The sequence below is a fragment of the Denticeps clupeoides genome, chromosome 15 (assembly GCF_900700375.1).
Source record: "Denticeps clupeoides chromosome 15, fDenClu1.1, whole genome shotgun sequence".
NCBI lineage: Eukaryota > Metazoa > Chordata > Actinopteri > Clupeiformes > Denticipitidae > Denticeps > Denticeps clupeoides.
The window spans coordinates 1,986,469-2,047,640 of record NC_041721.1 but is presented as its reverse complement, the minus strand read 5'-3'; the positions used below and the strand labels follow the sequence as shown (position 1 = coordinate 2,047,640).

Genomic DNA, 61,172 nt, shown 5'->3' with positions numbered 1-61,172 from the left:
AAAAGAGGCAAAAAGCTGATTCAATTACTTTAACAAACTGAAATGTACAAATGATTCAAATGCACAAATTAAAACCCAACAGTAATGATCGGTGGTCTTCCTGATATCCCTTCTCCTTGCAGGACAAAAACAGCCAGGAGATCAAAGCCCCCGGCCGTCACCGCCCAAGAATTTCCCAGTGTCCTCCACAGGAAAACCAACAAACCAGGAATTTTAAGTGAACCCCTCCATCATCCTCGGCTCAATGGCTCTTGATGAGGTTTCTTCCTGACAAGGAAGCTGCTCGCCCCGGACCCTTTACTGCTTTATAATAGAAATTCACTCGCAGGAGAAAATATACACGCAACCTTGAGACGAATTTTACTCCAGTATAAGAAAGAGTACAAAAGTATGTGCCACCACATGTACAAAAGTAACACGATGTATTATGGTTCTAATCTTCTATTAATGGTTTTGTAAAAGAGCTCTTGCTTTATCGGCCCAGCAATCTTTTAACAGAGTATCTGTCATTTGTCTGATCATTAAAATTATCTTAGAACAATTTCCATGAGGTGCAACACAGTGACTATGAGAACAGGCGAAGTTTAATTACAAACCAGGCCAAGTCAGATTTCCTATAATAGGAACTGATGTTCGGATAAATTCAACAGAAAGACGCGTCAGTGACGTCAGGGGGCGGGGTTTGCAGTGTTTGTAGGTGTGGCATTTACCTTCTAAACGTGACACTATCTGCTGCAAACTCGAGAAGACGTTGTGTCGCCTTGAAACCCCCTTTTGTTGCTCTGCTCATTTTTCTGTCCATCAGAAAGGCAAAATCATTCCTCAGCTAGATATAATTAAATTAGACGCCATTACAAACAATCACTTTACTTATGCTGCACTGTGGACCAGGCTTATGTTATACGCACATCCAGCAAACAAAACGTCATAGATTCAAACTCCACTTACTACCATTGTGTCCCTAAGCAAGTCTGATAAATGACAAAAAAGTAAAATGCTGAGCTGTGTTCCTCTGGCCCCATCTAGTGTTTGTCGGCAACTCGGAGTTGCCAGGTCCGCTTTAATTTCAGCTTTTCTCTCGAGTCACGTACATATTTCCTTCGTTTGAAAACTAACGCACGCCGTTCAGATGATCGGTAGTCAACCCGCGTAGCGGTTTGCGCGGCCGATTTTTTTTTTTACGCGTTTCTCGGCGCCGGAGCGTCTGCGCGTTTCGGCCGCGACCTGGCAACCTGCCGCGGTCCGACTCCGAAGGTTCCGCGATGGCGGAGCAGGACGACGCGCCGCTCCGCTCGCTCCACTCGGACGCGGCGACCCACGTGGTCTTCGTCAACCGGTCCGGCGCGCTGGCCCGGGCCTGGTGGCTTGACTTCTCCGGCAGCCCGGTGTCCTACGGGGACATCCACTCCCGGGAGGGACTTTCCATGAACACGTACCTGAGTGAGAACAGTCGCGCATCACGCACTCACAACAAAACCAGAGCTATAGTCCATATTTCAGTATATTAGAATACATTTTTTATCAATTTTATTGTGCTTCTTGGCATACATTACATTTCCTTATTAGTCTGTTCAAGGCAAAAAGAATAGAAAAGCAACAAACAAAATAAATAAATAAACTGATAATGGATAAATAATAAAAGGCAGATGATTTTAACACATAGAAAGGTTTTCCAAAGAGTCAGTTTGTAAAAATGTTCCGTATACATACTGAAATAGTAACATACCATGAAGTGCCTCTAGATGGCAGTTGGGTGGGTTTCCTTGTGGTACGGTAGTTTGTAGACGCGCCCTTACTTTGTTCAAGGACGGTGGGTCTTTTCCACTCAAAACAGTCCAACAGGTGTCACTTTCCAGCCATGGGCAGCTGCTTGCTTCTCCTACCTGGTTATGACTGTCCTGTTCGCCCTTGGACTGACTGTTTTAGCACATCCCTGGATCTTCCGGGCCACAGAAAGCGGGGCGAGGCTGCTCGCCAATCACCAGGACGTTTATTTCCCAGCTCCTACTACAGAGTGGGATGAATCTGGCCAACCGGTCTTCCTCCGAGTTCTCATAACGGCACCCAGTGAGTTTCCGGTTCTGATCCTCTGGCTGGTCTTATTCTCGGACTCCATTATTATAGCTCTTCATCAGGACAGCGTGACCTTTGACCTTTATTGCCTGGGAGTAAATTACGCTGCTCTGCTTCCAGTGTACTCGCTGCGGGAACGCTGCTGCGTGGCGATCAGGAGGCTGGTGAGGAGGGATGCCATTGGCAGGCTGGACCTTCCCGAGATGCTGAAGCAGGAGCTCAGGCAGAGCCCGAATTTGCTGGCGGAAATCAGGACCATGGACTCCAGGAGAGGCTCCGCGCCTAATCCGGACCATAAACCATAGACATTTATTCTAATTTGTTTCAACGCTGTTGTCCCGAAGGAGCAGGAACAACCCAGGCTGGTTTCGGCTGTGCCACACCCACTGTTTCCCTAAACAAGATACTTTTTTTCTGAAAGGTTTATAGAGATTAGCCAACTGTGGGTTTTAAAAATGCAGCTCTTAGCTCCTGGTGTTCTGAAATGGTTTCCGGGTTTTAATTTTACCCACTTGGAATGTAAAACTCACTGAAATACCTTCCAATATTCCTCATGAATTTTCTTATCAGTGCAACAATACAAATGATAATAATGCATTATTAAGATTATCTATGTATAAGGCTATATGTCATGACTAGTGGCTGAGGTATCTTTAGTAAACGCTGAAAAACCACCTCATACATGTTGTCTGCAGCTGTGATGTATGTGTGCATTATTAATGGTTTTATTAGTAATGATTATATAGATAAGTAAAAAAAATCTTTATTTTCATGACCATTTACGTTGGTAGATTCTCACTGAAGGCATCAAAACACATGTGGAGTTATGTACTTAACAAAAAGTGGAGACCTGGCCTCCACAGTCACCGGACCTGAACCCAATCCAGATGGTTTGAAGTGAGCTGGACCAACAAGTGCTAAAAACCTCTGGGAACTCCTTCAAGACTGTTGGAGAACCATTTCAGGTGACGACCTCTTGAAGCTCATCGAGAGAATGCCAAGAGTGTGCAAAGCAGTAACCAGAGCAAAGAAACTAGAATATAAAACATGTTTTCACTTATTTTCACCTTTTTTTGTTAAGTCCATAACTCCACATGTGTTCATTCATAGTTTTGATGCCTTCAGTGAGAATCTACCAACGTAAATGGTCATGAAAATAAAGAAAACACAGAAGAAGGTGCGTCCAAACTTTTGGCCTGTTAAAACTACTGTTTATTTTGTTAAAGGCTCTCGCCAGGGGGCAGCAACGCCGCGTCACTTCCGCCTCCGCATCGCCTCGCACGTGCTCTGCGCTCGGTGACGCGCCTCTGGCCCACAATGCACCGGGCGAGGGAAGATGGCGGAGGGAGGAGCGGCGGACCTGGACACTCAGCGAGCGGAGGTCGCGGCGCTGCTGAAGACGCCGCTGCGGAAGGCCGAGACGTGGTGAGGGTCGAGCCGCCGGGCGGGAGCCCCGGGGCCGCCGGCTGGCCGGGGTCGGTGTCCCCGCCGCTCTCCGCCCGCCGAGAGGCACCACAGGCCGGGAGAGCAGCAGCTGTCAGATCGGTGCAGTTGCTTAAACCATTAAAATAAACAGCAACACTGGCGAGCCGCAACTCTTCCAACTCTCCACTGCTGCCGGACCGGCGTGACGCTGGAGACACTGACCAATCAGAACACGGTTCTGACGGGAAGCGACCAATCAGAACATGGCACTGAAGGGAAGCTGACCAATCAGAACACGGTTCTGAAGGGAAGCTGACCAATCATAACACGGTTCTGAAGGGAAGCTGACCAATCAGAACATGGTACTGAATGGAAGCTGACCAGTCAGAACACGGTGCTGAAGGCAAACTGACCAGTCAGAACACGGTTGTGAAAGGAAACTGTCCGGTCCAAACTCAGTGTCTCCAGTGTCACTGTAGGAAAGTTGTTGTTGTTTTTTTGTCACTCTCAGGTGACCTTTTGTCGTCCTGCAGGTACCTGGTGGACAGTTACTGGTTTAAGCAGTGGAAGAAGTATGTGGGCTTTGACAGCTGGGACAAATACCAGATGGGCGACCAGAACGTCTACCCGGGGCCAGTGGACAACGCGGGTCTCCTCAGAGGTACCTTCTCGGCCCGTCCGTACGCGTGAATACGAGTGAAAAGGTCCCGGGTTCTACTGTCCCCACACAGGCCGGCGTCTGTGTGCTCTTTTGGCAGACGGCGACGTCATGGCCATCAAGGAGCACCTCATCGACGAGCTGGACTACGTCCTGGTGCCCACGGAGGGATGGAACAAGCTGGTGAGCTGGTACGGCCTGACGGACGGCCAGGAGCCGATCGCTCGGAAGGTACGAGGGCCGCCCGGCGTCCGGCGCCGGCTCCTTCCTGCCTCATTTTCCCCGAGTCCCTCAGCCACGGCCTCACCGCCTCGGCCACCGGCCCGCCCCCCTCGGCCATATATGCCGCGGGGGGTATCGGGTGGCGGCGGGCGTTTCTATTTTCAGCGGGGGCCGTGGACGAGCGGAGCGGTTACATGGAGCGATCCGCGCGGCACAACATGCAGGAGGTTCTCTGGCTTTTACGCTCATTTTCGCTTCGGGCTCTCGGTTTGGGGCGGGCCGGGCCGGCGCCGCGGGCCGGGGCGGGGCCACGCGGCGCGTCACGCCGCCCGTTCTCGCTTGCCGGACCGTCGGCTGAGGTCACAGCGCGGTCGAGTGTGACTGTAGGCGGGTTGCGAGAGTCGCGTGGACTTGGCGGGGCCGCGGCGGCCGGGACGTCCGTCCACCGAGTAGGAAGCTGGCGGCGGGCGGCCGGGCGGGCAGCTGCCGCGGGGCTCTGGGAAATAAAGATGGCCGCAGCCCAGCTGTCTCGGTTCGCGGTGCTATATTAAGGGTGCAGGCGCGCGCCTCGGCCCGGACGCTGCTGATTGGCCGGGGGGGGGACGTGTCTTTATTTCTCTGTCCCCGGCGTGTCCGCAGGTGGTGGAACAGGGCATGTTCGTCAAGCACTGCAAGGTGGAGGTCTACCTCACGGAGCTGAAGCTGTGCGAGGACAGCAACATGGACAACTTCGTCACCAGGCGCTTCAGCAAGGCCGACACGATAGGTGGGGGTCAGGCGGAGGACGCGGGGGCGGGCGGGGTCGCGCCGGGGTCGGCCGAGGCACCCACGGGCTCTGGCTTCTCCCGCAGACACCATCGAGAAGGAGATGCGGAAGCTCTTCAGCATTCCGGACGAGCGGGAGATCAGGCTGTGGAACAAGTACATGACCAACACGTTCGAGCCCCTCAACAAGCCGGACAGCACCATACAGGACGCCGGACTCTACCAGGGCCAGGTGACCACACCCCACACCCCACACCGCGTGTTTAACTGCGTCCAAACAGGAAGTTCTTTCCTTGAGGGGTGAAGGTTTGTCCTGGTACATTTCTGAATATTAGAGACAACGAAGGAAAACTTATATAATCAGATTTGTGCCAAAAGTTTGAAAGAAAAACGTTCCCGATACCGAACAAAAAAACAAAAAGACGTTGAAATGTAAATTAAGAGGTTTCACTGCTGGCTTTTCCCTCGCTCCGCCCCCTTTTACGTTTACGCCGCCCGAAGATTTGGACGGACTTCCTGGACAATTCTCTCTCGTGGTCGGGGCTTCGTCTCATTGGCCAGCTGTAGCCTCATATTTTAGCCTTACTTGTCAAATATGAATGCGTTGTGTGTTGATAAATCATATTTGCCGAGCAAGGCGCTCTTAAATAAAAAAAAAAAACAAACATTTGTGACCATATTTGGATGTGGATCATATATGGATCGTGTAAACGATCAACTGGGTGATTTATCCAATTTTAAGCATTGAATAAATACGCTGATTGATAGATAGCTGTTGCTGCTCTGTGTGCTCTTGAAGCCCACGTATCTCGCAGCGATAGTGACGAAGATGTAAGCACAATTTTAGGTTGTCAAAATTCCCACGGCTTATTTTTGTACGATGTAACTTTTATTTCATTTTATTGGATGATGGACAATTTTTTGGTTAGATTCTTTGCAAAGAAAGTCTTTCCAAGTGACCACGCCAGAGTGGAGGTCATCTCACCTCTTCACGATGACCGAACTGAATCTGTCTGTTGTCCCCAGGTTCTTGTAATAGAACAGAAGAACGAGGACGGCTCGTGGCCCCGGGGTTCCTCCACACCAAAGTAAGTTTGCGGCGCCCATGGCAGGAACCGTCGTCTTAACTCTCATAAACGGTGGTGGTAGCGTAGCGGCTAACAAACTAGCCTGACAACCGGAAGAGCACAAAATCCCGTGTTCGAACCCCACTTACTACCATCGTGTCCCTGAGCAGGACACTTAACCCTGAGTGTCTCCAGGGGGGGATTGTCCCTGTTAATACTGATGTAAGCGCTCTGGTTAAGGGAGTCTGGTAAATGCCAGAGACGTTTTACCGTGTGGTTAGGGGGCGGAGCCTGAACAATGCTACTTCCTGGGGCATTATGGGCACTTTCTCTTTCTTTTGCTTCGCTTCAGTTGCTGCCATAACCCATTTTCAGCAGATTAATGTTCATATTCACTTTGTTTTGGGGATTTTATTTCCATTTTTTATTAAATTTTTTTTGCTCTCTCTAACTCATGCTCTTGTTTATCTTTTGAAGGTCATCTGGCGCTTCCAATCTCACCGCTTTACCAAAGATCTCGCCCTCCCTCTCAAACAGTCATAGCAGCAGCTTCAGCAGCAGGAAGTAAGCGGCAGTGGGCGTGGTTCTGCGGGTGGGCCTTTGGGTGGGGATAAGTGACACCCGAGGTCGGGATGCTGAATTGTCGTGCTGCGTATTAAGAACTGTTGCATTGGGTGGCTTTTTTCGTAGTACGAGGTTCTTTCCTCCATCTCCTCCAATTCATTTTCAGTTCGGGTCTGAAGTATCCAGAACATGACGTGCTCGGTACGCTTTTTTTCATTGTAACATTTCAAACAAAAAACATTAAATATTCTAAAAATACCCCAAAGAAAAGCACTAGTTCAATATGTAATAAATGGCAAAAATATATAATTTTCACTTGTTAAATTATAATTTTTTTATGAATAAACCTTGAATTAGTCTGCGGTAGGTTTTATGACAACAGTGAGACACATAATCACAAAACAAGGAACCAAGACGCAAACACAATAAAATCCGCCCGTGACTGTTAACTCTGGCTGGTCTGGGATTAAATAGTGATTACTTGTAATCTTTGGGTAATCTATACCGTAATCTTTGGTGGGAGTACGGTGAACTCATGCAAAGCAGGGATTATGGCTCTTAAAACAAACCACGATAAACCAGGTAATTCCGTAATCTTCTTACTGTTTTAAATGAACTGAGAATTGCCGTTAATTCAGGCAAATACAAAATATATAGAAACAGAAAAATATAAAATAGTGAAAATGTAAAAAAAAAAAAATATATATATATATATGTGTGTGTATATAGTGGATGTAAATATTGCACAGATGTAATCAGTTTTATTGATTTATTTATTGAAACCACCAAAAAATATTTTTTGTGCAGTGACCTTCAGCGTGCCCTGCCTTTCATCATCGCCACCCTCATTCACCAATCAGAGCCCCCATTCTGTCGTATTTATTCATCATCATTTTTTTTTAGTTTGAAGTCCTCTCTCCCCCCGTCCCCCGTCCTGTAGAAACGCTGAGTCATGCATTACAGTTTCTACCTCACTGCGGAGCTGCTGTCTTCCCCCGTCCACACCTCCGGCTGATGTAGCTGCTTCAGTTCTATAAATAACCCGCTGCTGCGCCGGAGCCGGCGAGCGGACTCGGCCCGCCGCGTAGCCCGGGGCATGGAGGGATGCTCCAGTGCTGCCGGTGGTGTCTGCGGCTGGAGGGGGTGGAGTTGGAGCGGCGGGTGGAGCGCGTGCTGAGCGTGGAGGCTCCCCAGCCGGGCCAGTGGGATCGGGCGGCCCACTGCACTCCGAGGTCGGAACCGCCGCGGCTCGGGAATGTGGGGCATATCTGTTCCTCTCCTCCTCTAAAGGGGGGAGTATCGTCTTTTAGCTGCCGTATCGGGAATTTTTGGGCGGCGTGCGTTTTTCTTTCTGCGCACTACAGCAACCGCTACTAACCTGCGTTTCCCGTTATTCTGTCCTAGCGTGAAGAACTCTAGCTACAGCCTTCCATCCTACCCCCCATACAGCAGTTACGAGTTCCTGGACCATGCCCAGCACAGTGAAAGGGCGGGGCTGTGTGGCCTGTCCAACCTCGGCAACACCTGCTTCATGAACTCGGGGACGCAGGTAAGAAGATGCCAGGATCCATCAAACACAGACACAGATTTATTGGGAGTATTAAGAAAATGTAACTTCATTCTCAATGGACCATGCAGTGTTCCCTGATGAACACCTTGTTATACAGTATATTACCCAAAATCCTAATTAGAGCTGTAATTCTTGGTTTGGTCTGGTTCGGGCTCAAATTTGATCTTTTTTTGTCGGTTCGGGTTGAAGTCGGTTAAATGATCGGTCAGTAAACACAAACTTCTGTTCTATAGTACCTATACTTTCTATATAATTTGGTGATTGGAAAAGTGTTGTAAATTGCATGTTGTAAATATGTTTTATTAAACATAAATGTTAAATTTGATTTGCAATTCTTTGCCCCTGGTTGTCAGGTAATTCGCTTTAATCTAATCTGTTCTATTTTATTCTATTACGCCATTTTGCACTGGAGGGTGGTGGGCAGGACCTGAAATTTCGTTGTGCAAAGTTTTTAAACTAATTATTGCGAGTTGAAACGGAGGCTGGCCTCTGGTGATTGTTTTCAACCCGTTGGGTCAGACTCTAACTTTTCAAGCCCGATTAAGGCTTTAAGCCTAATAATTTAAATGAAAAGTCCTAATTGTGACAGATGCATTTGTATCATTAAAGTATATTATGTTTCTTACAATGCAGAGGGCAAAGTGTACCTCCATTAGCCAATCAGCACGACTCTTCTGACCACATGGTACTGGCTCACCTTGGTTTAGAGGAAAAGCTGTGGTACCTCCCTGGTACCTCTTTTTATACCCGTGAAGGTCCGTAATTGGTTTAGTCCCATGTCGATTCTTCTGTTCCTCCAGTGCTTGAGCAACATACCTCCGCTCACTGAATATTTCCTGAAAGACAAGTACAAGGAGGAGCTGAACGAGGACAATCCACTGGGGATGAAGGGGGAGATCGCCAAAGCCTACGCCGAGCTGATCAAGCAACTCTGGTCCGGGAAGTTCAGCTACGTCACGCCGAGGCCCTTCAAGGTGAGGCCGTTCATCCTTCCACTTCCAACAATGCAGTAGAAAAAATCTTGCATTTAATTCCACGTTTTACAATGGATTCTGCGATTCCGTCCGCGTTTTCCGCATCAGATGTTGGTGCTGGGTGAACAGCGCCATGTCTTGTTCCTCGGCAGACCCAGGTCGGGCGCTTCGCACCGCAGTTCTCTGGCTACCAGCAGCAGGACTCTCACGAGTTCTTGGCGTTCTTGCTAGACGGCCTGCATGAGGATTTAAACCGCATCAGGAAGAAACCCTACATCCAGCTGAAAGATGCAGATGGAAGGCCGGACAAGGTGGGACATCTTCATCCTCGTTCCCAAATCTAATCAGAAGCTTCTTGGACCGCGTCTCACAGTGCCCTTATCACAGAGATCTTCTCCCATCTTCTCCCAGGTCGTCGCTGAGGAGGCCTGGGAAAACCACATCAAGAGGAACGACTCCATCATCGTCGACATCTTCCACGGCCTCTTCAAATCCACTCTGGTCTGTCCCGTGTGTGCCAAGGTGTCCGTGACCTTTGACCCCTTCTGCTACCTGACACTCCCATTGCCCATGAAGAAGGAGCGCACGCTGGAGGTGTTTTTGGTGCAACTAGATCCTCTTGTGAAACCCACCCAGGTACAAACAGGCTGCCCCGATCCACCAGTCTACGTGTGTTTAGTTGTTTTTGGCGGCCTGTCTTAATTTTTTTTTTTTATTGCGTCAAGTGGTCATTTTAGTCTTTATTAGTCTTAGTCACTTATTTTATTCTAGTCAGGTCTTATGGAATATTTCATTTACGGCATTTATCAGACGCGAAGTACAATCAGTAGTTACAGGGACGATCCCCCCCTGGAGACACTCAGGGTTAAGTGTCTTGCTCAGGGACACGATGGTAGTAAGTGGGATTTGAACCTGGGTCTTCTGGTTCATAGGCGAGTGTGTTTCCCAGTAGGCTACTACCACCCTATAGTCTTATAGTATTTAGTCTTATTTTACTCAGAATTATCCATGAATATTTTAGTCTAGTTTAGTCAATTTTATTTATTTATTAATTTTTTTCTAGTAATGCAATTCTATTTAACCCAGTCGATATACTACAAGTACCGAGTACAACAGACTGAACAGACATTTCATAATTAAAACAAGGTTATCTTATTTGGGCCTGTCAGCATGACAGACCACTTACTATTGTGCTGGGAGCAGCAAAAAAGGACACGTCTTACGTTCAAGGCTGCCACGCAAAAACCGTTAAACGTACAGAAACAACGGAGTGGTCAGGCCGAAGGCCTGACCACTCCGCACAATATGACGTATTGTTTATTTTGGTAGGTCGTACGGCCCGCCCACAAATCGGGTTCAAAGTGTAAAAAGTACCGTTTACTATCGTGCTATGAACAAGTTTTTGGCTCCCTGTGACCAGCCGTAAAAGCTAGAGACAAGGGAGTCGAGGCGAGGCCGAAGGCCTCGCCGAGACACACAATCTGACATATGGGACAAGTCGGTGCCACCAACGGGGGTTTGGAAAACCCGGATAAATCCGGAACACTGGGAAAAAGGCAATAAAAGGACATGTCTCACGTTCAAGGCTGCCACGCAAAAACCGTGAAACGTACAGAAACAACGGAGTGGTCAGGCCGAAGGCCTGACCACTCCGCACAATATGACGTATTGTTTATTTTGGTAAGTCGTACGGCCCGCCCACAAATCGTGTTCAAAGTGTAAAAAGTGTGGTTTACTAATGCACAGAGGAAGAGGTTTTCAGCTCCCTGTGACCAGCCGTAAAAGCTAGAGACACGGGAGTTGAGGCGAGGCCGAAGGCCTCGCCGAGACACACAATCTGACATATTGGATGTGTTGCTACCAGCAACAGTGGTCAGGAAAACATGGGACATAGGGAAGAAGGGCAAAAATGCCATGTCTCGCATTTGTGGCTGCCACGCTAAGGCCGTCAGACGCACAAAAAAAACGGAGAGGTCAGGCCGAAGGCCTGACCTCTCCGCACAAAATGACATATTGATTGCTTGTTTGGGGACTACAGGAGGGCCACAAATTGTGATCAAAACATTAAAAGTGTGAAAAAATTTGGTTTCTTAAGATTTGCGAACAAACGCTTCACAGCACACACACAAGTCTCATATCACGTCGTGCGGCTTTTCCTTCCGCACGGTTTGACGTATGGCTCGGCTCGGCCGGATTTACGGTCGGCGCGCAATTCGCCAAAAAGCGTTTTCGGAACGCGTTTATTATCCTAGTCCAAAATTGGACTTTTTTGGACTTTGTGTCCAGATGGTTTGACATAGAAAAAAGATTTTGATGTTCTATCGTAGATCTCTCCAAGACCGACGCTTTGACGTATGGTTTCTCTCTGTCTGATTTACGGATCATTGACAAATTTGAAAAAACAAAAAAGTGTCAATGGGCGAAAAAAAGTTTATTTATTTATTTATTTGGGCCTGTCAGCATGACAGACCACTTACTATTGTGCTGGACCAGCAAAAAAGGACACGTCTTACGTTCAAGGCTGCCACGCAAAAACCGTGAAACGTACAGAAACAACGGAGTGGTCAGGCCGAAGGCCTGACCACTCCGCACAATATGACGTATTGTTTATTTTGGTAGGTCGTACGGCCCGCCCACAAATCGGGTTCAAAGTGTAAAAAGTACCGTTTACTATCGTGCTGGGAACACGTTTTTGGCTCCCAGTGACCAGCCGTAAAGCTAGAGACACGGGAGTCGAGGCGAGGCCGAAGGCCTCGCCGAGACACACAATCTGACATATTGGATGTGTTGCTACCAGCAACAGTGGTCAGGAAAACATGGGACATAGGGAAGAAGGGCAAAAATGCCATGTCTCGCATTTGTGGCTGCCACGCTAAGGCCGTCAGACGCACAAAAAAAACGGAGAGGTCAGGCCGAAGGCCTGACCTCTCCGCACAAAATGACGTATTGATTGCTTGTTTGGGGACTACAGGAGGGCCACAAATTGTGATCAAAACATTAAAAGTGTGAAAAAATTTGGTTTCTTAAGATTTGCGAACAAACGCTTCACAGCACACACACAAGTCTCATATCAGGTCGTGCGGCTTTTCCTTCCGCACGGTTTGACGTATGGCTCGGCTCGGCCGGATTTACGGTCCGCGCGCAATTCGCCAAAAAGCGTTTTCGGAACGCGTATCTTATCCTAGTCCAAAATTGGACTTTTTTGGACTTTGTGTCCAGATGGTTTGACATAGAAAAAAGTTTTTAATGGTGTCTCGTAGATCTCATCAAGATCTAATTTTTGACGTATGGTTTGTCTCTGTCTGATTTACGGATTATGCACAAATTTGAAAAAACAAAAAAGTGTCAATGGGAAAAAAAAAAATTTATTTATTATTATTTGGGCCTGTCAGCATGACAGACCACTTACTATTGTGCTGGACCAGCAAAAAAGGACACGTCTTACGTTCAAGGCTGCCACGCAAAAACCGTGAAACGTACAGAAACAACGGAGTGGTCAGGCCGAAGGCCTGACCACTCCGCACAATATGACGTATTGTTTATTTTGGTAGGTCGTACGGCCCGCCCACAAATCGGGTTCAAAGTGTAAAAAGTACCGTTTACTATCGTGCTGGGAACACGTTTTTGGCTCCCTGTGACCAGCCGTAAAAGCTAGAGACACGGGAGTCGAGGCGAGGCCGAAGGCCTCGCCGAGACACACAATCTGACATATTGGATGTGTTGCTACCAGCAACAGTGGTCAGGAAAACATGGGAAATAGGGAAGAAGGGCAAAAATGCCATGTCTCGCATTTGTGGCTGCCACGCTAAGGCCGTGAGACGCACAAAAAAAACGGAGAGGTCAGGCCGAAGGCCTGACCTCTCCGCACAAAATGACATATTGATTGCTTGTTTGGGGACTACAGGAGGGCCACAAATTGTGATCAAAACATTAAAAGTGTGAAAAAATTTGGTTTCTTAAGATTTGCGAACAAACGCTTCACAGCACACACACAAGTCTCATATCAAATCGTGCGGCTTGTCGTTACGCACGGTTTGACGTATGGCTCGGCTCGGCCGGATTTACGGTCCGCGCGCAATTCGCCAAAAAGCGTTTTCGGAACGCGTTTATTATCCTAGTCCAAAATTGGACTTTTTTGGACTTTGTGTCCAGATGGTTTGACATAGAAAAAAGTTTTTAATGGTGTCTCGTAGATCTCATCAAGACTGATGTTTTGACGTATGGTTTATCTATGTCTGATTTACGGATCATTGACAAATTTGAAAAAACAAAAAAGTGTCAATGGAAAAAAAAAAAACTTTATTTTTTTTATTTGGGCCTGTCAGCATGACAGACCACTTACTATTGTGCTGGACCAGCAAAAAAGGACACGTCTTACGTTCAAGGCTGCCACGCAAAAACCGTGAAACGTACAGAAACAACGGAGTGGTCAGGCCGAAGGCCTGACCACTCCGCACAATATGACGTATTGTTTATTTTGGTAGGTCGTACGGCCCGCCCACAAATCGGGTTCAAAGTGTAAAAAGTACCGTTTACTATCGTTCTGGGAACAGGTTTTGGCTCCCTGCGACCAGCCGTAAAAGCTAGAGACACGGGAGTCGAGGCGAGGCCGAAGGCCTCGCCGAGACACACAATCTGACATATTGGATGTGTTGCTACCAGCAACAGTGGTCAGGAAAACATGGGACATAGGGAAGAAGGGCAAAAATGCCATGTCTCGCATTTGTGGCTGCCACGCTAAGGCCGTCAGACGCACAAAAAAAACGGAGAGGTCAGGCCGAAGGCCTGACCTCTCCGCACAAAATGACGTATTGATTGCTTGTTTGGGGACTACAGGAGGGCCACAAATTGTGATCAAAACATTAAAAGTGTGAAAAAATTTGGTTTCTTAAGATTTGCGAACAAACGCTTCACAGCACACACACAAGTCTCATATCAGGTCGTGCGGCTTTTCCTTCCGCACGGTTTGACGTATGGCTCGGCTCGGCCGGATTTACGGTCCGCGCGCAATTCGCCAAAAAGCGTTTTCGGAACGCGTATCTTATCCTAGTCCAAAATTGGACTTTTTTGGACTTTGTGTCCAGATGGTTTGACATAGAAAAAAGTTTTTAATGGTGTCTCGTAGATCTCATCAAGATCTAATTTTTGACGTATGGTTTGTCTCTGTCTGATTTACGGATTATGCACAAATTTGAAAAAACAAAAAAGTGTCAATGGGAAAAACAAAAATTTATTTATTTGGGCCTGTCAGCATGACAGACCACTTACTATTGTGCTGGACCAGCAAAAAAGGACACGTCTTACGTTCAAGGCTGCCACGCAAAAACCGTGAAACGTACAGAAACAACGGAGTGGTCAGGCCGAAGGCCTGACCACTCCGCACAATATGACGTATTGTTTATTTTGGTAGGTCGTACGGCCCCGCCCACAAATCGGGTTCAAAGTGTAAAAAGTACCGTTTACTATCGTGCTGGGAACACGTTTTTGGCTCCCTGTGACCAGCCGTAAAAGCTAGAGACACGGGAGTCGAGGCGAGGCCGAAGGCCTCGCCGAGACACACAATCTGACATATTGGATGTGTTGCTACCAGCAACAGTGGTCAGGAAAACATGGGAAATAGGGAAGAAGGGCAAAAATGCCATGTCTCGCATTTGTGGCTGCCACGCTAAGGCCGTGAGACGCACAAAAAAAACGGAGAGGTCAGGCCGAAGGCCTGACCTCTCCGCACAAAATGACATATTGATTGCTTGTTTGGGGACTACAGGAGGGCCACAAATTGTGATCAAAACATTAAAAGTGTGAAAAAATTTGGTTTCTTAAGATTTGCGAACAAACGCTTCACAGCACACACACAAGTCTCATATCAAATCGTGCGGCTTGTCGTTACGCACGGTTTGACGTATGGCTCGGCTCGGCCGGATTTACGGTCCGCGCGCAATTCGCCAAAAAGCGTTTTCGGAACGCGTTTATTATCCTAGTCCAAAATTGGACTTTTTTGGACTTTGTGTCCAGATGGTTTGACATAGAAAAAAGTTTTTAATGGTGTCTCGTAGATCTCATCAAGACTGATGTTTTGACGTATGGTTTATCTATGTCTGATTTACGGATCATTGACAAATTTGAAAAAACAAAAAAGTGTCAATGGAAAAAAAAAAACTTTATTTTTTTTATTATTATTATTATTATTTCAGACTTTTTCGGCACTTAATGCGGGTCGTACCGAAGCACGCACACCGGCGTGCTATATATCAAAAATTAGTACTATATTGTGTGAGGTGTGCTATTACTTTTATAAGCGATCGGACTGGGCGTGGCCGAGCTATTAACGTTCAAACAGGGTCATTTTCGCATTAGAATGCATTGAATGCTAATTTTAGCATTGGTAGCATTGGTAAAATGGGGCCCCTTTTAAGTGGTACTGCTACTGTGTCATTGCCAGCAAAGGGGGTCCTACAAGGGGTACTGATACAGCAGCAGCGCCAGCACTGTGATTCAATGGCAGATTAAACCAGCAGCTTCATTAGGATGACAATCATCCACATTATTAAGACCCCCTGGTCCTTTGGCTGCTTTATTAGGGACATTGTCCAAACATCACCAAATCTAACATGACTCATCTCGGCCACACCCTGTTAGCGGTTTTGATGTTAGCATTAGCATGCTAACATGCTAATTTTTAAACATGCTCCAAACGTCACCAAATTTACAGTGACGCATCTCGGCCACGCCCTGTTACCGTTTTTGATGTTAGCATTAGCATGCTAACATGCTAATTGTTAAACATGCTCCAAACATCACCAAATTTAACGTCACGCATCTTGGACACGCCCTGTTAGCGTTTCTGATGTTAGCATGCTAGCATTAGCATGCTAACATGCTAATTTTTAAACATGCTCCAAACGTCACCAAATTTACAGTGACGCATCTCGGCCACGCCCTGTTACCGTTTTTGATGTTAGCGTTAGCATGCTAACATGCTAATTGTTAAACATGCTCCAAACATCACCAAATTTAACGTCACGCATCTTGGACACGCCCTGTTAGCGTTTCTGATGTTAGCATGCTAGCATTAGCATGCTAACATGCTAATTTTTAAACATGCTCCAAACGTCACCAAATTTCATGTGAAGCACCTTGGCCAAGCCCTGTTAGCATTTTTGATGTTAGCATGCCCGCGCTCCTACGAAAAACGCCCGGACAGGCCCATCAAAATTTCCCCTGGAATTTTGGCTTCTAGTTATTATTATTATTATTTCAGCCTTTTTTCGGCACTTAATGCGGGTCGTACCGAAGCACGCACACCGGCGTGCTACATATCAAAAATTAGTTCTTTATTGTGTGAGGTGTGCTATTACTTTTATAAGCGATCGGAGTGGGCGTGGCCGAGCTATTAACGATCAAACACGGTCATTTCCCATTGAAATGTATTGAATGCTAGTTTTAGCACTGGTAGCATTGGTAAAATGGGGCCCCTTTTAAGTGGTACTGCTACTGTGTCATTGCCAGCAAAGGGGGTCCTACAAGGGGTACTGATACAGCAGCAGCGACAGCACTGTAATTCAATGGCAGATTAAACCAGCAGCTTCATTAGGATGACAATCATCCACATTATTAAGACCCCCTGGTCCTTTGGCTGCTTTATTAGGGACATTGTCCAAACATCACCAAATCTAACATGACTCATCTCGGCCACACCCTGTTAGCGGTTTTGATGTTAGCATTAGCATGCTAACATGCTAATTTTTAAACATGCTCCAAACGTCACCAAATTTACAGTGACGCAACTTGGCCACGCCCTCTGTTACCGTTTTTGATGTTAGCGTTAGCATGCTAACATGCTAATTGTTAAACATGCTCCAAACATCACCAAATTTAACGTCACGCATCTTGGACACGCCCTGTTAGCGTTTCTGATGTTAGCATGCTAGCATTAGCATGCTAACATGCTAATTTTTAAACATGCTCCAAATGTCACCAAATTTACAGTGACGCATCTCGGCCACGCCCTGTTACCGTTTTTGATGTTAGCGTTAGCATGCTAACATGCTAATTGTTAAACATGCTCCAAACATCACCAAATTTAACGTCACGCATCTTGGACACGCCCTGTTAGCGTTTCTGATGTTAGCATGCTAGCATTAGCATGCTAACATGCTAATTTTTAAACATGCTCCAAACGTCACCAAATTTCATGTGAAGCACCTTGGCCAAGCCCTGTTAGCATTTTTGATGTTACCATGCCCGCGCTCCTACGAAAAACGCCCGGACAGGCCCATCAAAATTTCCCCTGGAATTTTGGCTTCTAGTTATTATTATTATTATTTCAGACTTTTTCGGCACTTAATGCGGGTCGTACCGAAGCACGCACACCGGCGTGCTATATATCAAAAATTAGTACTATATTGTGTGAGGTGTGCTATTACTTTTATAAGCGATCGGACTGGGCGTGGCCGAGCTATTAACGTTCAAACAGGGTCATTTTCGCATTAGAATGCATTGAATGCTAATTTTAGCATTGGTAGCATTGGTAAAATGGGGCCCCTTTTAAGTGGTACTGCTACTGTGTCATTGCCAGCAAAGGGGGTCCTACAAGGGGTACTGATACAGCAGCAGCGCCAGCACTGTGATTCAATGGCAGATTAAACCAGCAGCTTCATTAGGATGACAATCATCCACATTATTAAGACCCCCTGGTCCTTTGGCTGCTTTATTAGGGACATTGTCCAAACATCACCAAATCTAACATGACTCATCTCGGCCACACCCTGTTAGCGGTTTTGATGTTAGCATTAGCATGCTAACATGCTAATTTTTAAACATGCTCCAAACGTCACCAAATTTACAGTGACGCATCTCGGCCACGCCCTGTTACCGTTTTTGATGTTAGCATTAGCATGCTAACATGCTAATTGTTAAACATGCTCCAAACATCACCAAATTTAACGTCACGCATCTTGGACACGCCCTGTTAGCGTTTCTGATGTTAGCATGCTAGCATTAGCATGCTAACATGCTAATTTTTAAACATGCTCCAAACGTCACCAAATTTACAGTGACGCATCTCGGCCACGCCCTGTTACCGTTTTTGATGTTAGCGTTAGCATGCTAACATGCTAATTGTTAAACATGCTCCAAACATCACCAAATTTAACGTCACGCATCTTGGACACGCCCTGTTAGCGTTTCTGATGTTAGCATGCTAGCATTAGCATGCTAACATGCTAATTTTTAAACATGCTCCAAACGTCACCAAATTTCATGGGAAGCACCTTGGCCAAGCCCTGTTAGCATTTTTGATGTTAGCATGCCCGCGCTCCTACGAAAAACGCCCGGACAGGCCCATCAAAATTTCCCCTGGAATTTTGGCTTCTAGTTATTATTATTATTATTTCAGCCTTTTTTCGGCACTTAATGCGGGTCGTACCGAAGCACGCACACCGGCGTGCTACATATCAAAAATTAGTTCTTTATTGTGTGAGGTGTGCTATTACTTTTATAAGCGATCGGAGTGGGCGTGGCCGAGCTATTAACGATCAAACACGGTCATTTCCCATTGAAATGTATTGAATGCTAGTTTTAGCACTGGTAGCATTGGTAAAATGGGGCCCCTTTTAAGTGGTACTGCTACTGTGTCATTGCCAGCAAAGGGGGTCCTACAAGGGGTACTGATACAGCAGCAGCGACAGCACTGTAATTCAATGGCAGATTAAACCAGCAGCTTCATTAGGATGACAATCATCCACATTATTAAGACCCCCTGGTCCTTTGGCTGCTTTATTAGGGACATTGTCCAAACATCACCAAATCTAACATGACTCATCTCGGCCACACCCTGTTAGCGGTTTTGATGTTAGCATTAGCATGCTAACATGCTAATTTTTAAACATGCTCCAAACGTCACCAAATTTACAGTGACGCAACTTGGCCACGCCCTCTTACCGTTTTTGATGTTAGCGTTAGCATGCTAACATGCTAATTGTTAAACATGCTCCAAACATCACCAAATTTAACGTCACGCATCTTGGACACGCCCTGTTAGCGTTTCTGATGTTAGCATGCTAGCATTAGCATGCTAACATGCTAATTTTTAAACATGCTCCAAATGTCACCAAATTTACAGTGACGCATCTCGGCCACGCCCTGTTACCGTTTTTGATGTTAGCGTTAGCATGCTAACATGCTAATTGTTAAACATGCTCCAAACATCACCAAATTTAACGTCACGCATCTTGGACACGCCCTGTTAGCGTTTCTGATGTTAGCATGCTAGCATTAGCATGCTAACATGCTAATTTTTAAACATGCTCCAAACGTCACCAAATTTCATGTGAAGCACCTTGGCCAAGCCCTGTTAGCATTTTTGATGTTACCATGCCCGCGCTCCTACGAAAAACGCCCGGACAGGCCCATCAAAATTTCCCCTGGAATTTTGGCTTCTAGTTTGGGCCTGTCAGCATGACAGACCACTTACTATTGTGCTGGACCAGCAAAAAAGGACACGTCTTACGTTCAAGGCTGCCACGCAAAAACCGTGAAACGTACAGAAACAACGGAGTGGTCAGGCCGAAGGCCTGACCACTCCGCACAATATGACGTATTGTTTATTTTGGTAGGTCGTACGGCCCGCCCACAAATCGGGTTCAAAGTGTAAAAAGTACCGTTTACTATCGTTCTGGGAACAGGTTTTTGGCTCCCTGCGACCAGCCGTAAAAGCTAGAGACACGGGAGTCGAGGCGAGGCCGAAGGCCTCGCCGAGACACACAATCTGACATATTGGATGTGTTGCTACCAGCAACAGTGGTCAGGAAAACATGGGACATAGGGAAGAAGGGCAAAAATGCCATGTCTCGCATTTGTGGCTGCCACGCTAAGGCCGTCAGACGCACAAAAAAAACGGAGAGGTCAGGCCGAAGGCCTGACCTCTCCGCACAAAATGACGTATTGATTGCTTGTTTGGGGACTACAGGAGGGCCACAAATTGTGATCAAAACATTAAAAGTGTGAAAAAATTTGGTTTCTTAAGATTTGCGAACAAACGCTTCACAGCACACACACAAGTCTCATATCAGGTCGTGCGGCTTTTCCTTCCGCACGGTTTGACGTATGGCTCGGCTCGGCCGGATTTACGGTCCGCGCGCAATTCGCCAAAAAGCGTTTTCGGAACGCGTATCTTATCCTAGTCCAAAATTGGACTTTTTTCGACTTTGTGTCCAGATGGTTTGACATAGAAAAAAGTTTTTAATGGTGTCTCGTAGATCTCATCAAGATCTAATTTTTGACGTATGGTTTGTCTCTGTCTGATTTACGGATTATGCACAAATTTGAAAAAACAAAAAAGTGTCAATGGGAAAAACAAAAATTTATTTATTATTATTATTTCAGCCTTTTTTCGGCACTTAATGCGGGTCGTACCGAAGCACGCACACCGGCGTGCTACATATCAAAAATTAGTTCTTTATTGTGTGAGGTGTGCTATTACTTTTATAAGCGATCGGACTGGGCGTGGCCGAGCTATTAACGATCAAACAGGGTCATTTCCCATTGAAATGTATTGAATGCTAGTTTTAGCACTGGTAGCATTGGTAAAATGGGGCCCCTTTTAAGTGGTACTGCTACTGTGTCATTGCCAGCAAAGGGGGTCCTACAAGGGGTACTGATACAGCAGCAGCGACAGCACTGTAATTCAATGGCAGATTAAACCAGCAGCTTCATTAGGATGACAATCATCCACATTATTAAGACCCCCTGGTCCTTTGGCTGCTTTATTAGGGACATTGTCCAAACATCACCAAATCTAACATGACTCATCTCGGCCACACCCTGTTAGCGGTTTTGATGTTAGCATTAGCATGTTAGCATGCTAATTTTTAAACATGCTCCAAACGTCACCAAATTTACAGTGACGCATCTTGGCCACGCCCTGTTACCGTTTTTGATGTTAGCATTAGCATGCTAACATGCTAATTTTTAAACATGCTCCAAACGTCACCAAATTTACAGTGACTCATCTCGGCCACGCCCTGTTACCATTTTTTATGTTAGCGTTAGCATGCTAACATGCTAATTGTTAAACATGCTCCAAACATCACCAAATTTAACGTCACGCATCTTGGACACGCCCTGTTAGCGTTTCTGATGTTAGCATGCTAGCATTAGCATGCTAACATGCTAATTTTTTAAACATGCTCCAAACGTCACCAAATTTACAGTGACGCATCTCGGCCACGCCCTGTTAACATTTTTGATGTTAGCATTAGCATGCTAACATGCTAATTGTTAAACATGCTCCAAACATCACCAAATTTAACGTCACGCATCTTGGACACGCCCTGTTAGCGTTTCTGATGTTAGCATGCTAGCATTAGCATGCTAACATGCTAATTTTTTAAACATGCTCCAAACGTGACCAAATTTACAGTGACGCATCTTGGCCACACCCGGTTAGCGTTTTCGATGTTAGCATGCTAGCATTAGCATGTTAACATGCTAATTTTTAAACATGCTCCAAACAACACCAAATTTCATGTCAAGCACCTTGGCCAAGCCCTGTTAGCATTTTTGATGTTAGCATGCCCGCGCTCCTACGAAAAACGCCCGGACAGGCCCATCAAAATTTCCCCTGGAATTTTGGCTTCTAGTTTGGGCCTGTCAGCATGACAGACCACTTACTATTGTGCTGGACCAGCAAAAAAGGACACGTCTTACGTTCAAGGCTGCCACGCAAAAAACCGTGAAACGTACAGAAACAACGGAGTGGTCAGGCCGAAGGCCTGACCACTCCGCACAATATGACGTATTGTTTATTTTGGTAGGTCGTACGGCCCGCCCACAAATCGGGTTCAAAGTGTAAAAAGTACCGTTTACTATCGTGCTGGGAACACGTTTTTGGCTCCCTGTGACCAGCCGTAAAAGCTAGAGACACGGGAGTCGAGGCGAGGCCGAAGGCCTCGCCGAGACACACAATCTGACATATTGGATGTGTTGCTACCAGCAACAGTGGTCAGGAAAACATGGGAAATAGGGAAGAAGGGCAAAAATGCCATGTCTCGCATTTGTGGCTGCCACGCTAAGGCCGTGAGACGCACAAAAAAAACGGAGAGGTCAGGCCGAAGGCCTGACCTCTCCGCACAAAATGACATATTGATTGCTTGTTTGGGGACTACAGGAGGGCCACAAATTGTGATCAAAACATTAAAAGTGTGAAAAAATTTGGTTTCTTAAGATTTGCGAACAAACGCTTCACAGCACACACACAAGTCTCATATCAAATCGTGCGGCTTGTCGTTACGCACGGTTTGACGTATGGCTCGGCTCGGCCGGATTTACGGTCCGCGCGCAATTCGCCAAAAAGCGTTTTCGGAACGCGTTTATTATCCTAGTCCAAAATTGGACTTTTTTGGACTTTGTGTCCAGATGGTTTGACATAGAAAAAAAGTTTTTAATGGTGTCTCGTAGATCTCATCAAGACTGATGTTTTGACGTATGGTTTATCTATGTCTGATTTACGGATCATTGACAAATTTGAAAAAACAAAAAAGTGTCAATGGAAAAAAAAAAAACTTTATTTTTTTTATTATTATTATTATTATTTCAGACTTTTTCGGCACTTAATGCGGGTCGTACCGAAGCACGCACACCGGCGTGCTATATATCAAAAATTAGTACTATATTGTGTGAGGTGTGCTATTACTTTTATAAGCGATCGGACTGGGCGTGGCCGAGCTATTAACGTTCAAACAGGGTCATTTTCGCATTAGAATGCATTGAATGCTAATTTTAGCATTGGTAGCATTGGTAAAATGGGGCCCCTTTTAAGTGGTACTGCTACTGTGTCATTGCCAGCAAAGGGGGGTCCTACAAGGGGTACTGATACAGCAGCAGCGCCAGCACTGTGATTCAATGGCAGATTAAACCAGCAGCTTCATTAGGATGACAATCATCCACATTATTAAGACCCCCTGGTCCTTTGGCTGCTTTATTAGGGACATTGTCCAAACATCACCAAATCTAACATGACTCATCTCGGCCACACCCTGTTAGCGGTTTTGATGTTAGCATTAGCATGCTAACATGCTAATTTTTAAACATGCTCCAAACGTCACCAAATTTACAGTGACGCATCTCGGCCACGCCCTGTTACCGTTTTTGATGTTAGCATTAGCATGCTAACATGCTAATTGTTAAACATGCTCCAAACATCACCAAATTTAACGTCACGCATCTTGGACACGCCCTGTTAGCGTTTCTGATGTTAGCATGCTAGCATTAGCATGCTAACATGCTAATTTTTAAACATGCTCCAAACGTCACCAAATTTACAGTGACGCATCTCGGCCACGCCCTGTTACCGTTTTTGATGTTAGCGTTAGCATGCTAACATGCTAATTGTTAAACATGCTCCAAACATCACCAAATTTAACGTCACGCATCTTGGACACGCCCTGTTAGCGTTTCTGATGTTAGCATGCTAGCATTAGCATGCTAACATGCTAATTTTTAAACATGCTCCAAACGTCACCAAATTTCATGTGAAGCACCTTGGCCAAGCCCTGTTAGCATTTTTGATGTTAGCATGCCCGCGCTCCTACGAAAAACGCCCGGACAGGCCCATCAAAATTTCCCCTGGAATTTTGGCTTCTAGTTATTATTATTATTATTTCAGCCTTTTTTCGGCACTTAATGCGGGTCGTACCGAAGCACGCACACCGGCGTGCTACATATCAAAAATTAGTTCTTTATTGTGTGAGGTGTGCTATTACTTTTATAAGCGATCGGAGTGGGCGTGGCCGAGCTATTAACGATCAAACACGGTCATTTCCCATTGAAATGTATTGAATGCTAGTTTTAGCACTGGTAGCATTGGTAAAATGGGGCCCCTTTTAAGTGGTACTGCTACTGTGTCATTGCCAGCAAAGGGGGTCCTACAAGGGGTACTGATACAGCAGCAGCGACAGCACTGTAATTCAATGGCAGATTAAACCAGCAGCTTCATTAGGATGACAATCATCCACATTATTAAGACCCCCTGGTCCTTTGGCTGCTTTATTAGGGACATTGTCCAAACATCACCAAATCTAACATGACTCATCTCGGCCACACCCTGTTAGCGGTTTTGATGTTAGCATTAGCATGCTAACATGCTAATTTTTAAACATGCTCCAAACGTCACCAAATTTACAGTGACGCAACTTGGCCACGCCCTGTTACCGTTTTTGATGTTAGCGTTAGCATGCTAACATGCTAATTGTTAAACATGCTCCAAACATCACCAAATTTAACGTCACGCATCTTGGACACGCCCTGTTAGCGTTTCTGATGTTAGCATGCTAGCATTAGCATGCTAACATGCTAATTTTTAAACATGCTCCAAATGTCACCAAATTTACAGTGACGCATCTCGGCCACGCCCTGTTACCGTTTTTGATGTTAGCGTTAGCATGCTAACATGCTAATTGTTAAACATGCTCCAAACATCACCAAATTTAACGTCACGCATCTTGGACACGCCCTGTTAGCGTTTCTGATGTTAGCATGCTAGCATTAGCATGCTAACATGCTAATTTTTAAACATGCTCCAAACGTCACCAAATTTCATGTGAAGCACCTTGGCCAAGCCCTGTTAGCATTTTTGATGTTACCATGCCCGCGCTCCTACGAAAAACGCCCGGACAGGCCCATCAAAATTTCCCCTGGAATTTTGGCTTCTAGTTTGGGCCTGTCAGCATGACAGACCACTTACTATTGTGCTGGACCAGCAAAAAAGGACACGTCTTACGTTCAAGGCTGCCACGCAAAAACCGTGAAACGTACAGAAACAACGGAGTGGTCAGGCCGAAGGCCTGACCACTCCGCACAATATGACGTATTGTTTATTTTGGTAGGTCGTACGGCCCGCCCACAAATCGGGTTCAAAGTGTAAAAAGTACCGTTTACTATCGTTCTGGGAACAGGTTTTTGGCTCCCTGTGACCAGCCGTAAAAGCTAGAGACACGGGAGTCGAGGCGAGGCCGAAGGCCTCGCCGAGACACACAATCTGACATATTGGATGTGTTGCTACCAGCAACAGTGGTCAGGAAAACATGGGACATAGGGAAGAAGGGCAAAAATGCCATGTCTCGCATTTGTGGCTGCCACGCTAAGGCCGTCAGACGCACAAAAAAAACGGAGAGGTCAGGCCGAAGGCCTGACCTCTCCGCACAAAATGACGTATTGATTGCTTGTTTGGGGACTACAGGAGGGCCACAAATTGTGATCAAAACATTAAAAGTGTGAAAAAATTTGGTTTCTTAAGATTTGCGAACAAACGCTTCACAGCACACACACAAGTCTCATATCAGGTCGTGCGGCTTTTCCTTCCGCACGGTTTGACGTATGGCTCGGCTCGGCCGGATTTACGGTCCGCGCGCAATTCGCCAAAAAGCGTTTTCGGAACGCGTATCTTATCCTAGTCCAAAATTGGACTTTTTTCGACTTTGTGTCCAGATGGTTTGACATAGAAAAAAGTTTTTAATGGTGTCTCGTAGATCTCATCAAGATCTAATTTTTGACGTATGGTTTGTCTCTGTCTGATTTACGGATTATGCACAAATTTGAAAAAACAAAAAAGTGTCAATGGGAAAAACAAAAATTTATTTATTATTATTATTTCAGCCTTTTTTCGGCACTTAATGCGGGTCGTACCGAAGCACGCACACCGGCGTGCTACATATCAAAAATTAGTTCTTTATTGTGTGAGGTGTGCTATTACTTTTATAAGCGATCGGACTGGGCGTGGCCGAGCTATTAACGATCAAACAGGGTCATTTCCCATTGAAATGTATTGAATGCTAGTTTTAGCACTGGTAGCATTGGTAAAATGGGGCCCCTTTTAAGTGGTACTGCTACTGTGTCATTGCCAGCAAAGGGGGTCCTACAAGGGGTACTGATACAGCAGCAGCGACAGCACTGTAATTCAATGGCAGATTAAACCAGCAGCTTCATTAGGATGACAATCATCCACATTATTAAGACCCCCTGGTCCTTTGGCTGCTTTATTAGGGACATTGTCCAAACATCACCAAATCTAACATGACTCATCTCGGCCACACCCTGTTAGCGGTTTTGATGTTAGCATTAGCATGCTAACATGCTAATTTTTAAACATGCTCCAAACGTCACCAAATTTACAGTGACGCATCTTGGCCACGCCCTGTTACCGTTTTTGATGTTAGCATTAGCATGCTAACATGCTAATTTTTAAACATGCTCCAAACGTCACCAAATTTACAGTGACTCATCTCGGCCACGCCCTGTTACCATTTTTTATGTTAGCGTTAGCATGCTAACATGCTAATTGTTAAACATGCTCCAAACATCACCAAATTTAACGTCACGCATCTTGGACACGCCCTGTTAGCGTTTCTGATGTTAGCATGCTAGCATTAGCATGCTAACATGCTAATTTTTTAAACATGCTCCAAACGTCACCAAATTTACAGTGACGCATCTCGGCCACGCCCTGTTAACATTTTTGATGTTAGCATTAGCATGCTAACATGCTAATTGTTAAACATGCTCCAAACATCACCAAATTTAACGTCACGCATCTTGGACACGCCCTGTTAGCGTTTCTGATGTTAGCATGCTAGCATTAGCATGCTAACATGCTAATTTTTTAAACATGCTCCAAACGTGACCAAATTTACAGTGACGCATCTTGGCCACACCCGGTTAGCGTTTTCGATGTTAGCATGCTAGCATTAGCATGTTAACATGCTAATTTTTAAACATGCTCCAAACAACACCAAATTTCATGTCAAGCACCTTGGCCAAGCCCTGTTAGCATTTTTGATGTTAGCATGCCCGCGCTCCTACGAAAAACGCCCGGACAGGCCCATCAAAATTTCCCCTGGAATTTTGGCTTCTAGTTTATTATTATTATTTCAGCCTCGCTCTTCGGCAATTAATGCGGGTCGTACCGAACCACGCACACCGGCGTGCTATATATCAAAAATTAGTACTATATTGTGTGAGGTGTGCTATTACTTTTATAAGCGATCGGAGTGGGCGTGGCCGAGCTATTAACGCTCAAACAGGGTCATTTTCCCATTAGAACGCATTGAATGCTAATTTTAGCATTGGTAGCATTGGTAAAATGGGGCCCCTTTTAAGTGGTACTGCTACTGTGTCATTGCCAGCAAAGGGGGTCCTACAAGGGGTACTGATACAGCAGCAGCGACAGCACTGTAATTCAATGGCAGATTAAACCAGCAGCTTCATTAGGATGACAATCATCCACATTATTAAGACCCCCTGGTCCTTTGGCTGCTTTATTAGGGACATTGTCCAAACATCACCAAATCTAACATGACTCATCTCGGCCACACCCTGTTAGCGGTTTTGATGTTAGCATTAGCATGCTAACATGCTAATTGTTAAACATGCTCCAAACATCACAAAATTTAACGTGACGCATCTTGGACACGCCCTGTTAGCGTTCTTGATGTTAGCATGCTAGCATTAGCATGCTAACACGCTAATTTTTAAACATGCTCCAAACGTCACCAAATTTACAGTGACGCATCTTGGCCACGCCCTGTTACCATTTTTGATGTTAGCATTAGCATGCTAACATGCTAATTGTTAAACATGCTCCAAACATCACCAAATTTCACGTCACGCATCTTGGACACGCCCTGTTAGCGTTTCTGATGTTAGCATGCTAGCATTAGCATGCTAACATGCTAATTTTTTAACATGCTCCAAACGTGACCAAATTTACAGTGACGCATCTTGGCCACACCCTGTTAGCGTTTTTGATGTTAGCATGCTAGCATTAGCATGTTAACATGCTAATTTTTAAACATGCTCCAAACAACACCAAATTTCATGTGAAGCACCTTGGCCAAGCCCTGTTAGCATTTTTGATGTTAGCATGCCCGCGCTCCTACGAAAAACGCCCGGACAGGCCCATCAAAATTTCCCCTGGAATTTTGGCTTCTAGTTATTATATTATTATTACCATATAGACCCAAGAATACTTGACATCCACTCGAGCGGCCGCATTTCTCCACACATTCTGTTGTGGAAAGGCGCTCCGTCTAGTGCACCGATCGGAATTGTGGAAGTGACGTTTTCTGTGCGACCGGACGGGAAATTCTGTAACCGTGATATTAACGACGTGATTGAACGAGAGAAAATGACGTCTCGTCATGTTTTCATTTACAAAGTTGAAGCGGGATTTTAAGTTTTTATTTTGTAAACCACATTTAGTCTCGTTTTTATTCGCCAACGATATTCCATGATCTATCGTCACGTTACTTCATTACATCAAAAATGTTTGAAGATATTTTGGTGTGTGTGTGTGTGTGTGTGTGTGTGTGAGAGAGTACACGTTTTAATGAGGGTGGTGATGAAAGCTCCTGTCTTCTCTCCGTTTTTGTCCAGTATAAGCTGACTGTGCCTAAAGTGGGCTACATCTCGGACCTCTGCACTTCACTGTCTGCCTTGTCTGATGTGCCTGCTGAGAGGGTGAGGCGCAGCTGTGTCCCCTGTGACGTCCCCTGTGACGTCCGCTGTCTCCTGAGCTCGGTGACTTCGTAACACGCGCCGCTTTCTCCATGCAGATGATCGTAACGGACATCTACAACCACCGCTTCCACCGGATCTTCGCCACCAACGAGAACTTGAGCAGCATCATGGAGCGCGACGACATCTATGTGTGAGTTCCCCTCCCGTCTTCTGTTTGGTCCACCGGAGTCCCCTCAGCAGGTCAGTGGGAACTCGTCCCGCTCTGTCTGCCGCAGCTTCGAGGTGGCGGTGAACCGGCAGGAGAACTCCGACCACGTGGTCATTCCGGTCCACCTGCGGGAGAAGTACAAGCAGTCGGGGTACAACCACAGCAGCACGCCGCTGTTCGGACAGCCGTTCCTCGTCACCGTGCCACGGACGCTGAGCGAGGACAAGTTCTACAACATGCTGCTCCACCGCCTCAGGTACCAATGCAGCGCCTCGCCGCGGCTGCATCTGGACGCGCGTCTCGCTTCACTGACGCGCCGTGTGTGTGTGTGTGTGTGTGTGTGTGTGTGTGTTTGCAGCCGTTATGTTCGCTCCGCCTTGGAGGAGGAGGAGGACTCAGAATCGCACACTTCAAAGCAGCACAGCGTCAACGGCAACACAACCAACGGGGTTCTGGAGGAGGGCTCACCGAGTGAGGGAGCGATTTACACACAGTAACACACTACTACTACTACTACTACTACAACACAACTATAATAACACACTACTACTACTACTATACAGCAACACACATCATAACAAAATAACACACACTACTACACAACTATAATAACACACTACTACTACTATACAGCAACACACATCATAACAAAATCACACACACTACTACTACACAACTATAATAACACACACTATTACTACACAACTATAATAACACACTACTACTACTAGTACTACTACAACACAACTATAATAACACATACTACTACTACTATACAGCAACACACATCATAACAAAATAACACACTACTACTACAACACAACTATAATAACACATACTACTACTACTACTATACAGCAACACAAATCATAACAAAAGAACACACTACTTCTACACAACTATAATAACACTACTACTACTACTACTACTACCATACAGCAACACACATCATAACAAAATCACACACACTACTACTACACAACTATAATAACACATACTACTACTATAAAGCAACACACATCATAACAAAATCACACACTACTACTACACAACTATAATAACACATACTACTATACAGCAACACACATAATAACAAAATAACACACACTACTACTACTCAACTATAATAACACACACTACTACTAAACAGCAATAATAACACATACTACTTCTATTACTTCACAGCCATAATGACACACACACTACTACTACAAAACAATAATAACATACACATATCCACACAGCCATACACACCCTACCAGCCTTTCGGACTAACATACATTATTCATCTCATAAAGTGAAGTGATTGTCACATGTGCCATGTCCAGCAGAGCATATATGGAAACAGATTTGTGTCAACATTTTGAAAGAAAACTTTCCTAATATCGAACAAAAACAAAGACGATGGACATCTTGCTCTTTTTCATTTTCTCTCATGAGTCTTTTCATTTCTGCTGGTTTTTCTGCTGGACTTTCAGTCGCTCCGCCCAATTTTATGCTGCCTGAGGATTCTGATGCAGTTCTGCCACAGAATTAAATAAAATGGAAAAAGAGAGAAATGTAAACAAAAAAGTATAATCTCAAAATGCCAACATCTGTTTTAAATATAATTCCATATACTGTACATGGCCCTGTTACACACACACACGTCACAGTAAAATGTGAAACCATATCAGGCATTTCAGGAAGAAACTGGTTGATGTCGATATTGGTTTTCATATTTATGGTTGTCTTGGTGGAATATATACATCTTACTATTGAACTGTTGGAACGTTGCTGTAGGTGAGATGGAGACCGACGAGCAGGACGATGAATCCAGTCAAGACCAGGAGCTTCCATCAGAGAATGACAACAGCCAATCAGAGGACTCGGTGGGTGGGGACAATGAGCTGGAGAACGGTGTGGAGAACTCGACAAAAAGCCACCAGCTGGCCGGGCACAAGAAGCGACTCTTCACCTTCCAGTTCAACAACATGGGCAAGACGGACCTGAGCTTCATCAAGGAGGAGACCCAGCAGATTCGCTTCGACGAGGGACACCTGCGGCTCAGCGGTCAGCGCCGCCCGTGCCACGCCCCCCTCCTTATTGGCAAATGTTAGTGTGCATGACTCTAACCACGCATTTTTCTACATTTTCCCATCAATAGATCGATCCTACCTGTCTTTGGACTGGGAGCCGGAGATCAAGAAGAGGTACTTTGATGAGAGCGTTACTGAGGTGAGGTTACGGTGGCAGCAGGTTCGGTTGATTTACAACCTTGTAGTTGTTTCAGTTGTTTTTATTTCTGTATTAATTTTAGTTTTAGTTGACTCTTTGCTTGAGCTGTCATTTTAGTCTATTAGTCAGTCCAGTTTCAGTTGACTAAAAGTATTTTAGTCAGAATTATCCATGAATATTTTAGTCTAGTTTTAGTCAATGACAATTTTAGTCTCATTTGCTTTTTGTAGTAAAATTTATTTAACCCAGTCAATATAGTACAAGTACTGAGTAGAACAGACAAAACAACATTTTCATTTATTCAAACCCATATCATAATTAAATGATAATCTTTTAATTATTATATTATTGTTACCTTATAGACTCAAGAATACTCATCCATTCCAGTGGCCGCATTTCTTTTCCATATTTTTTGACACATATTCTGTTTTCTTTTCCACTTCATTGTTAAAAAGTGTCCAAACGTCACTTCGTCTTTTTCTCCCAGATATCTGATATCCCGCCACCATATATCTATATCCCGCCACCATATATCTATATCCCGCCACCATATATCTATATCCCGCCACCATATGTCTATAACCCGCCACCATTTGTCTATAACCCGCCACCATTTGTCTATAACCCGCCACCATTTATCTATATCCCGCCACCATGTCTATATCCCGCCACCATATGTCTATATCCCGCCACCATATGTCTATAACCCGCCACCATATATCTATATCCCGCCACCATATATCTATAAGCCACCACAAGTATTCTGAAATAAACATAATGCACGATCAGGAATTGCAGAAGTGACAACATCGTCATAAATTTACTTGACGAAAACATCACTAGTTGCAACGTGTCTGACTGGCATCTCGCGTACCTGTCTTTCCTGAAGGACTGCGACAAGCATGAGAGCATGGAGTACAAGCCGCAGAAGAAGGCCGTCTTCAAGTTGAGGGACTGCATAGAACTCTTCACCACCAAAGAGAAGCTGGGAGCCGACGACCCTTGGTGAGCCCGGAAAACTGAACCAGTCTTGGTGTCCAGAACTCAAGCATGCTCAGCAATAAAGATGGACAGTGTCCAAACACGCAGAAAATGCCTTCGTGCGTTACAGGTACTGTCCCAGCTGCAAACAGCACCAGCAGGCCACCAAGAAGCTGGACCTGTGGTCCCTGCCACCGGTGTTGGTGGTCCACCTGAAGCGCTTTTCGTACAGCCGCTACATGAGGGACAAGCTGGACTCTCTGGTGGACTTCCCGCTCAGGTCAGCTCAAGCGCCCCGGTGCCTGGCTGGTTTGTCCGGTCCCCTTGGTCACGTGCCGCTGTTCCGTCCGCAGGGACCTGGACATGTCCGAGTTCCTCATCAACCCCAACGCAGGCCCCTGCCTCTATGACCTCATTGCCGTGTCCAACCACTATGGAGGAATGGGAGGAGGTCACTGTAAGTACCATACGCTGGTGATGTGTGTGTGTGTGTGTGTGTTTTGTCACAAGTGGTTCCGTTACCTGTCTCGGTGTGTTCAGATACGGCCTATTCTAAGAACAAGGATGATGGGAAATGGTTCTACTACGACGACAGCAGCGTCTCTCCAGCCAGCGAAGATCAGATTGTGGTAAGAGATGCTTTCCCGGTCGGAATTGGGGTCGGAACAACGACTGGTTGTGATTAATCGGTTAATTGTGCAGTGGGCACCGATACAGAAACAAACTTGAAGTGAACAACGGTTTTTTTTTGTGTCTCGTGTCCCTCAGTCCAAAGCTGCGTACGTCCTGTTCTACCAGCGGCAGGACACCGTTAAGGGAACCGGCTACTTCGTCCTGGACCGCGAGGACCAGGAGACCTCGACGGTCGAGGCAGGGACGGCCCAGAGTGAAGAGGAGGACGAGGATGAGGAAGACCTGAATGACAATGAGGATGAGGACACAGAACCCAACCACGACACGACCATGAGCACCAACTGAGCAGCCCGAGACAAGCCGAGGGGACGTCCAAAGCCATATCAGAGGCGGGCACGCTGGCCACGCCCTGTCGGGGGCGGGGCCAGAGCAAGATACAACACACTGGAATATCTGAACATTAACCAATCGGGGCGCTCGACTAACGTTTCCGTAATCTTTACACACGTGAAATAACACAAGTCGCCTGAAATCCTCCTTCCGGGTCCGAGGAGACCGCCACGCCAAGATTTGGGTCTTCCTGCTCGAGGTTTTTAAATCGCACGAGTGACGAGTGTGTGACACTTCTTCCGCATATGGTTTTATCTCTTCTTTCGGCCTTGTAAATACGCGGAATGGACTCGAACTGAAGCCGCTTCGTGGCACAATCACCGCATTTCGACACGTTACCGGCGCCACGCGTACTGCAGCGTGCCACCTTACGTTCATGCTGCTGGAGTTTTTATTTTGTAATTTATTTAAAGATGTTTCTAGATGCCTTACAGGTCCTGTCTGTACAGAAGACTGAAATCTGTGAACGTGTCGCGGTGTGGGGTGCGCCAAGCGTCCAAATGGGGGCGACACCGAGACACTGCACTCGGCACGGGAAGTCGTTTTTAGCAAAAATCTGCTTTATTCTGAATGTTTACAGACGCTGTTGGAGGTCGGTGTGGCCCCGCCCCTTTCACGAGGACCCTGTGGTCACCTGATCCCGAAGGAGGTGGGATTATGAGACGTGGCGAAGCGTTCGACGTCTGCCGGTTTCAATCACCTCAGCCTTAAATATGACTGTTGCCTTTTTCTTTTCCCATCACACTGTTTGTCTGCATGTCCCGTGTCCCCACACACACACACACACACACTTTCACCTGTTGAAACGCAGACAGAATGTAAAGTTGACGGGTCGGGTTTGCGCGTTGCCTTTTCTTCTTAGTTTGATCGTTGCCTTTACCATGAACTTCACCCGGGTGACTGATCAGGGGTGTGGTCTTTTCCAAAGGGGAGGGGGGGGGGGGGCGTGTCCTAGCAGTGATTATATCAGCTATATAAATACTGTACATACATCAAGAGTTCACTCTGTGAGTGCACATTTGATACATTTATTTATTTATACCTACGCATTTAAAACGACTTATTTAAAACCTTGCGAAGACAGAATAAATGTAAGACGTATGGAATTCAGCTTTTCCTGTAGTTCCGTATTTATTTATTTTTTTGGAGGATTCTCTATCATTTAGACTTTTTGTAAAAGTTTATTGATTGACATCCTTGCATGAGAAACTGGGGTTTCTGAGTTTGGCTGCACTTGGGTTTACATTTGAAATGTGCATGTAGGGCGTGGCAGTGTATTTATATACAGAATTCAATAAAGTTGTGTAAAGCCAGATTATTCTTTTTTTTGGTTCTTTTTGACCAGAGGAGAATATTATTTTATATATAAAATAAAGATAAAAAAAAAATTGGACAAATGAGCAACACACAAAATATTGAAAACACTAAATATATTAACAAATGGGTAAACTTTATTATTATTTTTGGAAAAGCAATACTGTAGATACAGATTTCCTGCACGGTTTCTAAATTAAAAGCACATAAAATAACGATGATAAAAAATATCTTTCAAGACTTCAGAACCTGTTTACAAAATGTACATTAACATTCACACTGGAGAGTCAGGAGAACGCCTCCCACATGCACCTCTGACACAGCGTGAGTGAAGGAGGAGTCTGGAGCGGATGATGTCACAGCGCAGATTATTACTCAGGGACTCGAAGGACTTGGAGCAACTTTGGTCTCTTTAAAACGCATGAGAAACGGAAGAAAATGAAAACTCGGTCCAGTATAAAGTGCTCAAATGTCGCATCCGACCACTTCACTGGTTCACAGATTAGCTGCCAAAATTCAAACCACCACCCACCAACCGTAGATAATCTAGCTGTACTGTAAAATACTTTTTTTTTTTTTTTCTCTTGTCTACAACAATCGCTTTTCAGTGAAGATCTGTTGCACACTTCGACTTAACGCTGGACCAGTGATGACCCCGACGGGGTTTAAAGTGCCTTCTGCTACGCGTGCCTGAAACCAGCTCTGGCTGAGAAGGTGTGAACCATGGAAGACGTGAACTTGAGTCTTGCTGCAAATACCTGAGCTGCTCAGTAAAAGACATTTACATGCTGCAACATCCTCATGCAAACCGGGTTTCGGACCACTTTTATACATCGACGTGACCAAAAAAAGAAACATACTGTCCATTTAAATGAACCTATGGAGACTTGACAAGTCCTCCTCTAACCGGAAAATCGCATGTTCTTTCATGTAGTAACTTCAAATATCTCAATAACACCGAACACATGCTCCCCTCCCCCAGTCCTACTCAACGAGATAATCACGGCAACGCCATCACTACCATTTCAAAGACTATTCATATTTCATGAGGGTGATGAAATATGCAGAGGAGAGGTCAGAGTTCGTATGGAGCAGCATACGCGCGATGGCACAAAGTGGAGTGGCTCTGATTCTGGAGCATAAACGGCGACTGGGGGGTCAAATACATAAAAACCGACATGAACCACTTAACATCGTACTTGCATTACTATAAACACGGCTCAACTGTATTCTCGTACACGATCAGACAGACGGCGAGGAAATTCTATAATGGTGGCGAGAAAGGAGAGAAATAAAAATACAATGAATGAAGTTAATTTAGAGAAGACCTGAGTGAATCAATAAATGGAATCAACAGAATACAACGTGATTTCAAGTCAAATAAATAAATAATAAAAAAGTTTTATCGTTATAAATAAATAAAAAAACAGCTTATGTCTACAGTTGGACAGTTTCTGGCTCCGGTTTTGTACATGGGGGGGTCAGGTCCTAAATTTACACAAACACGAAAAGAACCAGAACTGCTGATGTGGTTGCAACTCCTGCAGCTAAAGGACGATCCTATTAAAGTGCTAAGACTGTAGGGGACGATGGCGAGGACTGTCCAGCGGACGGTAGTGGACCGCACGGTCCTGTGGCCGCTCGTTAGGGCTGCCGGTTACCGTACATCAGTGGGACGATGAAGACGGAGATGTCGTCCCCAGAGCCCAGGCGCTCGTTGGTAATCCTCCAGCCGCGGTCCCTCAGAATCCCTCGTGCCCGCATCACCAGGTCCTGGGCCGCCATTGTGTACCTGCAGCGCAGCGTTGCCATCAGACAGACCAATCACTCAGCCGCGCTACGAGGCTCCGCCCCCACAAACATCTCAAGAGGGTCCCTACTTCATCAACCCCCTGAACCATGATGTTCCTTCTTTCAACGACAAACCTTTATGACGTCACTAAACACGATGAGCCATAAATGCTGGTCGTGTGACGATAACTTTAACAAATATATCATGAAATATTTTTGATGGACAAAAACAAGACTAAATGTGGTTTGTAAAATAAAACTAGACAAAATGTCTCTTCAATTTCATTGATGAAAACAAGACGAGACGTAATTTCCTCTCGTTTATTCGTGTTATTATTATTATGCCGTATTTCTCTTTTTCCCAGTCAGCCACACAGATGATGTCACTTCTGCATTTCCCGTTTGTGCATTATTTATATTTCAGGATGCTAATGGCGGGTTACGGATATATATATATATGGTGGCGGGTTACGCCACCATATATATATATATATCCGTAACTGTAACCCGCCATCGAATATATACACACACACAGTGACGGGTTACCCGTCCACTTCATTTTTTTTATAATGAAGTGGAAAAAAAACGAATGTGTGTCGAACATTGTGATTGTCATTGTGAGACACTGCAGAACAGCACATGGTGTCACGGTGAAACGTGTCCTCTTAATTTAAACTTCACCCTTGGTGAGCTGTGTGTGGGGCCTCAGTGGCGCCTTGGAGGATGGGGATTCGAACTGGCAACCTTCTGATTACGGGTCTGTTTCCTTACCCGCTAGGCCACCACTGAAATTATCGTTGCAACCCCCCGTCCCTCATCCAAAAAGGTCAGGACACTCGCCTGTGTAAGTCATCTGGATCACAGTTGGCCAGGAAAGACGTGACTGCATCAGCCACCTCCTCATTGGATAGGACATCCCAGAGGCCATCAGTCCCCATGACCAACACGTCATCTGCCCCATGCTCATACTGCGTCAGGTTGTACACCTTCACCTGGGGGAGGACAAAAAAAAAAAAAAAGCAGTGATCACAGCTTCACAGGACGGTGACGTGAAGGAGTCCAGCATCATCCAGCTGACCTCAGGACAGCAGGACAGGAAGGGCTTTATGTAGATGTCAGAGTCGTGCACTTTCAGGTCATGGTCCCCGAGGCCTCTTGTTACACCAATCGTGGCCAACACCCGCGCCTGAGGCCAGAAAAACAAGAGCATTTTTATAAATCCAGACTGACTGACACCTGTCAATTTCTGTATCAGACCTAGTAAATAAATACATAAATAATTACTTTATACAGAAATCCCTCTTCTGAAGGGGACTTGGGCATTCCCAGATTTTTGGGAATGGGCTATGCGCCCATGAAAGAGCTCCATGCTCAACTGGCAGGTTTTTAATGACTATTTTAAAAAATGATGGCGACCCATATTCCTTCATAATCAGAGCTTTGTTTGTCCAATCGCCTATTGAGGATTGACCACAAGCTCTCAATTGGTTTAAATGTCCAGGGAGTTTCTTGGCCACGGACCCAAAATTTCAACGTTTTGTTCCCCGAGCCGCTTAGTTCTCACTATGGCATTATGGCACGGTGCTCCATCATGCCGGAAAAGGCACCGTTCTTCACCAAACTGTTCTTGGACGGTTGGGAGAAGTTTCTGTTGGAGAATGTTTTGGTACCGTTCTTTATTCATGGCTGTGTTCTTGGGCAAAATTGTGAGTGGGGCCCCACACATGATTGGCAGCACCACACATCAATCCCTCTCACTTGCGTTCCCAAGAGGATCACTGAAATGATCTCTGCAGTTGCTTTTGTGGCAGGGCTGAAACGCAGTTCATGAAGTTCATTTTCATGGCAAAGAGGGACTTTGCAATTCATCTGATCGCTCTTCTCTGATCGCATTCTGGAGTAAATAAAAAATTACCATAATAAACACGGACGCAGCAAACTTTTGGCCAGGACTGTAGATTTGACAAGGTGGCCAATACAGCACAGGTTGACCCACATTCTTCTAACTGACCACAAGTCACTTGAAGCTCTCCCGGTTCTTACCTTTTTACCCTCTCCGTATATTAAGGGGAACCTCAAGTCCTCATCCTGAATGGTTTTATAGGCCCTGTTCGGGAACAGCGGAAAGCAGCGGGTTTTAACCTGATCCCGTCCTCGTCCCAGCGGTATTTAGGGAAGCTGGTTCTGGACCAGGATGAGTCTCACCAGCCGGTCATGGTGAAGTCGCGGTACAGCATCCTCTTCCCCACCTCCTTCCGCTGCACGCGGCGCGGGAACTCCAGGTGCGTGAACTCGCCGCCCAGCAGGTGGGGCTGCATGTAGCCCTGGAGGATCAGAAATAAAAATAATTTTTAAAAAATCCACAACACACACACACTCGGAATCCAAAGAACAAATTCCTACCAGGAACTGAAGCCGCTGACGCTCTGACTCAGGCGTGAACTCTGTGGACATTGGGATGACCTCTCCACTCCTGATGATGATGGCCCTGGAGAGACGAAACATCGTTCGTCATTGTGGTCCTACGGCGAACCTTCATATTCTGTATCTCTCCATGTTCATCTGCGCCTGCTGATGCCTCTGGGTGAATTTTACCTGCTGTCCCCTGCATTGGCCACGTAGAGCTTTCCGAGGAGGTAGCAGATCGCCAGTGCCGTGCAGCCTCCTGAGATGTTAAAAACGGCCTTCTCCCTCTCGATCTGGGTGTCCTATTACACACACGCACAGAACGACGGCCCTTATTGTCAAATTCTTCTCACGTCAGATGATCATCACCGTGTACAAAAGGTCTAAGCGTTCCTCACCATCTCTTTGAAGGCGTTCTCCAGCGCCCCGATCACCAGGCTCTCGTGCTGGATCTTCTTTTCGCTGAAGAATCGGGGAGGCGGGGCACACGGCGACCCGGGGGCGCCGGCTGCACCCCTGAGGGAGGACGCCCGGGACAGGGAGCGGTGGGGGACGAGCGTTTCGTGGAGACCCTCCTCCCCCAGGCAGGTTGGAGGAAGCACCGCCAGGTTGCACAGAACCTCCAACACGTCCTGCAGCTGCTCCACGACGTGATGTTGCAGCAACCGGGAGGCCATAACTGCCGCCCCTGAACCGGCGTGTCCATCAAACAGCGCCCAGTAGTGGAAGACTAACCCTTCAGAGTCCTGAGGGTCCATCAAACATTAAACATGAGCCAAAGTAGCCCCAGGACACCAGAATTTCAAGACGAGAGATCCTGTCGAATAAATAAATCAGCAAGCCCGACAGAGCAGTGGTCGCCTAGCGGGTGCCACTGAGGTCCCACTGAGGTCATCTGGGCATTGATTCCCATGATGCATAGGGCGAAATGTTGACTGCAAACTAAGGAGGAGACTGTGGGTGGCGTTCCGACTCACCAGGTTCTCCCTGAGGCTCAGGCCCTCTCCGTTGGGGAGGGATGACCTCCTCTTGGCCGTCGGGGTTCTACTGGGCGTGGAGCAGCTCCCAGACCTCCTCTGCACCACCAGGACCTCGCAGCAGGCCTGGTCCTCGTTCACAGCGCTCTTCCCCGCATTGATCACCCTGAGAAGAGAGACACACCCTGCAGCAGAAGCGCAAATGGCTGCACAACAGCGACGCTACCGGCTTTTAGTCCACTTCAATCACACTTCTAAAAAGAGTCAATGTTTTAAATAGTAGCGTGTCTTGGAGTCGTACTGTAAGTAGTGTAGGTGTAGAGCGTGGTTAGTGTAGTCATATTGTAAGTAGTGTAGGTGTAGAGCGTGGTTAGTGGAGTCGTATTGTAAGTAGTGTAGGTGTAGAGCGTGATTAGTGGAGTCGTATTGTAAGTAGTGTAGGTGTAGAGCGTGATTAGTGGAGTAGTATAGTAAGTAGTTGTTGGTGTAGAGCGTGGTTAAAGTAGTGTAGGTGTAGAGCGTGATTAGTATTGTAAGTAGTTGTTGGTGTAGCATGTGGTTAGTGTAGTCGTATTGTAAGTAGTGTAGGTATAGAGCGTGATTAGTGGAGTAGTATAGTAAGTAGTTGTTGGTGTAGAGCGTGGTTAGTGTAGTCGTATTGTAAGTAGTGTAGGTGTAGAGTGTGATTAGTGGAGTCGTATTGTAAGTAGTGTAGGTGTAGAGCGTGGTTAGTGTAGTCGTATTGTAAGTAGTGTAGGTGTAGAGCGTGATTAGTGGAGTCGTACTGTAAGTAGTGTAGGTGTAGGTGTAGAGCGTGATTAGTGGAGTTGTCTTGTATGTAGTGTAGGTGTAGAGCGTGATTAGTGGAGTCGTATTGTAAGTAGTGTAGGTGTAGAGCGTGATTAGTGGAGTAGTATTGTAAGTAGTGTAGGTGTAGAGCGTGATTAGTGGAGTAGTATTGTAAGTAGTGTAGGTGTAGAGCGTGATTAGTGGAGTCGTATTGTAAGTAGTGTAGGTGTAGAGTGTGATTAGTGGAGTAGTATTGTAAGTAGTTGTTGGTGTATAGCGTGGTTAGTGTAGTCGTATTGTAAGTAGTGTAGGTGTAGAGCGTGATTAGTGGAGTCGTATTGTAAGTAGTGTAGGTGTAAAGCGTGATTAGTGGAGTAGTATTGTAAGTAGTGTAGGTGTAGAGCGTGATTAGTGGAGTAGTATTGTAAGTAGTGTAGGTGTAGAGCGTGATTAGTGGAGTAGTATTGTAAGTAGTGTAGGTGTAGAGCGTGATTAGTGGAGTAGTATTGTAAGTAGTGTAGGTGTAGAGCGTGATTAGTGGAGTAGTATTGTAAGTAGTGTAGGTGTAGGTGTAGAGCGTGATTAGTGGAGTCGTATTGTAAGTAGTGTAGGTGTAGAGCGTGATTAGTGGAGTCGTATTGAAAGTAGTGTAGGTGTAGAGCGTGATTAGTGGAGTCGTATTGTAAGTAGTGTAGGTGTAGAGCGTGATTAGTGGAGTCGTATTGTAAGTAGTGTAGGTGTAGAGCGTGATTAGTGGAGTCGTATTGTAAGTAGTGTAGGTGTAGAGCGTGATTAGTGGAGTCGTATTGTAAGTAGTGTAGGTGTAGAGCGTGATTAGTGGAGTCGTATTGTAAGTAGTGTAGGTGTAGAGCGTGATTAGTGGAGTCGTATTGTAAGTAGTGTAGGTGTAGAGCGTGATTAGTGGAGTCGTATTGTAAGTAGTGTAGGTGTAAAGCGTGATTAGTGGAGTAGTATTGTAAGTAGTTGTTGGTGTAGCGTGTGGTTAGTGTAGTCGTATTGTAAGTAGTGTAGGTGTAGAGCGTGATTAGTGGAGTAGTATTGTAAGTAGTGTAGGTGTAGAGCGTGATTAGTGGAGTCGTATTGTAAGTAGTGTAGGTGTAGAGCGTGATTAGTGGAGTCGTATTGTAAGTAGTGTAGGTGTAGGTGTAGAGCGTGATTAGTGGAGTTGTCTTGTATGTAGTGTAGGTGTAGAGCGTGATTAGTGGAGTCGTATTGTAAGTAGTGTAGGTGTAGAGCGTGATTAGTGGAGTCGTATTGTAAGTAGTGTAGGTGTAGCGCGTGATTAGTGGAGTCGTATTGTAAGTAGTTGTTGGTGTAGCGTGTGGTTAGTGTAGTCGTATTGTAAGTAGTGTAGGTGTAGAGCATGGTTAGTTTAGTCGTATTGTAACTAGTTGTTGGTGTAGTGCGTGGTTTGTGGAGGTGGTTGTGGGTACTATATACGTATTGTGCGATATACATTGCTTAGTGTATATGTAAAGAACTGGGTTTGGTGGAGAGTACGTGTGGTGTGTGATTAGTTCTTTTTATTTGCTGTCCTAACTTATTGACTGTTCTTCATAAATAAAGTTGGATTGTATTGATCAGTAGGGGTGTTAGGGATTGTGGGTAATGTATGCAGAATGCACCATATTTGATAATGAAGGACTGAGATTACAGCTCTTGTGTAAAGAGCCGTGATTTGAGTGTGTGTAGAGATTATCGACGCGGTGGAGGGGCGCGCCGCACCGCACTACTCACTCCGCGTAGCCCGTCACCCACGGGAGCCTCCTGGTCTCCTTCAGGATGAGGATGGGTCGCGCCATGTGGTCCGCGGAACACTCCACCTCGTCGGCGGACAGTCCGAGGAACTCGGGCCTCCTGTAGGGGAACCTGAGCGGCTGGTCGGCGGCGTTGGCGTGGTCCGCGGAGTGGGGTCCGGACATGACGCCTCCCACGAAGCTGACCACGGCGGACTTGACCCGCGAGAACATGTTACCGCCGCGCCGTGCCGCGCGGCTCCCTTTGCCGGAGTTTCCCCCCAGAGCGGCGGGCGGGCGGGACGGAGGAGGATCAGGCGGAGACCCGGACACCCGGCTGGCCCTGACCCCGGATCGGCGCTCATCCAGCGTCCGCAGCGCAGCAGCCCCGCACTTCCGAATTAGCGCACACGTGACTCGCGGGGGCAGGATTCCTGTGTGTTGCCAGACGTCGACAGTTACGCCAAATTCGAATAAACCTGGAAATCTGTCACATGACACTCGGAAAGTGGCACGGGACATTTTAAATCCAACACACTTAAATTAACGTCACTTAAAAAAAAAAAAAAAAATATCGCCTTTATGAAGCAAAAAACCCAGAGCCGCTTTGAACGGACGGACTTGGCAACACCGATCACGTGACGCGAGGCCAGACGCGCTGAGCTTCTTACTGACCGCTGCGGGTCAAAGGGCGCCTTCATCCGCCCTCGTCGTCACCTCCACCATCCTCTTCATCCCGGCGTGCCGCGGGGATCCCGCGTCTTATCCCTCCTCTACTCCAGCGTGTGCACGCCGAAAGGCTTACACAGAATTACAGTGAACGTCTTCCGAGCTCATCACGTCACAAGCAGACGCGGAATTAATCATTCAAACAAAACTCGTTAGGCGTGTAAAATTAGGTGAAAAAAACTTAATCGTAGTTCGCAAATCTAAGCTTGTTTCAAAGACACACTAGTGAAAGTGATTGTCATCGTGAAACACCGCAGCACAGCACGGTGCATCCAACAAAATGTGTATTCAACCATCACCCTTGGTGAGCAGTGGGCAGCCATGACAGGTGCCCGGGGAGCAGTGGTGCTTTTGCTCAGTGGCACCTCAGTGGATTCGAACCAGCAAACTTGTGATTACGAGCCACCACTAGGCCACGCTAGGCCACCACTGCCCCAAAGTTATATCATAGAAAATGATAAAAATAGAAGAAACATTAGATAAATGTCATGAGGTTGGACCAAAACATTTTTTTTACTTTTCTTATTGCATGAGACAGGATTCAAAATCAAACGTAAAAAAAGGTTGCCTTGTGTTTAATACTTATATGTTCAACCAATAAGATAAGATGCAAGGATGGGGAAGTGGTGGTAGAAGCCTAGTGGGGTAACACACTCACCTATGAACCAGAAGATCCAGGTTCAAACCCCACTTACTACCATTGTGTCCCTGAGCCTGACACTTAACCCTAAGTTGCTCCAAGGGGGACTGTCCCTGTGACTACTCATTGTAAGTCGCTCTGGATAAGGGCATTTGATAAATGCTTTAAATATAAATGGTGGTCTAGCGGGTAAGGAAGCGGACTCGTAACCAGAAGGTTCAGGTGCCACTGAGGTCCCCTTGATCACAGCACCGTCCCCACACTCTGCTCCCTGGGCGCCTGTCATGGCAGCCCACTGCTGTGTTAAATGCAGAGGACACACCCATTAGTAATGGTGGACTACTGCTGAATTCCAGTTGTTTCCAGCAAGGTTCCTCATCTCTCCGTCAGTGAGGCTTCTCAAAATAAAATATAAAACGGTATAACTCCACATTTCGGTCTATACGTGAGCTTTACAGCTGTCATTTTCTAATACATGTCCCATAATTGACACCACCAAGGCCTTAAGTGAAGGCACCTCTGTCCTTATTTGAAATTGAAATTCCTTTAGTTTTACAAATCCTGTGTCCTCTGACCCCTGGTGGCACTGGACAACAATTATTCAATTGTTTCTTACTTATTAAATTATGCTGATGTCTTACCAACACACCTACTGAATTGTTTTGTTTGTTTGTGGTTGCTTGCAAAAGATGAACGTCACCAGTTTTATAGGAGCCTAGACAACGGACAATATTAGAAAGTCAAGAACAATACAATAATTTTCCCGCTCCTACAAAATCTTGAAGACAGATGGAAAAAATGTGTAATGACAGGACAGTTGCAGTATGTTATGAATTAAGGGTTTCATGAATTACTTGCAGTGATATAAATCAGATGTTTGTGGAATCCGATCCATTACAGTGAACAATGAGAGTGTGCAGGCCTGTAATTCCTCTAACGGAAGGTTGCACGAGTTCTCAGTGCAGGTCTGGTGGTTAATGTCCCCCGTTACCCCCTTTAACGCAGTGTCACCCTAGTAAATACACCAGATGGCCAGGAGGTGGCGGCGTCTGCTCAAGACGGCCTAATAAAGTGAAGTGAAGTGATTGTCACACGTGATACACAGCAGCACAGCACACAGTGCACACAGTGAAATTTGTCCTCTGCATTTAACCCATCACCCTGAGTGAGCAGTGGGCAGCCATGACAGGCGCCCGGGGAGCAGTGTGTGGGGACGGTGCTTTGCTCAGTGGCACCTCAGTGGCACCTTGGCAGATCGGGATTCGAACCAGCAACCTTCTGATTACGGGGTCACTTCCTTAACCACTAGGCCACCACTGCCCCAAATGGGAACCTTGCAGGTGAGCGATCCTGTGTGTGTGTGACGACCAACCGAAAGCATGGCGCTCAGTCTCACCGTTGCTCTTTCCAGGAAGCGGACGTGTCAAAGGTCAGAGGTCAACACCGATGTCATTGACTGTTGACCGAACCACAGCAAGGGTCCAGTAAAACAGTTGGAAAGTGTAGTAGTGGTGAGCAGAACTTCCCCTTTCGGCAGGGTGATGCGGGAGTTTCCTGACGTCGTTCGTCTTGAAATCAGCAGAACCGAGTGACAGTGTGATTCACTGGAACTGGAGCATGACAAAAAAAAAAGCACAATCGAGCCTTCAAGCGGCCCAAACAAACATAAAGTTGCAGTGAAACTTCCTCCGAACAAAAAAAACTTAAATGAGAACAATGACGGCCAAGAAGATCTGATAAGGGCATTTAATCAAGTTCCTCTTTCCATTAAGCACGGAGCAGGAACCAATAAAACGTTCCAGTGAGTGGGTGAGGAGTTCCACAAATCGTGAGCGACAGGAACTTCTTCGTTGTTTGACCATTACGACCTCCGTAAGAAGCTCCACACGCACAGACCAGCCCGAGTTCCAAATGCCGGCAAAGTTTCATTCAATAGCAACATTTAAAATGTCTTTTTTTAAAGGGAATTTTATTGAAAACACAGTAGTCAGCTGCGTTGGGGCAGAGATGCCGACAGGTCGGCGTGTGTGTGTGTGTGTGTGAGGGTGTGGTGTGTGTGCGAGTGAGGGAGTTTCCTAGCAGCTGATGGCTTCACTGCGAGCTCAGTTTACACGCCCGCGTGGCAGAGCAGGACTCCGGGCAGAAGATGCGCTCCCTGTTGATCCTGGCCCTGGTCCAGGCCTGCGCGGCTCAGGACGCCCCGACGCGGCTGGAGCGGATCCGGGCGTGCGAGGCGCGCTGCAGCCAGGTACAGCATCTTTTCCATATGCCCACGTCTGTGGTCTTCGCTTTGCTGGAATGCCACTCATGTGGACATGTGTAAAAATATGAGCCCATTGCTCTTTTCCTAATTATGCACTGTGTTGTTTGAGACGTAATGCGTGATTATGTAACAGCAGGGTGGTAGTAGCCTAGCGGGTAACACACTCGCCTATGAACCAGAAGACCCGGGTTCGAATCCCGCTTACTACCATCGTGTCCCTGAGCAAGACCCTTAACCCTAAATTGCTCCAGGGAGACTGTCCCTGTAACTACTGATTGTAAGTCGCTCTGGATAAGGGCGTCTGATAAATGCTGTAAATGTAAATGTAACACCCAGAACAGAACGCAATGATAAAAACAGCCCAACATACGCAGAGAAGATAAAAGATAAATATGGAGGATGGGTAACGTTTGAAAATGCTGAGAGGGACCTGAGGTGGGGACCTTGACAGGGACCTTCTGGCGCCCTCACGCCATTATTATAATTATACGGACTGGGCCGCTGCACGAACGTTCATAACGTCTCGTATTGTGCGGGCTTGGACTCCACTTGGCAGAGATAATTGCCCCTCTGCCGGGTAGGGGCGATTGCGGGGGTTCGAAGAGGTGAATAACTGCGCAGAAATAGCAGCTCCAACGATCGGCTCAAATTTCACCTTCGAAGCAGCTCCCCTGGCGAGGGTGGTAGTAGCCTGGTGGGTAACACACTCGCCCACAAACCAGAAGACCCAGGTTCAAATCCCACTTACTACCATCGTGTCCCTGAGCAAGACCCTTAACCCTGAGTGTCTCCAGGGGGGGACAGTAAGTGCTGTAAATGCGTCCAGAGGATGCACTGCTCGGCACGCCTGGGAATGCAACCAGGATGTCGCCAGTGAGGGCTGCGTGGGCAAACCCCTTCTGTTTAGAAGTGTTTCCTCTTACGCAGGCGCCGGCCGTCAGGCTGTAAATGCAAATGACCCGGGCGATTTGCGACGCACCGCGTTGCATCACCAGCGGTTACAGATTACACACCTGCTTCTATTGTCTCATGCTCTCTCTCTCTCTCTCTCTCCCCTCAGGGTCTTCAGTGCAGAACCAAGCCGCCAAGTGAGTCTTGTATTTTTATTCTTCGTAAGATTACAGGCCACGGCCACAAGATGTGACCACTCGGCCTGAATATGACTGGGAGTCAGGAATTATGGGCTGGCAGGATGAAACTGCCTGAAAAAAACCCAGAAACAATGTTTTTTATGCATCAAAGGTCCCCTGACATGAAAATGTGACTTTGTGAGATGATTTAACGTTAATACGAGTTCCCCCGGCCTGTCTGTGGTCCTGCAGTAGGGGCCTAGCAGTGGTGGCCTAGCGGTTAAGGAAGCGGCCCCGTAATCAGAAGGTTGCCGGTTCGAATCCCGATCCGCCAAGCTACCACTGAGGTGCCACTGAGCAAAGCACCGTCCCCACACACTGCTCCCCGGGCGCTGGTCATGGCTGCCCACTGCTCACTCAGGGTGATGGGTTAAATGCAGAGGACAAATTTCACTGTGTGCACCGTGTGCTGTGCTGCTGTGTATCACATGTGACAATCACTTCACTTTAATCACTTTAATTAATTAATTTTGCAGTGACTAGAAATGGCAGTCGGTGTAAAGAGTGTTTTGGTCATTCTGCTTCACCGAGCAGCAGCTCAGACGGTCGGATCTGGAATTTGTCCCCTTATGACATCATAAGGGGAAAAGTTACCTCTCGTTTCTCATGCTACATTGATGCCGTTATTTCCACGAATACCCCCTCAACTTCTATAGGCCGCTCTCCTCCTCGTCCCGCCTCTCTCCTCCACATTAGCATTTAAAGCTACAGACGGTGAAACTTGCTGTCCTGGGAAATCTCACTGTGGGACTGGATCAAAGTGGCCGGAATTTTGGAACAAGACTTCAGATACAGAATTAGGGGACCAACAAGACCGAAATAAAAGCAAAAAAATGTTAATGTCAGGGGACCTTTAAAGAGGGCCGAGCGGCTACTTCCTGCTACTGACCCTGTCCACCTGTTTCTTGTCCCCGACAGGATACCTGACACACTGCAAGCAGGCCGCCGCGGGGCTCGACACCAGCGTGTTCACCAACGTGAGCGTTGCCACGGTGATGAGGTGCGAAGGTCCACGACGGTGTTCCCTTCACCTGAAGGTTGGTGCCGCACTAACAATGACAGGTAGGTCACAGGGTCACTCCCCCCAAAATGGCTTCCCATCAGGGATCGGCTGCAGGGGGGACGTCCCTCGCAATGTGATTCCCAGGGTTCCTGCATCCCAGATTGAACCGTCTGTACCGCGCACTCCGTCTCTGTTCCCAGAGCGCGTCCAGGGAGTGTCGGTGTGCGTCGTCTTCGCAGGGGTGATGGAGCGCTGCCGCATTCTGGCCTTCTCCAGAGCTCCTCCACTTGGGCAGCTGACTGGACAGCAGGTAGACGCCCGTCCCACACACCTCACCCACATTACACTGACCACCTACTTACTACCATCGTGTCCCTTAGCAAGACACTTAACCCTGAGTGTCTCCGGGGGGGGGGGGGGGGGGGGGGGGGACTGTCCCTGTACCTAGTCGCTCTGGATAAGGGCGCCTGATAAACAACAGAGATATAATGAATAATTTTGGTCTTTTAAAATACCGTGGGGCCACCGACTGTCGCCCCCATTAAAAAGATGAGAGAGGTCAGTAATTTCCACCGTAGGTTCATTTCAACTGTGAGAGAGCTGCCATGCCCAGATGCCCTCACCCCGGAACTAGGAGGAGACTCCAGCCTTAAGCTGGCACCATGACCGATCATGGCGGCTGTAAACGGGGATTATCGGCAGGAAAAAATAGGAAATTCTGGTAATAAATGTCCCTGCTTCGTCTTCTACACGTCCTCCGTATCACCTGGTATTACCAGACACGACAGGCCACTTCAACGTCATACATGGACACGAGACTGAACTTGCCAGGAATTGTGGTAATTTTGGTGAAATTTACTGAAAACACTGGCTGCATTTGGTGACTAAGTAATTACAGACGAATTTTGCCGTCATCCACATTTACCACCAAACTCCGCCCGACCGTCTGAGAGCAAACGCTGTCGTTCTCAGGTGGCCTTCCACGACGACTGCTTTGAGGTGGCCGCATCCCAGGACATCCACGTGACCCTCAAGACAGTGCCGGAGTTCTGCGGTTCGAGCGTTTCCAGGGCTTACCGCGTCCCAGGTGAGGGCTGCTTCCGGTTTCATTTTCAGGGGTTCGGTGTGGGGATTCCTGCGATGCGGGTTGACCTCTCCTCCCCCTGATGGTCACAGGTCCCCGTTTTGAGCAGACCACAGACTATAACTCTGACTTTCTTTGTTGCTTTCAGGATGCAGACATGAAGACCTTCGTAGCAACGTCCCGCAGTGCATCAGTAAGTTACCCTGAAACTCCCCGGTTTCGACTCCCCTCTGTTCCAGAGGTGTAAACCTTCACTAGTCAACCGATTCGATTCGATTATGATTATCAGTGCATCAATTATCGATGCATCCCATCAATTTTTATACAGCCGCGGCCAAAGGTTTTGTAAATGACACAAATTCTGGTTTTCACAAAGTTTGCTGCATTCGTTCTTTTATTTGGTAATTTGCATATACTGCATAATTTGCATAATGTTATGAAGAGTGATCAGATGAATTGCAAGGTCCCTCTTTCCATGAAAATGAACTTCATTCGAAAAAACATTTCCACTGAATTTGAGCCACAAAAGGACCTGCTGAGAACATTCCAGTGATCTTCTCGTTAACTCGGGTGGGAGTGTTGAGGAGCACAAGGCTGGAGATCGTTCTGTCCTGCTGACTGAGTTAGAATAGCAGACTGGAGGCTTTATAATGAGGGTGATGCTTGAAATCCTTGGTCTTCCTCTGATAACCATGGTTACCTGCAAGGAAACACGTTCAGTCATCATTACGTTTCATAAAAAGTTCTTCACAGGCGAGGATGTTGCTGCTAGTAAGATTACACCAAAACCAACCGTTTATCAGATCAGCAAAAACTTCAAGGAGAGAAGTTCAAGTGCTGTGAAGAAGGCATCAGGGCGACCAAGAAAGTCCAGCAAGCACCAGGACCGTCTCCTGAAGATGATTCAGCTGCGGGATCGGGGTGCCACCGGTGCAGAGCTCGCTCAGGAATGGCAGCAGACAGGTGTGAGGGCATCTGCACCTACAGTGAGGAGAAGACTTCTGGAGGACGGCCTGGTGTCAAGAAGGACCACAAAGAAGCCACTTTCCTCCAAGAAAAACAACAAGGACAGACTGATATTCTGCTGGAAGTACAGGGATTGGACTGCTGAGGACTGGAGTAAAGTCCTTTTCTCTGATGAAGCCCCTTTCCGGACTGACTGAATGATTGTCCGGAGAAGAAAAGGTGACGCCACCATCAGTCCTGTCTCATACCGACAGTAAAGCACCCTGAGACCATTCATGTTTGGGGCTGCTCCTCCACCAAGTGAGTGGACTCACTCACAATTTTACCCAAGAACACGGCCATGAATAAAGAACGGTACCAGAACATCCTCCAACAGCAACTTCTCCCAACCGTCCAAGAACAGTCTGGTGAAGAACGATGCCTTTTTTACCAGGATGGAGCACTGTGCCATGAGACCAAAGTGAGAACTAAGTGGCTCAGGGAACAAGTCATTAAAATTGTGGGTCCATGGACAGGAAACTTGTGGTCAATCCTCAAGAGGCGGGTGGACAAACAAAAACCCCAAAACTCCAAGTTCTGATTATGAAGGAACGGGTCACCATCAGTCAGGATTTGGCCCAGAAGATGATTGACAGCGTGTCAGGGCAAACTGCAGAGGGCTTGAAAAAAAAAAAAACACTGCAGATACTGACTCTTTGCATAAATTTGCTGTAATTGTCAATAAAAGCCTTTAAAACTCATAAAATGCTCGTAATTATACTTCAATCCACCACAGAAACAACGGGCAAAAAGATCTAACATCACTGCAGCAGCAAACTTTGTGAAGAACAGTATTTGCGTCATTCTCAAAACTTTTGTACATGCACAACTGTACATGACTTTTCGAATGCATCAGTGAGATGAGAGTCAAGGCCTCGTTCACACGGACGTCTGAACCAGGTGCTTTTCCAGTGTTCATGGTGTCAGGTGAGGGTGGTCCGAACGGCGACCGTTTTCGAAATGTCACATGAGCATTCAGAGCCAGTGTTCGGATGGCGTCAAATTAAGCGCTACATGCGATGTTTTTTTGCCGTCAAATTCTGTCAAAATCCAGATGAACGTTGAACATCGTCAAGTGAACGGCAGTGATACGACAACTGAACACAGCTTTAACGCTGTACGTCCTTCAGATGGCGTTCGTTTCCAACGTCCGCGAGGACAAGTTGACACACACAGTCACTACCGGCACTACTTTTTAACAAGAATTTTTATGCCAATGCCAGAAAATCACGATATATTCGATTATGGGGCAGTGGTGGCCTAGCGGTTGTGGCGGCCCCGTAATCAGTAGGTTGCCAGTTCGAATCCCGAGCCGCCAAGGTGCCACTGAGCAAAGCACCGTCCCCACACACTGCTCCCCGGGCGCCTGTCATGGCTGCCCACTGCTCGCCAAGGCGACAGCTAAATACAGAAGACACATTTCACCATGACACCGAGTGCTGTGCTGCAGTGTTTCATTTACATTTACATTTACAGCATTTATCAGACGCCCTTATCCAGAGCGACTTACAATCAGTATTACAGGGACAGTCCCCCTGGAGCAACTTAGGGTTAAGTGTCTTGCTCAGGTAGTAAGTGGGATTTGAACCCGGGTCTTCTGGTTCATAGGCGAGTGTGTTACCCACTAGGCTACTACCACCCTTTCACAATGACAATCACTTCACCTTCACTTTCCACTATGTGCATGCATCACTGCACCTACTCTGCTGCCTCTACGTCTCTGCCGCCGTCCCATCGCAGCCGGAAGAATCGCCTACCGGGTCGGCCGCGAGCGGAATGAGCTGTCGGTGTCGGTGTCAGACATGCTGGAGGACAAAGACTACAACCTGAGGCTGTGTCTCCAGGGGTACACCTGCCGCGGCACCGGGGAGCACGCGCTGGTGAGAGCCAATCACAGCCTTGCATCCAGCCTTGGATTTTGGAACCTGGTTCTGAATGTAGGGCAGCGCTCGCCATGTCGTAAAAAAAAACATTATTTATTTCAGCTGAGAAAGGAGAACCCCGTGAAGAACGTCACATTCCGGTTCTCCAGGCCACTGCCCTGCTTGTGTATCGAGGTCTAAAAAAAATGATTATAATAATAGTAAGAATACAACACGCCACTCTGTGTCAAATGATAACAATGGGGACTGATGCCATGTTACAGGGCTGGTCATCGATGACTGATGCCCCTCGGGTTCAAGTCTGTCCCTTTAAGAACCGTGAGTACAGCCAGTCTTCTCTGATGTAGTAATGCCAAAAACTTGCAACTTGGTGTGGAAAAAAAACGCTCCTCTAACGGACATTTCTAGACATGGAAGAACTCTGGTCCAGAATCTCGTTCGACTCGATGGAGCAGACGTTGTCGTGGGAAGCGGAGTGTCACGTCAATGTGGTCGCAACGCTGTGCCAGACTCTCGGAGACAACGGATGCAAGGACCTCGCCAACTCATCACAGACGGCCAACGGAGGAAAGGTGGGAAATACCAAAACCGACAAGAACTACCGCTAGAGCCCAAAGGACAATTCGTTAGTTCTGATTATTATATAAGCATTATACCAATAAGTGAGAAGTTTTCTGTTTCCTGTGTCTCCCATTGGGTCGCACCTTCGTCAATTCCCCTTCGCGCGCCATTTATATTTCAGAATACTTGTGGTGGGTTACAGATGTATGGTGGCGGGTTATTGTTATATGGTGGGGAGTTATAGATATATTTACATTTACATTTATCCAGAGCGACTTACAATCAGTATTTACAGGGACAGTCCCCCCTGGAGCAACTTAAGGTTAAGTGTCTTGCTCAGGGACACAATGGTAGTAAGTGGGATTTGAACCCGGGTCTTCTGGTTCACAGGCGAGTGTCTTACCCACTAGGCTACTACCACCTTAGATATATGATGGCGGGTTATAGATATATGGTGGGGGGTTATAGATATATGGTGGCGGGTTATAGATATATGTGGCGGGTTATAGATATTTGGTGGCGGGATATAGATATATGGTGGCGGGTTATAGATATATGGTGGCGGGTTATAGATATTTGGTGGCGGGATATAGATATATGGTGGCGGGTTATAGATATTTGGTGGCGGGATATAGATATTTGGTGGCGGGATATAGATATATGGTGGCGGGTTATAGATATATGGTGGCGGGTTATAGATATATGGTGGCGGGATATAGATATATGGTGGGGGGTTATAGATATATGGTGGCGGGTTATAGATATTTGGTGGCGGGATATAGATATTTGGTGGCCGGATATAGATATATGGTGGCGGGATATAGATATATGGTGGGGGGGAGTGTCTTTCATGTCTGGAATGAATGTAGAATAGTTGTGAGTCTATAAGGTAACAATAATAGAATAATAAGATAACTAGAATAAAATATGATTAGAACGCTGAGACTTTTGAAATTTAATTAAAATGAAACTAATTATAAACCAATAAAACTAAAATGACCGCTTGATGCAAAGACGAGTAAAATTGAGACAGGCCACCAAAAACAAGCAAAGTGAGAACGTTGTTCTTTGGAACGTCTAGAAAAGAGCCAGTGAATGTCTTGAATGCTCTTGTGCGAACCTTGTGTTTCTTGTGCATCGTTTGCAGGTCTCGTACTCTACGGTGGATCCACACCCTCAGCTTTGCATGAAGGTATCCGTGATCAGTCGTCACCGCCGTCACCCGTGCACGCTGCAGACTAATTGAACCTATTTCCCTGTGGTCTGTTGCATGTCAGTTTACCACCCGGGCAGGAGCGTGGATTAAGTGCCCGTTCACTGAGGGAAATTTCCCAGGTAAACATTGTGAGCACCGACAGAGGCCTGTTCTGTTACAACGTTTCCATCGAGAGACGTTCCTGAGGTTACACCCGGAATCCGTAAATCTTGTGTTCTGAATGCGACATGAATTAAATGGATTTGATTGCAATTTCTGTGCAAGCATCGGACCCACAAATCCGTCTGGCGGCATGTGACTGAATGGGATGCACCTCTGTTGTCGCCTTGCCTCTCATTTGTCCCTTTTAAATGCTGTAAATATTATAACAAGCTTTTGCCTAAAGAATTAATAATGCTTGTTTAAAATGTGTGATTAATACATTATTTGAAAGTCCTGCTGGTTTTATATATTTGTTTAAAAAAAAAGTGTACACTGCAAGTTAATGAAGAGACGCGATGAAATGCTTTCAGTCTGGGACTTTGAGGACGGTCAGGAAGAGCTGGTGGTGACATCCAGGACCAGGCCAGTGCTGTCCCTGGATCTGTGCACCAGGACGGGGCCAAATGTCTGCGAGGAGAAGAACCAGGCCACCATAGTCCACGTGGTAGCGTTCATCTTCATGTTAGACGCTGCTGCCAATAGACCCGGGTCATCGTTCGAGTGGCGCTGCTCCAATTGCACCTTTGCTCTTTCCACAGCACGAGTTGAGAGCTGTCGTGGCAAACCTCACCACTGACCTGTGTGGCCAAAACTGCTGCGTCCAGGTACGACTGCAGGCAGCGGCGATCTGTTCATTAGAGGAACCTGAGGCCACCATCACAGCTACGTTCCTCATCCACATCTCTCCCTGTGTCTTTGCAGGCAAGGAGAGTTGATGTGAAATTCTCCGCCAAGGTTCTCCACTGTCCCTTCAAGTGCTGTAAGTTTCCACCTGATTAAATCTGGGTATTTTTTTTCCCTTTCTTCTTCCCTCCTGAAATGTGTTCTGTTTGGACGGCCAAATGTATAAATGTCACAGCACACACACACACACACACACACACACACACATATATATATACATATATATATATATAGAGAGAAAGAGGTTATATATACCTCCAGGATTTAAAGAGGTAACCAGAAATAAACAGGAAGAGGCCGCTTGCTGGTAAACTGTATGCTAAAGAGCAGGAACTGGATTTTTTACATTTCTGACACAAGGGGGGAGCAGGTTATCAAGCGCTTTAATTCCAGTCAACGTGACCACGCCCACTACCAACACCAACATGCATATTATCAGGCGCTTTAATTCCAGTGAATGTGACCACGCCCACTACCAACACCAACATGCAGGTTATCAGGCGCTTTAATTATAGTGAACGTGACCACGCCCACTACCAACACCAACATGCAGGTTATCAGGTGCTTTAATTCCAGTCAACGTGACCACGCCCACTACCAACACCAACATGCAGGTTATCAGGTGCTTTAATTCCTAGTGAACGTGACCACACCCACTACCAACACCAACATGCAGGTTATCAGGTGCTTTAATTCCAGTGAACGTGACCACGCCCACTACCAACACCAACATGCAGATTATCAGGAGTTTAATTCCAGTGAATGTGACCACGCCAACTACCGACACCAACATGCAGGTTATCAGGCGCTTTAATTATAGTGAACTTGACCACGCCCACTACCAACACCAACATGCAGGTTATCAGGTGCTTTAATTCCAGTGAACGTGACCACGCCCACTACCAACACCAACATGCAGATTATCAGGAGTTTAATTCCAGTGAATGTGACCACGCCCACTACCAACACCAACATGCAGGTTATCAGGCGCTTTAATTATAGTGAACTTGACCACGCCCACTACCAACACCAACATGCAGGTTATCAGGCGCTTTAATTCCAGTGAACTTGACCACACCCACTACCGACACCAACATGCAGGTTATCAGGTGCTTTAATTCCAGTCAACGTGACCACGCCCACTACCGACACCAACATGCAGGTTATCAGGTGCTTTAATTCCAGTGAACGTGACCACGCCCACTACCGACACCAACATGCAGGTTATCAGGCGCTTTAATTCCAGTCAACGTGACCACGCCCACTACCGACACCAACATGCATATTATCAGGAGCTTTAATTCCAGTGAATGTGACCACGCCCACTACCAACACCAACATGCAGGTTATCAGGCGCTTTAATTATAGTGAACGTGACCACGCCCACTACCAACACCAACATGCAGGTTATCAGGCGCTTTAATTCCAGTCAACGTGACCACGCCCACTACCAACACCAACATGCAGGTTATCAGGCGCTTTAATTCCTAGTGAACGTGACCACACCCACTACCAACACCAACATGCAGGTTATCAGGTGCTTTAATTCCAGTGAACGTGACCACGCCCACTACCAACACCAACATGCAGATTATCAGGAGTTTAATTCCAGTGAATGTGACCACGCCAACTACCGACACCAACATGCAGGTTATCACTACTTCAGACTTATTGTCTTTTTACTACCTGCTTCTTGTAAATCAATCTCCTCTGCAGTTAGAGGAAGGAAGCCCTGCAAACCTGCCCGTAGCTTCCAGTTAGGAAGAAACAGTCAGATAGTGAGTAAAAGTGTTGTGTGTCATCGGCGAGGTGGGTTGCGGGCCTGTGATATCTGTTGTTCAGGAGTTCTCCTGCGCAGGGCTGAACACGCTGCGGTGTGTGTGTGTGTGGGTGTGTGCGCCACTTTGGATGAGCTCACCTCTGAGCCCTTTTGTCAGCAGGTCTTTTTACTTGTTTTAGCTCCGGGCGCAGATGTTTACATCTCTCATATCCTCCTTTGAGCCGCATGCCTGTCGAAAGAGCCTCTCTATTGAGTCCTGATCTCTGGTTCTTTGTCACCTTGCAGCGGCGTTGGGAGAAGTTCGTTCTGTGTTGCGCTCCAGTGACCAAAGGGTGACTACATGGGTGGCGGTGCCAGGTGTGGCCCTGCTGACTACAGTACTTGTGGCCGCATCTATTGCAGCAGCATCTGCAGGGACATGCTTGCTGGGTACGTGGCTTTGTTTTCAGGACAACTGCGCCTCATTCTCTTGGTATGCTGGTGCTGACATGTGACTGAATTCAGTTCGCAGGAGGGCCCAGGTAAGAGGGCGTGGTGCCCTTCCCCCAGGACAGGAGTGCAAAGGTGTGTTGATTCCTGAAGTTGCTTGAGTTGTGTTCTTGAGCCCTGGTTAAACGAAAAATACCCAAACTGTTCCACAGCCGCACCCTGGACCCCCCATGGACACCCAAACCCAACAGACATTCACATAAAGCTTTCATCTGGGGACTCCATCAAAATACAAGACATGCAGCAGTCTGAAAACGAGAAGGAGAATCTGCTTAGCGTCTGAATGGACATGAAAGGAAAAAATTACACTGCCTTCAACATAGAAAAAAAAAAAAACAGGAAGAGTTCTCATATTTGCTCTGATTAATGTTGCAATGTGTGCTTATTTGCATGTATATAAAGTTTAAAATTTTTATTGTATATGTTGTGCACTGTGCAAAAAAACAAGTACCTGTTAAAACGTGCAACAGGGGCCGTTGCACCCAGACATCAAGTCCTTATCATTTCATACTAGGAAATGAATCTGAATATTCACAGCCTCCATTGGATGTTATAAAACGTGTATATACGGATATGTGGACACAGTTCCAGTCAAACGTCTACACGCCTACTCCATGGAAACCATGACTGAGGTTGTTATGAAGAATGTCATACAGGAATCATATTTCATTCCTTTTGAATGGGTAGGTGCGTTTGGCTGGTATTGTATGTGTGTTGTGTTTTTTTTTCCCTAAACATGCTATGTTACATTAAAACTGCCCTCAACAAAGCTCAATGCATGTCTTCATTTGTCATAAATACCTAAAGTGTTGAAATGTTCACAACACGATGGCCTAGTGGGTAACACACCCGCCTATGAACCAGAAGACCCAGGTTCAAACCCCACTTACTACCATAGTGTCCCTGAGCAAGACATGGTTAATATTTCCTAACCCTGAGTGTCTCCAGCGGGGGGACTGTCCCTGTAACTACTGAAGTCGCTCTGGATAAGGGTGTAAAAAAAGTTACATCTAATTGAGAGTCTTATTCTTTAGCTATATTGCAACATATGTAATGCATGTAAATGGCTTTTATTGCCACTGCACCCATAACCCTGCTAAATTCCTTCCTCTTGCAATGGAAATTTGTATCACGGCTCCCTCCCCATCGTTCTTTTGCATCCATCTCCCTGTTCGTCACTGAATCCCACTTGTACGTAATGGTGCCAGCATTTACATTGAGATTTACATCGAAGATCACAAGCAACACAAACATTCTTCACAAATGTGCCTGCTTGCTCAGGCAACAAGGAAAAGCAACTTCGTGTGAACGGGAGAGCTGGGCTTTTTGGAGGCCACTGGATTTCCTTATCGCAGGTTATCACACCAGCAATCCAATTTAATGTAAATGACATGGTTAATATTTCCAGTGAAACAGCCTTCTGTGAAAACCCTGAGAGCAGATATCGCAGACGGACGCAGCAGTCTGATAATATGTCCTTTTATGTCCTGGTCTGCAATGGTCAAGACCTTCCAACAGTGTTTCAGAAGGATATCCAGTGATGCAGCCATGTAGCATGTGCGGATTCCAGGCGGATTCCAGGCTGGTCTTAGAGATGCTGAAAAAGTTCCTGCTGGTTCTAATAGAAAGGTTATTTATACAGCTGGTTGTGTCTGGGTCTGCGTAGCTGCAGACAGTCGTGGTGTCTGAGCTGACCTGTGTCCTCCACCAGAAGCTCATGTGGACATCAGAACTTTACCAGATGAACCACATCACATTGTTGCTGATCAAGTCACTGCTTCATGGAAGCGCCTTCAGAATCTAACTGTGTGTGTCCATGGTGACCCCTGCTCTACACAGATTTTCACTTTTCACCTTGTATTCTCCTCCTTCAGCCACCCAATAGCCACCCAGGCGCAGTGGCGGCCTAGCGGTTAAGGAAGCGGCCCCGTAGTCAGAAAGTTGCCGGTTCGAATCCCGATCTGCCAAGGTGCCACTGAGGTGCCACTGAGCAAAGCACCGTCCCCACACACTGCTCCCCGGGCGCCTGTCCTGGCCGCCCACTGCTCACCAAGGGTGATGGTTAAATGCAGAGGACAAATATTTTGTCTAGTGAAGTGATTGTTATTGTGATACACAGCAGCACAGCACACGGTGCACACAGTGAAATGTGTCCTCTGCATTTAGCCGTCACCTTTGGTGAGCAGTGGGCACCATGACAGGCGCCCGGGGAGCAGTGTGTGGGGACGGTCTTTTGCTCAGTGGCGTGGCGGATCGGGATTCGAACCGGCAACCTTCTGATTCTGCCCCAATTTCACTGTGTGCACCGTGTGCTGTGCTGCTGTGTATCACAAGTGACAATCACTTCAATAACAGGTTAATATAGGAAAGAGACTGGAACAAATCTGCATTAACATCACATGTGCACGGCTCTAATTTCCCGTCGAATAACGTGAGTAGTCATTTCTATAAAGTCATTTCTAGATAAACGGCGTCCCCGGTGGCAGGATTTAAACGCATCAGTGTGAGGCTGTGCTGTCCCCCCCCGTGCAGCAGATGGCAGCGTTTCATACCAAATACACGCGTTCACACGTGGCATCACATAGGAGGAGACATTTTTAGCGGGAAAGATTGTCATCGGGAATGTGCGAATTCTGAAACGTTTGCTCTGGTCACGGCAGAGTCGTTCTAGAGAACTATGGGAGCGTATTCGCCGCGGTAAGGTTCCCAAATGCACGTGGGCCCGGCTGCACCACAGGGGAGGGCAGGTCGCGAGGTGAACGCAGACGGAGAGAAGCAGCAAGCCCCCCCTGGACACCACGGAGCGGAGACGGCCTGCCGGTGAGCTAATCCGTGTTTTTCAGCATTCCGCGCGTGCCGGCGGCGTGTTGTTCCAGGCCGGGCGATCGCAGGGGCGTCTGACGGCATGGGGGGCGCCCGGTGCTGCACAAACAGGTCGGCTGATGTCACGGGGAAAGAATCCGGGGCTCGTGGTGGAGAGGTGGACGCGGACCCGGACCCGCAGGCGGGATCAGGTGGGTGAACCGAGGCCTGCAAGCCAAGCCAAGGAACCGCGGAACGCGTGTCAAGCGCGAGGTCGCGCCCCTACACACACACACACACACACACACACACACACAAAGGTCCCGATTATGAATAAAGAATAAATACACAATCCGCATCTGAAGAAGGGCTCTATGGAGCTCATGGATTAACCGCAGGTCACGCGTGGCACATTGTGAAAAGAGGCGCGGCCCCCCAAAGCGCTGACCTCAGCAGTGGCTCTGCTGATCTTTGACCTCATTGACACACGCCCCACACCTTCCATTGTGGTTGTGATTGTAGTGGCATCGGCCACTTGAGGCCACAATGACAACACCGCACCCCCACCAACACACACACACACACACACCATCTGTTGGACGCTGCCATTTGACCTGTGGCTGGACGGGGTCAGTCCTACATCTGCAGGCTCTCAGAGGACAAAGTTCTTCAGTGTTGTCAAAAACAGACCCCTCCCCAGTGCTGAGACATCGCATTACAACGTAATAAAACGGCAACTACATCAACACAGATGCCCACAAAGGGGGTCGAGCAACACACACACACACACACACACACCAGCGGACAGTCAGAACAATATTTTTCATTTCTTTTCTACAGACATCACATAATAACTATGAAGAATCCATCAACCCGTCTAATTATTTCTGACACACAGAAGATGTTTTTTAATAGGGGAGGAGCCAGTGGTCATTCATGGAGGATTTAACCCCCGTCCTGTCAATACATGACACGCCCAGGTGTAGCACAGCGTCCATCTCCTCCCTTTCTCCACCATTCTCTACACTCCTAATATCCCTGATACACAAACGTGACCACGTCCACTATCAACACTTCAATTTATATCATTTCAATTTCAGCCCTATGTGCAAATGTTATGATGCTCTTCCACAGAATCTGAGGTTTATATTCTGCTCTCTTCTTCTGTCTGACCTGATCCTCCACCCCCATGGATGCCAGGAACACTCCACCCGCAGGGAATCATGGCGTAATTATCCCAACATCCCAAGGGGAACCGTATAACAGCACACCCTTGCTGGGCGCCCAGGGCCATATTTCACCAGCAGGATAGATTTTGTCACCACGGTCACTTTCTGGATGTTCTTTAGGGGGCTAGGAACCAACTTCTGGCCAGAAGTGGAGCTGGATGCTTCTATGTGGGTAGAGGAGAT

At 46.8% G+C, this 61,172-nt stretch overlaps 4 protein-coding genes across 10 annotated transcripts; 3 read left to right on the top strand and 1 right to left on the bottom strand.

Moving 5' to 3' along the window:
* Window positions 1-1,228: 1,228 nt before the first annotated feature.
* On the top strand, window positions 1,229-2,752 carry vhll (von Hippel-Lindau tumor suppressor like). Its single transcript, XM_028953838.1, has 3 exons — window positions 1,229-1,440; window positions 1,927-2,067; window positions 2,194-2,752. Exons 1-3 carry the CDS (start codon window positions 1,263-1,265, stop codon window positions 2,376-2,378), a joined length of 504 nt encoding a protein of 167 aa, XP_028809671.1. The 5' UTR covers window positions 1,229-1,262; the 3' UTR covers window positions 2,379-2,752.
* Window positions 2,753-3,185: 433 nt separating this feature from the next.
* On the top strand, window positions 3,186-34,582 carry usp15 (ubiquitin specific peptidase 15). 6 transcript variants are annotated; one of them, XM_028953832.1, is made up of 22 exons: window positions 3,186-3,498; window positions 4,032-4,159; window positions 4,257-4,387; window positions 5,018-5,144; window positions 5,230-5,375; window positions 6,170-6,231; window positions 6,688-6,774; window positions 8,179-8,323; window positions 9,145-9,318; window positions 9,471-9,629; window positions 9,730-9,954; window positions 28,744-28,827; window positions 28,923-29,017; window positions 29,103-29,291; window positions 29,394-29,506; window positions 30,818-31,087; window positions 31,182-31,252; window positions 32,142-32,257; window positions 32,364-32,513; window positions 32,587-32,690; window positions 32,774-32,862; window positions 33,002-34,582. In XM_028953832.1, exons 1-22 carry the CDS (start codon window positions 3,410-3,412, stop codon window positions 33,209-33,211), a joined length of 2,964 nt encoding a protein of 987 aa, XP_028809665.1. In that variant the 5' UTR covers window positions 3,186-3,409; the 3' UTR covers window positions 33,212-34,582. The 6 variants fall into 6 exon arrangements, with proteins under 6 accessions (XP_028809665.1, XP_028809667.1, XP_028809663.1 ...); XM_028953834.1 differs by lacking the exon at window positions 6,688-6,774; XM_028953830.1 differs by having other exon boundaries at window positions 3,188-4,159.
* A 105-nt stretch (window positions 34,583-34,687) lies between these two features.
* LOC114764308 (protein phosphatase 1H-like) lies at window positions 34,688-42,714 on the bottom strand. The gene is made up of 10 exons (XM_028953837.1): window positions 42,292-42,714; window positions 39,745-39,910; window positions 39,166-39,513; window positions 38,957-39,069; window positions 38,765-38,849; window positions 38,567-38,685; window positions 38,405-38,468; window positions 37,440-37,547; window positions 37,202-37,353; window positions 34,688-36,362 (listed from the first exon to the last, which is right to left on the bottom strand). The coding sequence occupies exons 1-10, from the start codon at window positions 42,522-42,524 to the stop codon at window positions 36,215-36,217; spliced, it is 1,536 nt and encodes a 511-aa protein (XP_028809670.1). The 5' UTR covers window positions 42,525-42,714; the 3' UTR covers window positions 34,688-36,214.
* A 3,067-nt stretch (window positions 42,715-45,781) lies between these two features.
* Window positions 45,782-57,713, top strand: il17rel (interleukin 17 receptor E-like). Of its 2 annotated transcripts, XM_028954920.1 has the most exons (18): window positions 45,782-45,907; window positions 46,983-47,010; window positions 47,971-48,114; window positions 48,256-48,365; window positions 49,028-49,142; window positions 49,288-49,332; window positions 51,885-52,024; window positions 52,130-52,201; window positions 52,291-52,345; window positions 52,436-52,599; window positions 53,736-53,780; window positions 53,866-53,923; window positions 54,317-54,450; window positions 54,545-54,610; window positions 54,708-54,765; window positions 56,755-56,898; window positions 56,974-57,033; window positions 57,111-57,713. In XM_028954920.1, the coding sequence occupies exons 1-18, from the start codon at window positions 45,806-45,808 to the stop codon at window positions 57,239-57,241; spliced, it is 1,671 nt and encodes a 556-aa protein (XP_028810753.1). In that variant the 5' UTR covers window positions 45,782-45,805; the 3' UTR covers window positions 57,242-57,713. The 2 variants fall into 2 exon arrangements, with proteins under 2 accessions (XP_028810753.1, XP_028810752.1); XM_028954919.1 differs by having other exon boundaries at window positions 47,971-48,365.
* Window positions 57,714-61,172: the final 3,459 nt, after the last annotated feature.

What these genes read in the sequence shown, in the direction of transcription:
- LOC114764308 (XM_028953837.1), bottom strand. Translation starts at nt 42,524, where the DNA reads ATGTTCTCGCGGGTCAAGTCCGCCGTGGTCAGCTTCGTGGGAGGCGTC. An exon ending in TGAGCCTCAGGGAGAACCTG is followed by an intron (nt 39,514 to 39,744) that starts GTGAGTCGGAAC and finishes ATGGACCCTCAG; the next exon opens with GACTCTGAAGGGTTAGTCTT. An exon ending in GATCCAGATGACTTACACAG is followed by an intron (nt 36,363 to 37,201) that starts GCGAGTGTCCTG and finishes GCTGCGCTGCAG; the next exon opens with GTACACAATGGCGGCCCAGG.
- usp15 (XM_028953830.1), top strand. Translation starts at nt 3,868, where the DNA reads ATGGAAGCTGACCAGTCAGAACACGGTGCTGAAGGCAAACTGACCAGT. An exon ending in CGGGGTTCCTCCACACCAAA is followed by an intron (nt 6,232 to 6,687) that starts GTAAGTTTGCGG and finishes TATCTTTTGAAG; the next exon opens with GTCATCTGGCGCTTCCAATC. An exon ending in CTGATGTGCCTGCTGAGAGG is followed by an intron (nt 28,828 to 28,922) that starts GTGAGGCGCAGC and finishes TTCTCCATGCAG; the next exon opens with ATGATCGTAACGGACATCTA.
- vhll (XM_028953838.1), top strand. Translation starts at nt 1,263, where the DNA reads ATGGCGGAGCAGGACGACGCGCCGCTCCGCTCGCTCCACTCGGACGCG. An exon ending in TTCCATGAACACGTACCTGA is followed by an intron (nt 1,441 to 1,926) that starts GTGAGAACAGTC and finishes TGACTGTTTTAG; the next exon opens with CACATCCCTGGATCTTCCGG. An exon ending in AGTTCTCATAACGGCACCCA is followed by an intron (nt 2,068 to 2,193) that starts GTGAGTTTCCGG and finishes CTCTGCTTCCAG; the next exon opens with TGTACTCGCTGCGGGAACGC.
- il17rel (XM_028954919.1), top strand. Translation starts at nt 45,806, where the DNA reads ATGCGCTCCCTGTTGATCCTGGCCCTGGTCCAGGCCTGCGCGGCTCAG. An exon ending in GGCAGCTGACTGGACAGCAG is followed by an intron (nt 48,366 to 49,027) that starts GTAGACGCCCGT and finishes TGTCGTTCTCAG; the next exon opens with GTGGCCTTCCACGACGACTG. An exon ending in CCCAGGACAGGAGTGCAAAG is followed by an intron (nt 57,034 to 57,110) that starts GTGTGTTGATTC and finishes ACTGTTCCACAG; the next exon opens with CCGCACCCTGGACCCCCCAT.